We start from the raw sequence: 72,089 nt of genomic DNA, 5'->3' as shown, positions 1-72,089 counted from the left end.
CAAACTTTTTGCCTTCTCAGTGAAGGGAGAGGGAACAGAAGGAAGGAGAGAATTTGCAAGCAAATTTTTAAAAAATTATTGTTAAAAACTGTTTTTACATGTGATTGAAAAAGTGTAATATCAAAAAAATAAATAACTGGTTTTACTCCCTCACTCAAAAAAAGAAGGAAAGAAAGGGAAGCAGTTATTACTGAAAGCAAGCTTGGTTCATCAATAACAAATGAAATAGTGTATGCAAACATTTTTTTTAAAAAATTAAAACACTACATTATTTAAATGCCAGATACTATTACTATCACTTTTATCTTATTCTCTTCTTTTAGATGAATTTAAGATAAAAATGGTTCAAAGATGCATACACTCCCATTTTTTTTATATTCGATATTTTATGTATTACTCAGGTGGATAAAATGACTATTTTATGGAATTGAGTGAGAGAATTAAGATGAAAGTTCATCTCCCATTTACTCACTGAAAGCATCTTTGGGATAAAGCCACTTAAAGGCAAGATGATGGACATGACAGGTACCTTGTACTGTTCCCACTTTATCAATATATTTTTAATTTCTTCTGTGAGGTTTCTATTTTTTGAAATTGTTCCATATGATCTAGTTTGGAGTGTTTGAGATGGCAAAATCTATTAAAATTTCTTTTATTTTTATCCATCAATAGTAAATTCAGTTAGTTCTAAGTTATGTTTTTTTCAATGATTATCTGGTTCCAGTATAATTTATTAGTTGAATGATCAAGGATATTTTGAGGTATGTATTTATATTGTGATGTTTTCTAAGCATAGAAAAAGAGAGATACCAGTATATAATTCTGGTTACCAGTTCATGTATTATTAAATAATCTGGAGATGATAATTTTTTGCAAGGGACATGTTGCATATTTTATACGATTTAATTTCATAATCTGTAACTATCAGTACATTTGTACTTCTTAAGACTATTTTTTTTATTACTACTGGTATTGGTCACCTCATTCTAAATTGCTATAGTAAATCTCCATTTTAAACAAATCTGTATGACTCCATGCTTCTTGGTTGACATAATGTTGACTGAATTCATGTGGATGTCACCTAAGGAGTACCTTTTGATTCTACTCTTGGATCACAGCCATTTCATTGCTTCCATTTAGAGGCAAACTATTTATGGCTCCACAAAACAAATCCCGGGGAGTATATCTATTGTTAAGATTTCTTATTGCTCTGTGATTTGAATGAAGGCCATTTGTTTCAAAAGGATTTCTATAAATTTTTCATCTGTTTATTGTATGCTCTGTGAACACCTATCAACATTCTTCCTGCTTTTTGTTGAGGAAGCATTCATTTTTCTATAGCTTCCTTGGAAAGATAAGCCTTGTGTTTTGTTAACATTGTAAGGGTTTTTGTTTGGCTAAATCTGTTATTCATTTTACCCTGATACAAGTACATACTAATACTGGTATTGTGGAATTGTTGATGGCTTGAAATATGTTCTTGTCAAATTCTGACATCTGTATGACAGGCAGTCTCTTATCATACCCAGATTCAGTTTCCTTTTTACTAGCCTTAAGAGTGATACATTTTGCCTGGAAAAGACCAAATTATTTGTATGAATATCATCGATTGGCTTAATTTGACCTCTGGATTCAAGCACAAGACCTTTATTTTATTCTTTACTGGATAATATTAAGAATTTTACAGTTATTGAGAGTAGTGATAGCACATTTTATTATTTGAATTCTCCTGCAGGCCCTATGTAAACATCTCTGACTTCTCTACCACATCTCCCAAATATTCCATTGATACAGGTTTTAAGACCAGGTCATAGTAGATTAGTTTTTCGTTACATTATTGTATGGTGGCACAGTGTAGAGAGGGAATGCTTTTTGTGTTGTAATCAAATACTTTAGCATTCCTATTATAAATGAATCTTTTATGTATTTTCAATATATAATTAAGCCCTGAATAAAGAAGTGTCAAAGGATTTGAGACAATCATTAAATATGGTGTAAGTGTCACAATGTTCTCAAGTGGCTTGGATGATAATGGCCAAATTGATAATGATCTTTCTCATCTTCTTTGATGGGACTGAAAAAGAAATGGTCCAAGGACAAATCACTATATTTTATGATTCTTTAAAAGTTAATATTCTGTAGCTACAATAGTTAAAGATCACTGTGGCTGGAAGTGAGCACATCCTGGCTCTTTCCTGGACATTGTTACCTTTGTCCATTGAGGTAGGCAGAACAGCTAAAGGCAGAGCATGAAGCAGATCTAATTATTGAAAAACATTTATATTGACTGAGAAGTGATGGAGATGGAGTGCTTTTTTGCTTTCTCTTTTAGTTCAAGAAGATGAATGTCTAGTATTGAAGTTTTTGTTCTTTAATGTTTCTTTTTACTTGCTTTTAAAATAAATACCAAAGGCGACTACATAAAGGGTAGATCTTAACTATTTCTGGCTATGTGGTTTTTTTCCTTGTTCCATCCGTCCTTTGCTCCCTCCCCCTCCTTTTCTTCTTTCTCTTTCCTTCTTTCTCTTTCTTTCTTCCTTCTCTCCATCCTTTTCTCCATCCTTCTTTTCATCTTCCTTCCTTCCTTCCTTCCTTCCTTCCTTCCTTCCTTCCTTCCTTCCTTCCTTCCTTCCTTCCTTCCTTCCTTCTTTCCTTCCTCCCAAAGAAGAGGGGAGAGAGAAGAAGAGAAATAGAGAAATGGTTAACTTAGGATGTGTAGAGATCAAAAGTTGGAGAACTATGTTGCTGGAAAACTATGCTGTCTGGGAGTTCAATCAAAATGGTAAAGAGTCTTTTGATTTATTGCAGCTTACAAATATCTCAAGTTACCACAAACTATGTGAATCTAGATCATCAATGCTAGATACTGCTTGAGTTATAAGGAAGCAAATTTAAGTTATAGAACAAAGCTTGGTAGGTTAATTTCACTCTGAGGAAGCTACTTCTGGCAAGCTTCCTTCCTCTAATTGTTCTCTATGACAAAACCACTGAGTATATCTCATCCTCCATGTGGTGGAATGAAGGCATTAAGCAAAGTCAAAGTAGGATGCTGGGTCTACCTGAAAGGTGGAGTTTAGAAAATATGGCTTTGTCTTCATGAGGCAATCCAAGAGGAATTAACCACTTTTCTCCTAAACAATTCTAACTTTCATACCTGGCTTTATATAAATATAGGTAATGCATGTGTGTATGTGTGTGTGTGTGTGTGTGTGTGTATGTACATATTTATACATTTATATTTGGGTAAAATGTTTGTAATAACCTCTCTACTTCATATTGTAATGTACTCAAATTGAGCTCTTTTTCCTCGCTTATCTCTCCATCTCCCTGCCTTTGTACCATTTGTCTCCTATATTGGCAATGTATTCTCCTGAACATCTCTTTGATAAAATCCCTATTTTATTTTAGATTGCAGTGCAAGTATAACCTTTGACACAAAATCTTTCCAGATTCTCCTCAACTGCTAGCACACTCTTTCCCTAACTACTATATGTTTAACCACTTTGTATGTATATATGTTGTATGTATATATGTATCCATTAATTTTACATTTCTGAGGTATATATTTTATACATGCTTGCTGTCTCATTAGGATATAAATTCACTGTGAGAAAAGACTATTTCATTCTTCTTACTCTCTAGTGTTTGAGATTTAACAGGTACTTAAGGAATGTTGACTGATATCCACATATTAAATAGCTTATATATCAATTATATAGAATGAAACTTACAAACTTATTTCAAAAGAAAAAAGTATAGAAAAATATTGGAACTTATTAATAGGGGAAAAAGGTGACCAAGATAATATCACCTACCAATATATAATGTCTATTTTCATATTTACATAAAATCTTCATGAGACACCTACACGTAGTTCATCTTTAATGAAGGTACTACTGAGGAACAAGAAGATTTCACAAATAATATTCTATAGGAGAAAAAAATTTGCCATTCTGAATTTAACTTAAAGATGCAGAGAATACAAGATCACAAAGTGCTTATTTCTTATTGATAAAAGAAGATCAATGCATTTAATTTGCCAGAACTAAATATTGGCTGAAATGTTCTCTTCCTATAAGACATTTCCAATCCATTTATCAACATCATTAAAAAGTTTCTGAAAAAATACAAACCCAGAAATAACCTTATTCAGTTACCCAACCTTTGACATTTAAAGCTATTTACAATATGTCCCCTTTTTACCTTTCCAGTCTTCTCACACATTACTTCCCTTTATATATTTTATAATCCATTATAAGCCATATATATATATATATATAATATATATACATATATATATATATATATATATATATATATATATATAATCCTTATGTGCTATTTGTCACACAAGATACTCCATCTCTCTTTTTTTGCACTGATCTGCCTTGATATCTCAAAAGGTGCTTTCTCTATACTCCCAACTTTTAAAATTCCTGTTTTTTTTTCAGTAATAAGCTCAAATACCACTTCTAGGGGAAGATAATTGAAGAAGCATATAGTAGAAATAAACTGGTAGTAACATATACCAAATTAGGAAATATGAAGCAAGGTAGAAGTTGTCATCAAGAAAATATATGACAAGAAAATAAGATGGGCCAGTTATGTGGTGGGCACAGGAGATAGCTGGGAGACAGACAGAATGCTTCACTGGTACATATGTGATTTTGGAAGAAAATGCAAAAGCAGCATGTCAGATGGGTCCCTGGCTCTGATTTTCTGGTAGGGAATTGACAAGAGTTTCACAAGATGGGATGCATGGAGGGAGATGGTCTTTATCACTGAAAGAAATATTCACAATAATGGAATCATATAACAATGTGATTATGTGAGTATAAGAGATGTATTAGGAATGGAATATTCCTAATGAATGCATTCTAGGTTCTTAAAAAAGTCATACTTCAGGACTTGTTCATAAGCTATAGTGTTTACATATTCTGTAATAATGTTTCATAAGACATAATTAAAAGGTTGCCTTTTAAATACTTTACTGTTTAATCTCAGGAAATTATAAGAAAGTTACGTTTGCCTCAAGTATTTAGTCTGGGCAGCTAAGAGCACAATTTTTTGTGCCCAATTTTGCCAAAAACACAATTCTCCACATAGTTGTAGAAAGACAATGCAACATAAAGGTAGTTTGTACCATATTGTTCTGTGACAAGAGAACTGCATTTGGAGTCAAGTGATCTGCACCTCACCCAGTAACTGTTATGAACCTTCAACTCCTCAATAATAAGTTGAGTTTAAACTCATTAGGTTAGGGGGAAAAACAGTTTGCACAACCTAATCTGCCACAGAAATTTTGTTATTATGATTATTACCATTTCAATTCTAGTGGGGAGAGGAGCACAATGAGTCTGCTTGCCAGGTTGCTACTGGTAACAAGGATTTGAGGGACTGAGAAGAGAAAGGAAGGAGTTATTTTTCACATGATCTTGGGTTCTTAGCATTCATAAAAAGATAAGAATTTTAATTTCCTAGTTTGGTTTTTAGGCAGCCAAGATGGGTTTAAAATATATGCTTCTGGAGGGTAAATGCTGTCTAATTTTAAAAGCGTTTGTAATTCTGGCATCTAATACAAATGGCTTTGTACAAGCAAGGTACCACAATGTTGTCACTTAGTAAATATTTACTAAGCTGAATGGAACTAAATAGAGTCTGTGCCTCTGCTTCAGTCTATATTACTATCATCAGAATAACCTTAGGAGCTCTGAAACAAAATTCCTGCTATAATTTCAATCATTTGCTTTTAAATACAGATTAAGCACCTGGAGCTCACTTCCGGTACCCTAGAAACAATAGAAGCTTCCAAATAAATCAGAAAGCTAGAGATCAGTGGTGTTCATGAGGGGTTGTATTTGGTAGAGGACAAAATCCCTATGCTTGTCACTGAAGAAAGTATATATTGAATCAAGAGGACAGACTAAAAGAAATAACACAATTGTCTCAAAAACACTCTCATCCAAACATTTAAAATAAAGCTTCATCTTTCTCTCAGAACTAGATAAATCTTCCACAAAATAAATAAGAAACAAGAAGGTGATTGGAATTTTAGAACAGTTTAGTATGATAGACCTTTGGAGAAAACTCAAAGGGGAAAGAAAGGAACATATCATTTTCTTGGTGATATGGGGCACTTACACAAAAAATTGACCATATATTAGGGCATAAAACATTCACAATCAAATGCAGAAAGGCAGAAATAATTAAGACATCATCTTCAGATCATGATGCAATTAAAAAAATATGTGTAATCAAGGGCCATGGGAAAATTGACTAAAATTAATTGGAAACTAAATAATCTAATCCTAAAAATGAAAATGAGTGGCTCAAACAACAAATATTAGAAACAATTGATAATTTCATTCAAGAGAATGAAAATAATGTGACAATGAAAATAAAATTTATGGGATGCAGTCAAAGCAGTTATTAGAGGAGATTTTGTATGTCTAGATGCTTATGTAAATAAAATAAGAAAAGAGAAGATAAAAGAATTGACCATAAAACTAAAAAAGCTAGAGGAAAAAACAAATTTTGAAACCCCAATTAAATATCAGATTCAAAAATTTGAAAATCAAAGGAGAGATTAATAAATTTCAAAGTAAGAAAATTATTGATTAAGGTAAGTAGTTTACCTGTCAGATCTTTATAGAAGGCAGGAAATTATGACCAACCAAGCAATAGAGAATATTATGAAATGCACAATGGATGATTTTGATTACTGAATTAAAACGGTTTTTGTAAAACCAAAGTTGGCTTTATGAAAAAAAATCAATAAAGAAGATAAATCTTTGGTTAACTTTATTAATGGAAAGAAGAAAAACAAATTACCAGTAGCAACAATGGAAAGAGTGAACTTACACCACAGAAGAAGAAATTAAATCAATAATTAGGAGATGTTTTCCCTAATAGTTTGCCATGAAATCTGACAGTCTAAGTGAAATGGATAAATATTTACAAAAATAGAGATTTCCCAGATTAACAGAAGAGAAAACAAAATACTTATATAACTGCATTTTAGAAAAATAAGTTGAACAAGCTATCTATGAACTCCCTTAGAAAAAAATCTCTAAGGCCAGATAGTTTTACAAGTGAATGCTACCAGACATTTAAAGAATAATTAATTCCAAAACTATATAAACCATTCAGAAAAACAGAGGAAGAAGTACTACCAAATTCTTTTTATGACACAGACATCATGCTGATACCAAAACCAAGAAGGACTATACAGAGAAAGAAAATTATAGACCAATTTCCCTTATGAACATTGTTGCAAAATTTTTAAATAAAATATTATAAAAGAGATTACAGCAACTTGTCCTTAGGATAACACACTATGACTAAGTGGGATTTATACAATACTAGAGAAACTATCAGCATAATTGACTATATTAATAATCAAACTTACAGAAATCATATAATTATCTCAATAAAGGTAGAAAAAGCATTTGAAAAAATACAACACCAATTCCTATTAAAAACATTAGTGAGCATAGGAATAAATGGAGTTTTTCTTAAAATAAAAAATATCATTTTAAGGATCTATCTACATCCATCTATCTACAACCATCAGCAAATGTTATATGTAATGGGGATAAGCTAGAAGAATTGTCAGTATGATCAGGAGTGAAACTGGATTGCCCATTGTCATCACTGTTATTTGATATTATGCTGAAAATCTTAGCTTTAGCAATAAGAGAAGAAAAAGAATTGAAGAAATCAGAGTAGGTAATAAGGAAAAAATCTTATCATTCTTTACAGATGATATGAGAAACTAAGAAACCACTAGAAACAAGTAACAACTTTAGCAAATTTGCAGGATAAAAATAAACTCATATAAATCATTGGCATTTCTGTGTTACCAACAAAGTCCAGTAGCAAGAGATACAAAGAGAAATCCCATTTAAAATAATTGCAGATAACACAAAATATTTGGTAGTTTACCTAACAAGACAAAGCAAAGAACTATATGAACACAATTACAAAACACCTTTCACACAAATAAACAACTAAAAAATATCAATTGTTCATGTCAAATTAATAGAATAAAAAAGACTATTCTAATTAAATTAATGTACTTATTCAGTGTTTTTTGTCAAAAATTATTTTATAGAGGTGAGAAAATAATAACAAAATTCATCTGGAAGAACAAACAATCAAGAATATCAAGGGAAGTAATGAAAAAATAAAGAGGCAGCCATCAAAACCAATTGGTACTAGCTAAGAAATAGAGTGGTGGATCAATGTAATAGCTGAGGAACATAAGACACAATAATTGACTAAAATAATCTACGTTTGATAAACCCAAAGACTAGCTTCCAGCACAAGAACAAAAAGTGCTGAGAAAACTAGAAAATATTACAGCAGAATTTAGGCATAGACTAACTTTTCATACCTTGTATCAAGATAAAGTTGAAATGTGTTCTTTATTTAGATGTAAAGGATAATACTAGAAGAAAATTAGGAAAACAAGGTACAGTTTATCTATCAGAGTTTTAGAGAAGGCAGGAATTCATGACCAAACAATAGAGAACATGACCAAACAATGAAATACATAAGTCATTCTCCAAGTGATAAATACTCAAAGGAGATGAACAGATAGTTTTCAGATAAAAAATGAAAGCTATACATAAGAAGTGTTCTAAATCACTTTTGATTAGAGAAATGCAAATTAAAACAACTCTAAGGTAACAACTCAAAACTATAGATTGGCAGAAAAAAATGATAAATATTGTAGGGAATGTGGGAAAACTGATATATTAATACACTCTTGGTGAAGTTGTGAACTGATCCAACCATTCTGGAGAGCAATTTGGAACTAGTGTTCTATAACAAATGATGAACAGGCTTTCACAAATGTTGGAAAGACCTGAAGTGATGCTGAGTGAAGTGATCAAAACAGGAGAGCACTGTATACATCACAGCAACCTTCAGTGACAATCAACTATGATAGACTTAGCTCTTCTCAATAATAAAGTGATCTAAGGTAATTACAAAAGATTTGTCATGAAAAAATTCCACTGATATCCAGAGAAAGAATTGTGGAGAATAAATAAGGATCTAAGTATTCTATTTTTGCCTTTTGTTTTGCTCATGTTTTCTTTCCATTTTGTTCTTTTTTTTCACAGCATGACAAAAATGGAAACATGTTTAACATTATTGTACATGTATAACCTATATCAGATTGTTTGTTGTCTTGGAGAGGGAGGAGGAAAACGAGGGAGAAAGAATAATTGGGAACTCATAGCCTTAAAAAATGAATGTTGAAAACTATCTTTATATGCAATTGGAAAAAATACTGTTAAATTGAAAAAAAAATCCCTCCTTAAAATTTAGAATTGGTCAAGTAGAAGCTAAAAACTACATGAAACAACAAGGAAACAATCAAACAGTCAAAAGAATGAAAAAATAGAAGAAAATTGAAATATACTATTGGAAAAACAACTGAACTACAAAATATATGAAGACATCAGGTAAGAATTATTGGGCTTACTAAAACCCATGATCAAACAAACAACCTAGGCATCTTTTAAAAATTATCAAGGAAAACGCTAAAAAAAAAAAAAAAAAAAAAAAAAAACCTTAGATCCAAAGGGTACACTGGTCACAGAGATCCCAAAATTAAAACTCCCATGAATATTATAGCAGAATTCCAGACCTTCCATTTCAGAGAAAATACTTTAAGTAGCCAAAAAGAGACCACTGAAATAATGTGAAGCCACAGTCAGGATCACACAAAAATTAGTAATTTTACCATTAAAGGAGTGAAGTGATTGGGATTTGACATTCCGAAAAGGCAACGGAGCTGGGATTAAAACCATAAATAACACATTCAGAAAACCTGAGTATAATTCTTCAGGGTGAAAATGGGATATTTAATAAATGTGAGGATTTTCAAACATTCCTGGTAAAAAGACCAGAGTTCAATAAAAAATATGATATTCAAACAGAAGGTACAAAAGAAGTGGGGCAGCTAGGTGGCACAGTGAGTAGAGCACTAGCTCTAAAATCAGGAGGACCCGAGTTCAAATCTAACCTCTTAGACACTTAACACTTCCTAGCTGTGTGACCCTGGGCAAGTCACTTAACCCCAATTGCCTCAGCCAAAAAAAAAAAAAAAAAGTCAAGAGAAGCATTAAAAAGTAAACATGAAAGAGTAATCAGAATTGACTCAATTCAATTAAGCTGCTTAACATGCCTATGTAGGAAGACAATATATCTAACTCCCAAGAATTTTATCATTTGTTGGGGCAAAACTTCTTAAACTGTAGGCTGCTACCCAACATAGGACAGTGTAACTGAATGTGGGAGTTGTGAAAAATCTGGCAACAGTAAAAGGTACCAAATATTCTGCCAAGATTTAATTCTTTATGTAAAAATAAATAAGCACATCTATCTCATTAGCATGCAAATTTGCTTTTGTATTTAATAAATGATAATGTTATATCTATACCAAAGAATTGTTTTAAATAAATTTCTCTTTTTTATTTCTTTTTATTGATTGAATTATAATTATTTATTGATTTATTATCAATAAATATTTAATCTGTATACTATTTTACATAATTATATTCTTCTAGTCATGAAAAAATTATATTTTTCAGATGAATATGGGTCATGAAAAGAAAAAGTTTAAGAAGTTCTGTATTATCACAATTAGAAGGAGTTTATATAGACTGAAGGACATGAGTGTGAGTAGATTATGTAGAAATGATCTCCAAAAAAACAACAAAATAAAATGAAGGTATGAGAATGAGGGATGCACTGGGAGAAGGGGGAAGGCAGAGTAGAATGGGGGAAATTTTCTCACATAAGAAACACAACATTGGAAGGGAAAATACAGGGGTGATGGACAATGTGTGAACCTCATTCTCAACAGAACTGATTCAAAGAGAGAATAATGTGTATAGAGATATGTAACTTTTCCAATGGAGAAATAGAAGGAGAATAGGATAGGACAAAGGGATGGGTGTGATAAAAGGGGGACATATGAAGGGAGGTAAGTGGTTAAAACCAAAATAGACTCTTGAGGGAGGATGAAGTAAAAAGAGAAAGAGAAGGAAAAAGAAGAAAATGAGATGAAGGAAAACATAGTTAATAATCCTATATATGAATGTGAATGGGATGAACTCACCATAAAATGAAAGTTGGCAACAGAATGGATTAGAAATCAGAATCTAAAAATATATTGTTTACAAGAAACATACTTGAAACAGAAAAATACACAGAATGCTAATAAAGGTCTGGAGTAGAATCTAATAAGCTTTAGCCAGTGTTTTTTAAAAAGGCAGGGGTAGAGATCATGATCTGAAACAAAGCAAAAGCAAAAATAGATCTAATTAAATGGGATAATCAGGAAAACTACATTTCTCTAAAAGGAACCATAGGCAATAAAGTAATATCAAAAAAGTTTTAAAATTATCTAAATAGTCCCATTTTAGAAAAAGAAATTGAAGTCATTGATGAACTCTCTAAGAAAAAATCTCCAGGCCCAGATGGATTAATAAGTGAATTCTATCAAACAATTCATTCCAATACTAAGTAAACTATTTGGAAAAATTAGTAAAGAAGGAGTACTGCCAAATTCCTTCTATGACAGAAATATGATACTGATACCTAAACCAGGAAGAACCAAAACAGTGAAAGAAAATTAGAGACCAATCCCCCAATAGATACAGAAAAAGCATAGACCTACATCTAACATCCCATACCAAAATAAGGTCAAAATGGATACATGATTTTGGCATAAAGGATGATATCATAAACAAATTATGAGAACAAGGGGTAACTTACCTTAGGTCTTTGGAAGAGGGATGAATTTATGAGCAAAGGAAAAATAGAAAATATTATGAAAGGCAAAATGGACAACTTTGACTACACTAAATTAAAAAAGCTTTGCATAAACAAAACCAACAGAAACAAAATTCACAGAGAAGTACAAAATGGGGGAAAATTTTTATTGTGAGTGCTTTTGATAAAGGTCTTATTTCTAAAATATATAATGAGCTGTGTCAAATTTATAAAAATATAAATCATTCCCCAACTGATAAATGGCCAAAGGATATGAACATAATTTTTAGCTGACAAAAGTAAAGCTACTTATAGTTATATGAAAAAATGCTCTAAATTCCTATTGATTAGAGAAATGAAAATTAAAACAACTCTGAGGTACTATCTCACAGTTCTCATATTGGCTAACATGACAGGAAAAGATGATAAATGTTGGAGGGGATGTGGGAAAACTGGGACACTAATGCATTGTTGGTGGAGTTGTAAAATTATCTAACCATTCTGGAGATTAATTTGGATATGCCCAAAGGACTATCAAACTGTGCATACCTTTTGACCCAGAAGTACCATTACTGCGCCTGTATACCAAGGAAATCATAAAGGAGGAAAAAGGACCTACATGTGCAAAAATATTTGTAGCAGCTCTTTTTGTGGTAGCAAAGAATTAGAAAATAAGCAGATATCCATCAAGTGGGGAATGGCTGAACAAGTTGTGGTATGTGAAGGCAATGGAATATTATTGTTCTATAAAAATGATGAACAAGCTGATTTTGGAAAGACCTGGAAAGATTTACATGAACTGATGGTGAGTGAAACAAGCTGAACCAGGAATCCATTGTACACAATAACAGCAAGAACGTACAATGATTAACTATAAAGGACTTGGTTCTTCTCAGTGGTCCAGTGATCCAAAGCAATCCCGATAGACTTTGGACAGAAAATGCCATCTGCATCCAGAAAAATAACTAAGCAGACTGAATGTAAATCAACACATGCTATGTTCATTTATTATTTTTTTTATCTCTCCCATGGTTTTCCCTTCTGCTCTGATTTTTCTCTCCCAACATGATTCATAAAGCAATGTGTATTTAAAATAAATAAATTTACCAAAACATTTTATAGCAAGGTTATCTGAAAAAGGCTTTATTTCTCCTATGCATATGAAGTATAGAACTGAGTCAAATTTATAAAAAATAAGAACTATTTGGCAATCAGCAAATGGTCAAAGGATATGAACAGCCATTTGCAAAAGAAGAAATCAAAGTTCTCTAATCATAAAAAGTTCTAAATCAGTATTCACTAGAGAAAGACAATTTTTAAAAACTAAGGTACTACCTGATACCTATCCAAAATTATAGATGGTGAGAGGGAATGAGGGAACAGAAGGAACAATAATGAATTTTTCATGGAGTTGTGAACTAGTCCAACCATTCTGGATAACAATATTTGCATCCAAAGGGCTATAAAACTGCATATCCTTTGACCCAGCAATATCACCACTATGTCTTTGTCCCAAAGAGAATAAAGAAAAAGGAAAAAAAAACCAACATATGGAAAAAATATTTATAGCAGCACTTTTTGTTGTGGTAAGGATTTAGAAATTAAGGGGATGCTCATCAATTGAAGAACAGCTAAACAAGTTGTGCATATGATTGTGATGGAATGCTACTGTGTTGTAGAAACAAGTTAAGGGGTGATTTCACAAGAAACATGGAAAGAGCTAAATAAACGGATGCAAAATGAAGTGAGAACAACCGCAAAATCCTTCTGCATAGTAACAGCAATGCTGTAATGATCATCAGATATGAAAGACGTGGCTACTTTGATGAATATCCAAGACAATCTCAAAAAACTCACAATAAAAAAAAAAGCTATCCACCTTCACTAAGAGAACTGAACTCTGAGTGCAAACTGAAGTATAATGTTCTGTTTCTTTATTTTTCTTGCTTTTTTGAAATATGGCCAATATGAAAATATGTTTTGCATGATTTCACATACATAATTGATATCATATTTAGCCTGCTTTCTCAGTGAGTAGGGAAAGGGAGAGAAGGAGAGAATTTAGAACTCAAAATTTAAAAAGAAAAGAATATACATAACAAACTTAAAATATTTTAAAATAAAGGAAATATGTTTATTTCAAAAATAAGAAAGAATATATCACATTTCTTTGAAGAATTGGTGAAGCACAGGAAGAATAAGGCATCATATCCATGATCACAGAATGGGAAATGAAAGTCAGAGGTCATGTAGGCCACTGAGTCTAAACTATATTTATGAACCCCCTCTCCAATATCTAAGTGAACATGCAGCCTTCACTTTTAGATCCCTTATTATTCCCCTAGGCTGAACATTCTGCTTCTGGATAAGAAGAAGGTTTTTCTTCCTAAATTAAGCTGAAGTTTGATTCTCAGTTTCCATTCATTGTTACTAATTTTACTCTCTGAAGAAAAGCAGAATTAGTCTAAACTATTCTCCACACAAAAACAGTTAAAATACCAGAATATAGCTGTCAGTGCTCTCCTCCCCCATGTGAAATTTTGCCTGACCAATGACATTTTAGATGATCACTTTTCCCATTCTGGGTATAATAACAACATTCAGATTAAGATCACATTGCATGCATCCACTAAGTGGGGCAGGCAGTAGGCAGAGTGCTACAATTGATGTCAGAAAGATGTCAGACCAAAAAGGGCTTCAGATATTTAACTAGCTGTGTAACCCTAGGAAAGTCACATAACCTCTGTTTGCCCAACTTTCCTTATCTGTAAAATGGGTTTAATGATAATGCCCACTATTGTGATGAGGATCAAATGATATATTTGTAAAGCACTTAGCATAATGCCTGCCACATAGTAATTGCTACATAAATGTTAGCTATTGATATCAATTAATTTACATTAACCCCCGTCTCTGTTTCAGACAAACTACATCTAGCCAGTTTTCTCCCAATCTATATTTATCAAAACACTTTCTACCCACCCCCAGTAGGTGATACTTTATTTTCCCCTTTTAAGTCCACTACATTAGGATCTGAATCTGAAAATTTGATAAGCATGCTGCCATCTGTGCTTTTATCCAAATCATTGATAAGAATGTTAAATAGACACAGAGTGAGGACAGATCTGCAGGGCATTTTAAGTAAACACTGATTTGTTACTATTATTTGGGTACAATCACTCAACCATTTCCAATTCTACCTGTACTGTGTTTTGAGGAAGATACCCCTTAGAATTCAGTTTATAGAGATTTTAGAACTGAGACTCTTGGGAGCAGTTGTGTGAAGGTTTCTGGAACTGCATTGCAGGTATTCCTGGAAGGAAGCTATCACAAGAGAATATGGTGGTTTGAGATGCAAAGTGTCTGTGTAATTCATGTTCCTTTTTTGCACCATGTGCTCTTTCCAGATAAAATTCTTTGCTGAGTTTCTGAGTTTGGGCTCTTATGCTTCCCTAACTAATGATGCTGCTGATTGTCAGAGTGTAGCTGCTGTGCTGATTGGGCCAACTTTGATGAGATGACTCTAACCACCCCCTCAGAGGCAGTATCCTCCATGCCTAGAGAGCAGCATCCATACTCCTCAGATTCTGCCTTCATTTTTCCAAGTGAGAAGAAGGAGTAAAGCAGGGAGAAAACAATCCTCATCTCAGCTAGCAGCATCCAATGTTGACTGCATTTATTTGCAGATAGTCTCCTTCACCATGTCCTCCCAACTCTCCCTACTTACTGTTTATTCCCACTGTTGTTTAAAGAAAACAGTGGCAGCTAATCCTTGTTGTGTATTTAATGGCAGGGGATCCACAGACTGGCAAAGCTAGGTGGGAAAACTGAAGGCATACACAGCCTTAATGTGAGGCAAGAGGAAGGCAGTAGAATTAGTGAGCTCCCCCAAGGGAATCACAAACCTTTAGTGTCAATCTGCCTTAGGACTCATTAGCCAGCTCGAGGGTGATTTACAGGAGAGAGGATAAGCAGAGAAAAATTAATAGTCTGAAGTGCATCAAAATCTCCTAGACAAAGTGAAGATATGCCCCGTGGGGCAAATGGGAGCCAGTCCCCTAAGGCCCTAAAAAGGGAGCTGTCTTCTATATGTACCATGTGGGTCTCCCCTTGGATTCCTTTACCAATTAGCAAAATGTTTTAGGCCTACACCTGTCTACTTCTCCATATCCAGCAGCTTTCAAATGTGTGAACATTTTATATAATAGAGAAACACATCATCTGCCACCTCTACATCATAATACCTACGACACAGTCCTAACCATTGCATACCAAACGAGAAGTTTGTAGCACCTGGGTTATTCCCTACTCATATATAGTGATCCTCAGAAATACTTCTCTATATTAAAGGTACTCTTTATGGGAGAACTCACTTAAAACCATCAACCATCCAGGGGATAAAAGGTGCAGTGACAAATAACTTTTCCCATGAATACACAAAATACTGTCCCATAAGTTACAAATGGGTTACATGGGAGAAATGTAGCAGTAATCCTGAGGCCTCCTGATCTCAGAAGTGTTATTGTTTTAATAATCTGTCAATAATCCTAAAATCTCCTGGCCTTAAGATACTATAGCATAGTCCTACAAACATTACAGACTATCAAACAATCTGTTGGTCAGTGATAATAAAGTTCCTGAGACAATAGTGAATAGATCACCCCTCAAATCTATCTGTAAGCCAGAAAATTAGAAAATAAGTAAAATGAAGTTCCTGGTCTCTCTAACTTTTTCCTATAAATTTATCCTCTTGCTTCTGGTGCTTTGCTAAATTCTTTTGTAACTTAGACCATTTTAACTGGTATTAGAATTATAATATACTTTGCCCCTTGACTAGGAGGTGAGTTCAAGCCTGCAAATTCTTATGAGATACCTCATGAGAATAGTCTGCAATTCCGGTTCTATGGACCTTTGAACCTGGTGGTCCTGTACTGGGAGAGCCTGATCTCCTCAGCCTTTACTCTCTCCTTATCTCGGTAAGATTTCTTTCTCCCTCGATCTTATATTTATAGGGATACCAAAAGCACCTAAAGGCTTGTCTGGGTCATCTTGAGCTTCACACTCAGAAAATGTTCTTTGACTATGGATAGCCAGACATGGAAATTCTTGCAATTTTTAGTAAAGTTTTTAGGGAACCTTTTCACCCTGACTGGGACACTGGAGGAGGCAAAGTACTGTAGATGGTTTTTGGCAAAGAATTAATCTTTGCCACCTTTTCACACCAGAGGAGAAACTTTATGGCTTTTAGAAAAGATGGGATAATCCTATTCCTTGTCATTTTTTCTGTGTCTGTATCTCTGTGCAGAATGGCTGTCTTAATTGTTCTCTGAGATAGAATTTGTTACCTGGAAAGATTTAAAATGCAGCCAGCAAGGGAAAAAAAAACAACAACTTCTATCCTGTAGTTAGAATGCTGGGAAAGATTTGTTTAACATCCTTGACTCCCACTTAAAAAAAAAAAAACAGAAAAAGAGGGGTGGAGCCAAAATGATAGAGAGTAGAGAGGTCTTTGAGCTCTTTCTGGCTTCCTTTGGATCAAAACCAGATCAAACCTCTGAACTGTATTTGGAGTAAAAGAACCCACAAATATTTGCAGTATAACATTTCCAGCAGAAGATATTTTAGAAGAACTTCAGAAAAAGTCTGTTTCAATATGGGGGGAAGGGTAAAAGAGGTAGACCAGTGCAAGAACCCAGGGCAGAGTGGCATCTGCACACTGCAGGAATCTACCAGGAGGCTCAGCCAAAATACAGCAGTGTTTGTTACTCTGTCCTGGTTCAGAAGTCAGTGGATTAGCAGATGAGCGGTAAAGCATCCAGTGCAACTACAAAAGGCAAATAGCAAGCCCTTGAATCTCAGCAAAACACAGAATTTGGCCACAACCATCTAGCACTGGAAGAAAACCAGCAGCATGCCCCAGGGCAGCATGAAGCTGCTGCTGCCTTTGGAGGAAATTTGGGATACTCTTCCTTTGCCCTAAGAGCAGACCTTAATCTTTAAAAATGAGGAAAAAAGCAAAAAGAGCACTGACCATAGATAGCTTTTATGGAGATAGAGAACAGATCTTAAATTCCAAGGACACTTAAGGCAGAACATTTACAGATGAAGCCCCAAAGAATGACATGAGCTGGTCTCCATCTCACAAGATTCTCTTGGAAGAATTGAAAAAGGATCTTAAAAGAGAGTTAGAAGAAAAATGGGGAAAGGAAATGAGAATTTTGCAGGAGAAGTTGCAACAGGAAACATAGAAATTGTGTGAAGAAATTTCCTTAGAAATTAGATTTAGCAAAATGGGAAAAGCATATAACTCCTTACAAAATAGATTTGATGAAATAGAAAAAGAAAACAACTACTTAAAAACAGAATTTGTGAAATGGAAAAAAATATGTCAAACGAAACGACTCATCTAAAAGTTCAATTGGCCAAATGAAAAAGTAGATAAAAAGCTAACTGAAGAAAATAATTCATTACAAATTTGAATTTAACAAATGGAATCGCATGACTCAATGAGATGTCAAGAATCAGTCAAACAAAACCAAAAAAAAAAATTGAAGAAAATGCAAAATACCTCACTAGAAAATCAATTGACCTGGAAAATTGTTTCAGACAATCTAAGAATTACTGGATTACCTGAAAAGCATGATGAAAAAAAGAGCCTAGACAATATCTTTCAAGAAACCATCAAGGAAAACTGCCCATGTCCTAGAACCAGAGGATAAAATAGCCATTGAAAGGATTCACTGATTGCCTCCTGAAAGAGACCCCAAAATGAAAACTCCAAAGAATATCATAGCTAAATTTCAGAATTATCAGATTAAAGAGAAAATATTGCAAGCAGCCAGACAGAAATAATTCAAATATCAAGAAGCCGCAATCAGGATTACCTAGGACCTAGCAACTACCACTTAAAGGATCAAAGGGCCATGAGCATGATATTCCAAAGGCTAAAGGATCTTGAATTGCAGCCAAGAATCAAACTATCCAGTAAAATTAAGCATTATCTTTCAGGGAAAAGATAGATGTTCAATGAAATAGGTGAATATCATTTATTTTTGATGAAAAGATCACATCTGAACAGAAAACTTGATATTCAAATACAGAACTCAAGAAAAACATAAAGAGGTAAAAAGGAAAGAAAAAATGTTTCTTTTAAAAGTTAAAAAAATTTACACCTCTATATGGGAAGATATGTTTAACTTTTGAAAACTATCTTTTTTAGGGATATGCTTAGAGGGTGTATGTGTAATGTGACTTACTTGTGATGATATAAAAAAGAAACTATAGGTGAGAAAAAGTATTGTACTAAAAGAAGAGGAAAGGGGAAGTAAAATGAGGTAATTTATATCTCATATTACAATTGAGGCAAATAAGGGAGGGGGATGAACATTGTGTGAATCTTAATCTCATCAGATTTGTTTCAACAAGAGAATATCAGACATATTTAGTTTCATAGAGAAACTTGACTCACTCTAGAGGGAACTAAGAGATGAAAGGGAATAGGAAAGGAGGAGGTTAATAGAAGAAGTAGAAAGGGAAAGGGATTAGAAAGTGGGAAGGGAGTGTTGTTTAAGGGAGATGGTGGTCAGAAACAAAACACTGGGAAGGAAGGAAAGGGAGAAAGGAAAGAGAAAATATAACTTGGAGAAAATAAGATGGTGGGAAAAGTCATTTTAACTATGAATGGTAATGGGATGATTTCCCCCATAAAACAGAAGCAGATAGCACAATAGATTAAAAACCAGAATTTTACAATGTGTTGTTTACAAGAAACACATTTAAAGCAGAATGATACATACAGAGAAAAGATAAAAGGCTGTAGCAAAATGTATTATACTTCAGTTGAAGTAAAAAAAAAAAAAGCAGGGGCAGAGATCATGATCTCAGACTAAACAAAAGCAAAAATAGATCTCATTAAAAGAGATAAGGAAGTAAACTATATCTTGCTAAAGGGTACCATAGATAATGAAGTAATATTAGTATTAAACATATACGCACCAAGTGGAATAGCATCCATTTTCCTCTAGGAGAAGTAAAGAGAGCTGCAAGAAGAAATAGAAAAAACAATACTAGGAGGGGATCTTAACCTTACTCTATCAGTGGCTCAGTGATAAAGTTCCTGAGACAATGGTGAATAGATCATTCCTCAAACCTACCACATTATTAAGTAACACGAAGGTCCTGGCCTCTCTAACTTTTTCTTACAAATTTATCTTCTTACTCCTGGTGTGTTACTAAATTCTTTTAGAACTTAGTCCACTTTGATTGGCATTACTATTTTAATAAACCTTGCCCCGTGACTTGGAGATGGGTTCAAGTCTGCAAATTCTTTTGCAACACCTTGCACAATCTACAACCCCTACCAAATCTCCTTTGAAACTCAAAAGTCAGGGCATGTACATGGCCAAGACAATTCACACTTCCATAGGGGCAGGAGACATCCTCTCAACTGTGTACAACCATAAATAAATTAATTAATCTATGAGGGGAAGACCCTCAGGGTTTCTGGCCAAAGCAGAAATGATTGCTATTTACATTCAATCTGAGTCAATTAGGACCCAAATAAGACTAACTGGGCTTAACCTAGGACCTATTGGTGGCCAATTAGAATTAGGTTGGTTTTGATTTAAGGACTGTTCTTTAAGAAAGAAATCCAGCTAGTAATATCTTGGGATTTACTAGGAATCTAGGAAGGATTCAGAGGTGCAAAACAGAAAATAAATGGCAGTCATTTCTGCTTTGGCCAGAAACTCTAAGGATGTTCCCCTCCTAGATTCATTTAATTGTTTATTTACTTATTTAGATTTTTTTGGACTAGATGAAAGAGGAGATTCTTTGCCTCAATTGCTATCCAGCCTTAATCACTGAATGGGGGTTGCCTCAGTCAAACTCAGATCTGTTAAAGACTTTAGTTTAAAATGGCCAAGGTCTCCCATTTCATGCAGGCTATCTCCAGTCGTTGATGAGCTATATCTTGTCACTAGACTGAGATGACTCTGGAGGGGCAAGTGAGGCAGGTGACCTTGCCCAGCCCTCCCTCACAAATCCAACTCATTTGCATATCATGGCATCACCTCCTTGATGATACCTCCTCTTTGAGAATGAAGAACAAACAAACAACAACAACAATAATTATACTTCTACTTTAGGGGGAGGTAGTTCTTAATCTGGAGTCCAAGAAATTACCTTTTTCAGATTTTGATAAGTGTATTTCAATATAATGTTTTCTTTGTAATCTTTTATAGACTTAAAAAACATAATTCTGAGAAATCTGCTTTTTCCTCTTCTTCCTACTCCTACCTCACCACCCCACATTGTCAATGAACTAAAATTCATCAGTATCTAAATTAGTCAGGACTATAGTGAGGACATCATTTCTCTTTGAGGTCCTAGGTAGTTGCCCAAAGGGCTACACATTTAAAATACTGAACAATTTTTAATTAAAAGGTGTGGAAGAAGAATGTGCTATTCCATTATACTCTGTCATCAGAAGATTCATTAACTTTTTAATTTTAAAAATGCAGATGATAGCCAGTGATTTAGGTTGACTAAGTCAAAAAATTCTTTCTGCAAATGTTCTCTATGGTGAATGTTAATTTGACATTTCAAAAATAAATTTGAAGGTATTCACTTTGTGATATTCAGACAAATATTGGGAAGAAGACACTGGGGGCTCAAAGTTCACATTCTCTCTACAATTCTCTTTCCATGAATATAAAGTGACTGCAGAAGATGTTTGTTCCATTCTTTTACTAATATGCCATAAACCAATTGATATCACAGAAATATTTTCACATGATGACAATTCAATAAGCTGCATTATTGCTTCAAAATGATAATAGCGTTGACAACCAACAATTAGTTAAATACATATAAATAATTTGTATTTAAAAGGCTGAGCTTAAAACCATTATGATTGTGATTTTTTCTAGTGATGGCTCTTTTTTTAAAGTATCTTCTTGGTTAGATTTTTGATTTCACTGTTGTGGCATCTTAAACACTGCATATCACAATTCCTCTACATTTTGTCATCTTGGGAAATTCTTCTCCATGTTTTCCCATAGGCCTTCCAAACACAATATATATAATGTACTAGAAATTGCATCTTTCTCTTTTATAATCTCTTGGGTATGCCACTGTGCCATTTATGCTGGACATCTACTATCTCTCATATTCACAATGTGGCCAACTTTTTTTTTCTTTTCTTTTCAAATAGTTTTTTTAGTCTTTCTAAATACATGCAAAGATAATTTTCAACATTCACCTTTGCAAAAACTTGTATTTTAAATTTTTCTCCTCCCTCTCTCTCCCTACCCTAGACAATAAGAAATTCAATATACATTAAACATGTGCAGTTCTTCTAAACATATTTCATATTTATCATGCTGAGCAAGAAAAATCAAATCAAAAGAGGAAAAAACAACAGAATAAAACAAGCAAACAACAAGGAAAAGGGTGAAAATACAATGTTGTAATCCACATTTAATCCCTATAGTCCTCTTTCTGGATGCAGATGGTTATCTCCATCACAAATCTATCAGAACTGGCCTGAATCACCTCATTGTTGAGAAGAACCAAGTTCATCACAATTGATCAGATAATCTTGTTGTTGCTGCATACAGTGTTCTCTTGGTCCCATTCATTCCACTCAGCATCAGTCTTTCCAACTTTTCTAAAATCAGCCTGTTCATCACTTCATATAGAACTATAACATTCCATTATCTTCATATCCTATAACTTATTTAGCCACTTCCCAAATGAAGAGTATCAACTCAATTTCAAGTTCCTTGCCAGTACAAAAAGGGCTGTTAACAAACACTTTTACACATGTGGACCCTTTTCTCTCCTTTATTATTTCTTTGGGATGCAAGTCCAGTAGAGACACAACTGAATCAAAAGGTAGGTAGTTTGATAGCTCTTTGGGCATAGTTTTAAATTACTCCCAGAATGGCTGGATCAATTTACAACTCCACCAAAAATGCATTAGTGTTCTAGACAAATTTCTTTTCTGGACCTACAAGTCATCCATCATGCTTTTATTATTACATTTCTAATACAATTTATAGTCAGCAACATGTAGCCATTTACTTATATTCTTCTTTCCTTTGATGAAAAGCTTGTCATCTGTTGAGACACTTTATTATTTAAAGACTCCAAATGACTACTTCATAGCTTTCTTTCCTTAGACTTTGTCTATTATTCTTTTATAATAATACTTTTTGAAAAAAAAACTCTAAAGTACTTAAATTTATTTTTTGTTTTCTCCAATTTCAGTAAGTAGTTTCTTAACTTCACTCAGGTGCTAGATACAGAAATGGCAAATTCTCTACTGCTATGGGTCCCAAAAATCTTTCCTTCCAAAAACGTAGCATCTCATCAGCTCCAATTTTTGTTTCATGTTTTAGTCCTTACCTTACTCTAATTCTAACATCACAAATACTTCATTACAACTTAGAATCATAAGATCATTTATTCAGAGCTAAAAGAGATCTTAAACACAATCAAGTCAAACTCCATCCTTTTACTTAATATAAATTGACTTATGTCTTTATATACACTAATTCTTACATTATTATCCACATCTAGCACAAGAGACACAAGCATAATCAAGACAGCACAGGTTATGGTTGAGAGCACAGGAATACAATGAACATTGGATGGGGATGACCAGATATGCAAGCACATCTAGTCCACATTATATGTATGCCTACAAATGGGAGAGAGTAGGAGTTATGTTCTCCATTCCAGACTCCAGAGTTTCTTCTGGAATATGAAGACTTTGTCATCTCCTATAGCATTTATAAATGTGGAAATAAGTTCGTATGTTATATAATCATTTGTACTTCTGCTAAATAATGTAAATGTACTTTTCTGTTCATTTTTCTTCTTAATATAGACATCCACCTGTTACAAAATCTTTAATCTTCTTGGGAATTACTAGTTGGTGAAACTCATCTCTTCTCAGAAAAATCAACACTACATTCAATGGAATAACACCTGATTTCATTTTGACCCAGTGATAGGGTCAAATATGCTCAATTTAATTTTCTCTAATTTTTAAAAATAGTGAAAAAGGAGATGTAAGGAAACTTATTTAATTTAGTTTTCCCACTGCCACATGTAAAAGAGGGCAAAGAACTTTCCTGAGGGAATCAGTCAGTCATCAAGGATTGGTATCTTTCCAGAGCATAAAGAGGACTATAGATAAAATCACTTCCACTGCCCTCTAAATAAGAGTCTCACAATAACTTAGAGATAGCAAATGGAGAAATGATTTCCCTATTCCTTAATGTGACCCCCCCTAATACATCTGAGTAAATTTATTAGTTTATTTAAATAAAAGATGATAGACAAAAAAGTGAAATGGAAGTCAGCCCATGAATGCCTGTAGATCATTTTCTAAAACTAAGGTGCAAATGTGCATGAAGAAGTAGTTTCTATTCCAGAAGTTGCCCACAAATAAAATCACAACCTTCCCCTTCCCCCTCTTTTTAGAAAGGAAGAGTTTTTTTTTTAATTTTCACTTATCTTATATGGCAACATGGGTAAGTACACACTGGTAGGGATTTTCCCCGCCAAATTAGGCATTTGGATGGCAAAATCAAACTAAGAAGATTAAAGTTTGCTTAAAAATCTCTAGGCAAATAGAATAACAGCTGAGTTTTCTTTTTAAAGCAACTTCATTACCACACCCCTCAAAAAACTATTATACACATGTACAAAATTAGTTAACCAGCCATGATCCCTCACCTCAAGAAGCTCTTGAGCTTCCAAATGAAAATGTCAACAAAGCCAAATATAGTTCAAGCAAAAAGTAGGTGCATTAATTTAAAAAGGCACATACATTACACACATAGACACACAGACTATGATTAATATGAAGTTAACTGGGCAGGCAGATTTTTTTTGTTTAGTTTTGCTTTAGTTTGTTTTGTTTTGTTTTTTACAAATCTACACATAAGCATCAATCCCAAGTATCAACCCCAAACCTTTTGCCACATGATAGCCAAACTGGTAGAAAATCAAATAAAATTAATTGGCATTCCCTGTTTCATAAAACAAAAAGAGTGGAAATTTTTACTACTCAGAAGATGCTTTGCCAATTTAAAACCCCCAGGGTCATCCATATCAAACTTTTCGAATTTCAAATGTTATAACTTTGTAAACAAACTTGAGTCTTGAGATAATCTTTCACATGAAACTGTGAAGGCTGCTCCCCTTGGATTTCAGAATAATCCAGTTAAAGAACTTCCCCTATTATTTAGAGAGGTTGGCTTGGCTGGTGAGCAAGCCCTCAAGTCCGTTTTTTCTTTTATTATTCCTGTTCTGCACAATGCTTTTCCTTCCTCTGCTTTTGAACTCTTACATTCATTCCAACAAAAGCCAACAGTTTTGCAGCACTTCATTTATGGTGGTACTTGTGGAGATACAGACAGTCAGGGTGTGGGAGAAGATAGCCGTGGGAAGGCAGAAAATAAACAATGATATATGGACAGATGGTATAAACTAAAAAGAAATAAGAACACATGTGTCATACCTGAAGAAGTAGTGTCATCATCCAAATTTCGAAGACTAGTTATCAGTTCACAAGCTCTTATATCTAGAACTGGAAGGAATCTCACAAGTGATCTCATCCAACCACCTTATTTTATAACAGAGAAATCTGGTATCTAAATACATGGAGTAGTAGAAAGGGAAGAAGGAGGAAAGGAAAAAGAGGAGGAAACCAGCATGTATTAAGTGTCTATAGTGTTTCAGGTACTGTGATAAACATTTTACAAATATTATCTCATTTGATCCTGGCAACCATGGGAGGTAAGTACTATTACTATGCTCATTTTACAGATGAAAAAACTGATCCAAACAGAGTGACTTGGCCAGGGTCATACAACAAGTAAATGTTAATAACGCTTCATTTGAACTACGGTCTTCTTGATTCAAGGCCCAGCACTCTACTGTACTAGTAGCTGCCAAATTAGAACTCATGGTTTCTTACTCTAGACCCAGTGGTTATTCCCTTATAGCACACTGTCTCCTCTAAAGTGAATCCTGGCTGGAGTAATGAATTTCCTGTGTTGAAAATATTCCAACAAAGGTTTAATGACTATGTATGCCTTTCATACTGGAGGCACTTAATAAATGCTTATTGAATGAATGAATGAATGAGTGATGGTTTAGAAAGGAATCAACCAACTGGAAGGAAGAAGATGGGTAAGACCAAAACCATGTACCTTTACACTAAAATTCTTTGACTCTTTGTATAGGATAAATGGCTTCCAGTTGAGATAATGAGAACATTCTTAAGACTCTGTTTTCTTCTCTGTAAAATGGGGAGTGGGTATAACTGCATAATATTAGTTACTGCCTATGATTATAGCATTTTGTAAACAATCAAGTCTTGAGACAAGCTCTTATATGGAACTGTGAAGAATGCTGGTCTTAGATTTCAGAATAATTGGGTTAAACGCCTTTCCCTAGCATTCAAAAGTTGTGTCATGATTATAAGCAAGTCTCTTAGTTTTTTTTTTTTTTTTCTGAACCTCAGTTTTCTCATCTAAAAAGAAGATAATATTATCATACTTTCTAAAGATATTCTAAAAATCCCAGGAAATGTAAAGAGCTTTTCAAAACTGACAGTACTGTACAGCAGGCAGCTACAAGTAACCAATGACTGAACTACCAAGAAGGTAGCTTCTAACACTTACCTGATAAGGTATAGGAAGTGGGAGCTTGTAAGAATAGCTGAAAAGACAGCAAAATGCTCAAAATGATAGATGCAAAATGGTCCAATTTTTAATCATGATATTTGGAAGATTTAATTATAACTTTTAAGAATGTCATAACAATAAATGACTGCCATAAAATTCAACTTCTTTGTGAAAACCCAAACTTTTTTTGCCTTACACAGCTCCTGAGAGAAATTTATCTTCCTTTAATTTTCTTGTTTTATTAACAGAATAAGGATTGGATTGATGCATACACCCCTGATCATTTGTATAAATGAGCTGAGTTTCTCTGGCCATGCCTTTCAGAATTGAAGGACTTGCTCTTGGGAATGATGAAGCAGTCCTCTTTCTGGTCCCATGATCCCCATGATGGTGAGGATAGAGGAAAGGAGTGCAACCAAGAATTTTAGTATTAGACATTGATAAAAGGGGAAAAAAATCCTCTTGCTAGAACTTAAGAGGAGTGACTCTGATCTCTAGTATTCTCTCTTCTATTTGCCAAATATGTGGGGTCTTTGTGAAACTATCTCTTGGAATTGCTGTGCAGGAATGGGGGAATTAGGAAAAAGGACTTCAAGCTTTCATAGACTCCTTAATCAGATCTACTGCAAGGAAGAGACTTTTTCTATACTTATTTTGCAGATATCCATCAACAGGATGATTAGCACCAAGTCATATCCTGGCTTGCCAGGGAGCATGAACCTTGAGAGATTTAAATCATAGAATACTGAAATGATGCTTAAATGGATGCTTAGCAGTAATGCCTATTATTTCATATTTTAGTGTTTCAAGTATCAACCTTCTGAGTAGTATAAAAGGAGTTATGAGTTTACTACATCATGTTTTCAGTCTTTGTCAATAAACACAGGAATGATTTTCCTTGTTCTTTTGAAGTATTTCTTTTCTGTAGAAGAAAGAAACAGCTGTCCAATATCTGATGTATACTGTACATTGAATTACCATTCTACTCCCTTTTTGGGAGAGCCTAAATGTGAGTCAAATCAAAGCTTCCTTGGTATGATTTTCTAATGACTCTAGGGCAGGGATTTAAGGAGCAAAGCGAGAGCAAAAAAATGTCCTTTAAAAAAGAGCTAGAATTGAAACCATATCCATACCGAATCTGGAGCCCCTTAGTAGAAATGGTATATCACAACTCTGCTGGGCTCAGTAATTCTATTATTACATAAGTGTTGATTTTTTTAAAATAATAATTTCATTGAAGTAGGACCCACCTGAATACTGTAGACAAGGTTTACAAAGTGCCATATATAAAACAAGCTCAGGGTTTGCTACATAATCCTTTTTGCTGTTTGACCTTCATTCTCCAAGAAGACCAATGATACCAGGAAGGTGATGTAATCTTGTTTTGCAAATGAACTGGATTTAGGTGAGGAAGGGCTGTAAACCTGCAAGGTATCTTGAAAGGTCACCAATCTCACTCTCCTCCAAAACTATCTGGATCCAGTGGCAAGATACAGATTAGGACAAATGGAAATGGCCTTGGATGCAGTGGGAGACCTTGGTCTTTTTAAGCTAATGTCTTTCCCAGGTTTCAGTTTATCTGAGGTAATGTCATTCAATGATTAAGGTTAGGTAAGAAATGAGGCAAACATGGCCCCTTTTGCCTAGTCAAAAAAATCAATACGGGAAAGGAAGACCCTCAGGGTTTCTGGTCAAAACAGAAGTAATTGCTATTTACACTTATATTGCGCCAACAGAACCCAAACAATGACCATCTGAGGCTTGGACTATTATCTATTGTTGCCCAAATAGTAAGAACCAGAGTAACTAGGACTTAAGGTATGGTCAAGAGTCTCTTTGAATCCCAAAGGGCTTTATCAAATCTTTGGTTATCAATGTTGCATTTCAAGAATCAATAATGAAACTACAGGGGGCAACAAAGTACATACAAGAGCTACATAGTACACATAGTATTCTCATGTTCAAGATGCCTAAACTGAAATAGCTTGTTCAACAGCTAGAAAGTGACAGAGATACATCTTTTTCAGAGCTCATCTAACTCTGTAATACAGATCAAAACCTGGTTTGTGACTCAGTAGAAAACACTTGTGGAGCTACCTGAAATACACAAAAATGGAGGAACTTTGATCAGGTCATCTAGCTAGTAAGTTAATTACCAAACTGATGGTTTCCTGAGCCATTGTGCTGAACTAATTGTTGTATGCCTGTGAAACCTGGATACCAGCACCAAGCCACGAAACCGAATCACTTCCATTTGAATTGTCTCAAGAATATTTTGAAGAGGTCCTTTCTCGAACTGAACTGCCCCTCATTCAAACTCTACTACAGAGAATGCAATTCTGATAGGCTGGCTACACTGTTTCAATGTCAAACTTACGCTTGCCAAAAGACTTTCATGTAGAACTCACACAGGGCAAATGCTCACATGGTGGTCAGAAAAGGTAACACAGATACTTTCAAGGACTCTCTTATAAATTTTGGAACTGATTGTGCAATATGGGAATTGCTGACACAGGACCACGCAGCGTGACATGCCTTCATCAGACAGGGTGCTGTACTCTATGAGCAAAGCCTAATTTCAGTAGATCAAAAGAAATGTAAAATATGCAAATTTAGAGAATCCCCTCCAAATGTTCATAGGGACTATGTGCCTGACCTGTGGTAGAACATTCTGAGCTCATATTGGTCTGATCAGCCACAGTTGTAGGCACCATAACTTGATTATAAAATAGCCATGGCATTTTGGTCTCCTTGGAGAATGGAGGACAGCACCAACTCACCAACCAAGTAAAAGTGAATATTAAAATTCAAGCCTTTCTAACTTCCAACAAAGCACTTTTTTCTGTTCTACTATATTACCCTGCCTCTTATTTTTCCACAATACCTGCCACTTCACTGTTATAATCAGGGGATCTTAGTTCCTTTCCAATATTTAGAGGTGTGAATGCTCTTTGTGATATCTTTTAATTATTAAAACCATTTTTCTTATTTCAATCAACTGACATTTAGTAAATGACTATTATGTGCCAGGTACAGGGGTAAGCATTAGGAAAACAAAGGCAAAAGATAGTTTCTGACTTCAAAGTGCTAGGAGTCCAATGGTTCAAATAATGGATCCCGATTGTGATACCTAAAGATAGACACAGTACATGTACAAGCTTAAACCTATAAGAAATCAGTCAAATCAGATATTTATTCTAAATAGATACCAAATATACATTACTTGGATTCTGCTTCTTTAATAACCCAAGGCTATATTTCTTTCAGTGCCTCACTGCAAAAACTAATAAATGAATGAAAATCAACTGGAATGGAAAACGTATTTATTAAGTAGTTACTACCTATCAACAATACTGGGGATATAAAGAGAAGGCAAAAACTCCCTGCTTTCCCCTTTCTCACCTGACTACACTATCATGGTATTTTACTGACTTACTTCTCTACCACACCCCTTGAAGTTCATTATTGGGATAGCCTCATCCTTCTGTAATATCTCATGAACCTTGGTACCCTACCTCATCACTATTCTCTAATATTCTGGATGGTAGGATCATGAACACCAAAGCTCTAATTAAGGAGAGACTTCAGCTCAAATACCTTCTCATTTCTCACCTGGCTATACTACTCTGGGACTTCTCTGGCTTCTTCACTAGGCTTCCTTCACCATATCTAACTCCTGACCCACTAATTTTCTTTTTTTCCCCCTTTTCCCCTCAAATAAGAAACCCCTCAAGGGCAGGAACTGTCATTCTTTTGTCTTATTTGTATTGTGAGCACTTAAAACAGTGCATGGCAAATTGCAAAGGCTTAATAAATGTTGGTACACTATTGATTATTGACTGTTGTAGGAAGTTCACATTCTAATTAAAGAACATATAAAGATAGAGCATTCAGCTAGAGGGCAGATCTGAAGGTCCAATACACATCAGATTACAGTGCCAAAGTGTTTAGCATGAATTTTGAATGAACAATGGTAGAACAGATGTTTAGATTCAGTAGACCAAAAGAATGCTAGTTGGTGACATTCTCAGTTTAAGTAATATGAGTACAGTGTACCCACCAACTGTTTTTAAGGAGGAGGTATTGGTCTCTAGAGCCAAAGTGGAACAGGGCTATGGGATATTTCCTTTGGGGGAGGGCATGGGAGAGTCAGAAACCAAATGGGAAGGCTTCTTAAATCTATTAGAATTTGGGGAAGGAAAGCTCACATCATAAAATATAAGCACCACTAAGGTTTACAAAATATTTTACAAAAATCAACAGAAAGTACACTTAACCGTGAGTCAAGAAGACCAGAGTTCAAATCTTAATATCACTTGCTAGCTATGTCACCCTAATCAAGTCATTTAATCACTGTCTACCTCAGTTTTCTCATATATAATGGGAATTATATTAGGACCTACCTCCCAGGATGTTGTGAATATTAAATGAAGTAATATTTGTAAAGTACTTTGCAAATCTTAAAGTACTATTGCAATGCTAGCTATCATTATTATTATTTCACTTGAGCTATTTAAGAGCCCTGCAAATTAGGTAATGCAAAAGTTATTCTGACCATTGTACAGTTGAGACAACTGAAAAGCATTAGAAGAGACATCAGTGAATACACCTAACACATGAATACATAGGACTCAAACTATGATTTTCTATTCTGGGTTCAGCTTTTTCCTTGCCAGCAAGATGCATGCTAACCTTCAGCCTCTACAATCTAGTCCATCAACACTAGAAGAAATTTCTTAATAAGAAATCTTTTCAATAATTCAAAGAGCTCGAGCCACCAGAGTGGAAATATAAACTAATAATATTTTCTAGCATCATAATCATAAGATATAGGAGGAATATCAAGTAAATAAAGCAAAAAGGAAATCATGGGTACATTAGTTTAACAAAGAAATTTGTAATTTAATCTACTAGGCTACCAAGAAGAGAATTTTTTTTAAACCCTTCCCATTTGAATTACACAAATAAAATGAAAAGAAATGTCATTAATACCAAACGTGGACAAATACATACCTGACAGTAATTACTTAATGAACATATTTTAAATGTTTCTCCATATGAGTATCCAAAAGATAAAAACACATTATGGACATATTTAATTCACCCAATGCCAAACTGAAATTATATCTATTTTATTTGGAGACGGATTCAAATCCTAGCAACCATCCTCATAAAATGTGTTAGGGAAAAATAGGTTTAGAGGAACAGAAAACCTTTTAATCTTAGGGAGTAATTAGTGTCAAATAATAATAAAAGTGGATGGATTTGAGTAGAAGTAGTTTTTTTTTTTTTTTTTTTTTTTTTTAGTTATTCCCACATGCCTTTTTCTCAGCTCTTCTTTATGATGGACATTAAGAGCTTCCAACCTACCCTCTTTCTCGTTAGTGACACAGTAGGAACTCCTTTTTCTGGATGGCAGACCCAAGGCCTGTTAAAAATACACTATGTTCTCAGAGATGAATTTATAGGACACAAAACATATGTATTCTTGAATGAAATGTACAGTTCATGTAGTCTAAGCTTGAGTTTTATCTGAATGATTTTATATATGTACCTTTCAAGAAGGACTGTGAGTAAAGCATTCAATTTGGAGTTCAAGTCCCTAGGTGGCATGTGGCACTAATCAAGGGCCTTCCCTTCTCTGGAGTCTGGGAAAGAAGAGGCTAAGACAAGATGGGTCTCTGAGCATTCTTTCAGTTCTGACATATAATAGTTGTGACCACTCACTAATTTGTAAGCTTCTAATCTATATAGCATAAGGCCTATATCCAGCAATATAAATAATTGCCCTAGTGGGTAACATAATGTAAGGAAAAAAAGACTAGGAAAAAAAGTATGGAGAAGGTTGAACAAGGAAAAGGAAATTGAAAGGGATATGGAGAGATGAAGAGAACAGAGAGAGACAGGGAGTAGAAGAGAGAGGGGGAGAAAAGGAGAGAGAGGGAGAGAGAGAATTTAATAGTGAAGTGACATGGATACAAGAAAGCAAGTCATACTTAGAAAAATCAAAAAGATCAATACTCCAAAACCTTCAGTACTGATGGCATGGACAAAGATATATTCACATTGAATGGAATGGAAACATGAATTCTTTCAAGAGAAAATATCTGGGAAAATATATTACCAGTTATAGACAATGTCTGTTTTGTTTTTTATTTGTGACTTCTGTATTTTTGTCAATAATATCCTCAGCCCTAAGATAGGTGGTACTGAAGCTAACTAAGACATCTGACTTGAATGAGCCTACTGTTAAATTTTCAGTTTGAGTATTTACATCTTGGAATTAGGTCTTGAAGTACTGTTCTGTTGATTTTCTTTATATGAATAAATATCATATGTATATGTAATATATATAGTTTCCATTTATTTAATATTTTGTTTTTTTCAGTTACATGCAAACACTTTAACATTTGTTTTTAAAACTTTGCGTTTCAGATTCTCTCCTTCCCTCCCTCCCCAATCCCTTTATTGAGATGGCACATGTGAAATTATACAAAACATTTCCATAAAAGTCATACTGCAAAAGAATACATAGATCTCTCTCTTTCCAAAAAATCTCAGGAAAAATAAAGTTTACAAACTGTATGCTTTAATCTGTATTCAGACACAATCAGTTCTTTCTCTGAGTATGGATAGTATTTTTTTTTCATCATAAATCCTTCAGAGTAGTCCTGGATCATTGTATTACTGAAAATGCCAAAGTAGTTCACAGATGATCATCCTATAACATTGCTTTTGCTTTGTTCTATTGATCTACCAAAATTAAGAAAGTGATGAAGAAAATATTATTGCAGATTAAACTTAAAAATATGTTGGGTCTGCATTTTTTGTTCTCAGAAGAGTTGTTTGTTCATTATATGTCTATACATCTTGGCCTTAAGTTACACAAATATATGTTATAGAACAACATGGAGCATTCATGAAAATAGATTAATTTTAAAAACTAAATTAGATAATATAAAAAATAAATTATAAAGTTGCTAAAATTTTAGGAAAAAAAATTAAAGCATTTCAAAACATTAACGTTTTTTCATTGAACACAAATCAGATATTTTATGTATTAGCAAAACACATAACAAAAATAATGCCAATGTCTCAAACAATTTTGAAAAGAGTATACTTATAACAGAATCCCAAAAAGTCCTGTTTAAGGACTAATACTACAAATAGTAAAAAAAAAAAAAAGACACCAAAAACCCCTTAATAATATGAAATAGTTGGAATCATGAAAACTTTCCCACAATTTTTAAGAGAAAGTGTAAAAATGCTTCAGCAGCTATGATACATTACGTCCTGTAGATATAATTATATTAGGGACCAAAGGAAAAAAAGGGGCTGATATCAAGGAATACTTCTAGGCACAGGATTCATATACCACCATGGCAGATATGACTTAAGAAAGCCATTGAAGATCCATGGAAAAGTATTGGAACATTACATTAATATCTGGCCATATGCCACATAAAAGTGAATGTTGTATCACCTGACTAAAGGCAATAAATACAAGAAAAACCAAGCAGAATAGAATTTCCCAAATAAACATTTGAAAACAAAAACCAAATAGTTAGGACAACACACGGAGTCAATGTAATACCAAGAATGTTGTAAACAATCCAATAAAATGATTACTTGATTATTTGGCTAATAATATCGATAAATATATAATATCAATGTCAACAAAATAAAAAAAAAAAAACTTACTAAAGAGGCTTAGGAAGAAAATAACAGGAGAGAGAACTCCTAAGGGAGGAAAAATTCTGGTCATATTCATCTGTTTATGTCCATATGGTTCCAAGAAATCTAACACAATAAAATACAAGTTGGATAATACATGAAATTGAAAGTTTGCATACTGTTAGCAATACCAAATTTTAGAATGGAGATGTCACTGTGTTGGGCTGGGAGAGACAAGGAATGAAAATCTAACTTCTCTACAAAACTGGAAAGCAAAAGAGATGGGTAAGATTAATGATTCTTGGCTTAAACATATTACAGTGGTACATGAATAACTTGGAAAACAGTTAGCTTCTAATCAGATGCAAGCCTGATTTCACATTTCTTAGCAGAAGGCATCATATAACTACTACTAAGAGATAAAATCCTCAGTTATCCCTCCAAATCTAGGCTAAATGTATGTTTATGTACTTTATGCAAATTATTCACTTTTAAAAAAATTCTAAACATTTACAGGGAGATAATATATTGGTTAAAGAGCTAAAATAATGTGCCGAAAATACTCAGGTTAAAAAGATCAATTTATCATTTATGTTGTAATTATTGAATAAGCTGCCTGCAAGTACTATAACATTTATACCGTCTTTATTGATTACCACAAAGAGTTTGACTCAGTTCTACATTTATGGCATATTCATGTACTATGAGTCAATAAAATATACTCAGTTACAGTGAGAACAGGAGAACATTTAGTGTCCATGTAGAAAATTGTTATCTATTCAAAGGACGTGATCAACACAATAATAATGCTAATAATGGATATAAAATGGTACATCTTTAAAGGACATCATTTAAGTTAGGTCTTGACTAACCTTAAAACTCATTAGCAATTCTCTTAAAAAGAAGTGAGTTTAGCTTTCAAGAAAGTGAGAGTCATAACAAATGATTGCCTTACGCAACAAAATTTTATGGCCCTAATGAAAAAACACACTAAGTAACTTATTTGTCTCATGAAAATTTTCTCTAGTGATATCAAAATGTGATATGGATTCATTAAGCATGAGATAATTAACATGTGCCAAGGAAAAACAGAGATTGAAAATTTGAATTCAGAAGTCAAATTAAACTAATGTAATGTATGAAAATAATATCTGCAAATACCTTGATTTTCTCCAGGAAACATATCAAATTTAAAGCTAAAAAAGAAGAAAGCTGTGACTGTTTATGTAAAGAACCTTGGTGACAACCTGAAGTTAAAACTCATCAGGAAGAACACATTTAGAGCAATTATGATTTATGCAATACCAATTTCAATGAACACTTTTGAAAACAAAAATGGATACAAGATTTTTAAAGTACACAAACAAAAATCCACACATCATTAATAGAACACAGGGCCATTATCTCAAGGTAACTACAGAAAAATAAGACGACCTTGTAAAAAAAAGAATGAAAAAGATGACAGTCAGAGAACTCATTAAATAGACAGAACAATCATACATCATTCACAGAGCAATGGTAAAACTGAAAATCCTCTGAACTCACTGGGTTTGCCAAATGCAACCCTAAGCAGTTTACTTTCAGATGGAATTTATGAAAGTACTAAGAAGCAAGAATAAAAACAAAAGGTAATGGGTAAAATCCATATAAAGTTAACCATGATATGTTGAGAAAAAAGCAAATGGCTGAATCATGTGGATATGTAGAAAGAAGACTTTATTATAACAATTCAGACCAGGTCGTTGCTGGAAACAATTGAAAACTTCTCTTGAAGAAGTCAGGATTAGTAGTAGTAATTAGTGTACATTAGGCTATGCAAGGAAAGATAGAAGCTAGGAAATAAATCACTACAGGCTGTTAACATGGAGCAATTAATCAATTACCTGGCAAAACATGGTCCTGTGGCTAAAATTACATATCAGAAGCACTCTATCTTTCATAGACTGTTAGACAACAAATCCCCAAACTATAAATGGAAAATTTAAAATATCCTAGAGAACTCAGACAAGTAACTATATTGAAACTGAACCATTATCACAAACTGAATTATTGCCCAGAATCACCCAGACATAATAACTAAAAAAAATTAAATTAAAAACCTTAAGAACAATATTTTAGTAGATATTGCCATAGCATATACTAATACTATTCATTCCATATGTAAAGAAAAGCTTCCAAAATAGAGAAACTAAGCAAAGATGAAATCAAAGCCATGTGGAACGAGGATATGCCACTTATTTTCTTTGTTGTATTTTTCTGTCCCTGGAATTAAATAACTTTTATTTAATTACACAAAGCCTTGTTTTATCTATCTATAAGACAGCAAACAGAAAGATTTTTTGGAGGAGTTTAGAGGAGAGTTCAGGTGAATCACCAACTTGCAGCACCATCTCTTCTGAACTTCAGGGGTCTTTAAATTCATTGGTGTGTGGTCCCTCTACTGATATTTTTTTGTAGCTTCTCTGTGCTTTAGGAGATGGTAGAGGAACTATACACCAATGACTCTAAACAAATTCTAGAAAAGTAAAACCTACAAAAAGATAGAGTGAAAAAATTTTCCAGACCAAGACAACTTGGAAGGTTGAGAAGAAAGGTCCAGAATGAGATTGGAGTCCTGTTAAGCATGTGAAAGCACAGATCTCCAGCAACAGGAAACCAGGAGCAGACATTGGGAGACCCTGAATCAGCAGCAGCAATGGCAGCTTTCAGAACTCAAAACTTAAAGGCTATGAGAGTGTTGAATAACTCTCAGAAAGAGATTACAGGGCTCTCATTGCTAGCACTGAAGCAGGACTGTTATTTTGCCCATAGGTGGATCCCAATCACAGTCCTTGGTGGCAGTCTAAGTGAAAAAGAGCATTAGCAAATCAAAGCTTGCACCACAGTGGGGCAGGGATCTTCCTCACAGTTTCAGGACAGAAAAGAATGCTTGGGGTTTCTCACAGAGCAGAGCACAGGCCAGGAGAGTAGGATACACATTTCTTCTTAGATCATAACACCTGAAAATTTACAGGTCCCTAGAAGGATCACTGTAAAGAGCTACCAAAAAACCCTTCTGCTTCTACCAGGGCCCTATTTTAATAAACAATTAGCAAGTCAATTAACAGGTTGGGGAAATAAGCAGACAACAGAAAAAGATTCTGACCATACAAAATTAATGGAAGAACAAAACACATATTCAGAAAATAACAAAATCAAAGTTCCTACATCCAATGTCTCCAAAACATATGAATTGCTCTCCGTTTACAAAGAGGTCAAAAAGAATTTTGAAAATTAAGTAAGAGAGGGAAGAGAAATGAGAGTGAAACAAGAAAATCATGAAAAACAATTCAACAGCTTGGTAAAGGAGACACATGCAAAAATACTGAAAAAAAAAAAACACATTAAAAACCAGAGAAGGCCAAATAGTGAATGAAATACAAAAAGCCAATTAGGCTAAGAATGCTTTCAAAAGCAGAATTGTACAAACAGAAAAAGAATGTATAAAAGCTCACTGAAAAAATAAGTCCTTATATATTATAATTGAGTGAAAGGAAGCTAATGACTTTATGAGAAATTTTAAAAAGAACACAATAAAACCAAAATAATGAAAAAATAGAAGACAATATGAAATATCTCACTGGAAAGACAACTCACCTGGACTATAGATCCAGGAGGATTATTAATTATTAATTTCAGGAAAGATGATTGAAAGATTACTGGAAAAACTGAAAGCCAGGATCAAAAACAAAAGCCTACACTTATCTTTCAAGAAATTGTCAAGGAAAACTGACCCAATATTTTAGAAACAGGGGGTAAAACAGAAATGGAAAGAATCCACTAATCACTTCCTGAAAACAATCTCAAAATGAAAATTCCCAGGAATATTACAGCCAAATTCTAGAGCTCCCAGAAGAAGTTACAAAGAAATGACTTGAGTATGGTGAAGCTAATAGTCAGGATAACATAAAATTTAGCAGCTTCTATATTAAAGGATTGGAAGGCTTGGAATTTGTTACTGTAGAGGGCAATGGAGCTAGAATTACAACAAAGCATCACCTACCAAGAAAACCTTAATATAATCCTTCAGAGAAAAAATGGTATGCAATGAAACAAAGGACTTTCAAGCATTTTTGATTAAAAGACCAGAGCCAAATAGAAAATCTGACTTTCAAATATAAGACTCTAGAAAAGTACAAAAATATACACAGAAAAGGAAAATCATAAGAGTTTAATAATAATAAGATTCAAGTGTTCATATTTCTACACTGAAAAATGATACTTATAACTCATAAGAACTTTCTCATTATTAAGGCAGTTAAAAGGAGTATATACAAAGAGCACAATTGTGAGTTGAAAGTGAAGGAATGATATTTTAAAAAAATAAAATTAAGGGCTGGGAAAGGAATGTAGTGGGAGAAAGGTAAAGGGAGAGGGAGAATGGGGGAAAATGATCACATATAAGAGACAAGAAAAAACTTTTAGAGTAGAGGGGAAGAGGTGGGAAGTAAGGGAGGTGAGTCAACCTTACTCTCATCAGAACTAACTTAAAGAGATAACATAAACATACAATTGGACATAGAAATCTATTCTACCTTACAAGATAGTAGGAGAGGAAAAGGACAAGAGAAAAGAGGATAGTGAGAGAACAGAGGGCAGATTTGGGGAGGGGATAGTTAAAAGCAAAATACTTTGAAGGGATAGGGAGAAAGAGAGAAAATAGATAAACAGGAGATAAATTGAGCAGGAATAATTGTGAAAAAAATGAAGTAAATTTTTCTGATAAAGGCTTCATTTCTCATATATATAGACAACTGAGTCAAATCTATAAAAATAAGAGTCATTCTCCAAATGATAAAATGAACAAAAGATATGAACAATTTTCAGATGAAGAAAACTTCACTATTTACAGTCATATGAAAAGCCATGTAGTAACTCACTACTGATTGGAGAAATGCAAATTAAAACAATCCTGAAGTACTACCACACACCTATTAGAATGGCTAATAGGATAAAAAAGGAAAAGAAAATGCTGAAAGAGATGTGAGAAAAATGAGACAGCAATGCACAGCTGGTGAAGTTGTATACAGATTCAATCGTTCTGTAGAACATTTGGAACTACACCCAAAGAGCTATAAAACCATGGATATTCTTTGATATTGAAATGCTACTACTAGGTTTGATCTCAAAACAGATAAAAAATAAAAAGGAAAAGTATACACACACACATATACACACAATATAGAATCTCTTTTATGGGGGCAAAGAATTGGAAATTGAAGAGATACTCATCAATTGGAGAATGGATGAATAAACTGTGGTATGTAATGCTGGAATATTATTGTGCTATAAGAAATGATAAGTAAAAACCTCTCAGAAAAACCTGGACAGACTTCTAAGAGTCGATACAAAATGAAATGTACTAAAGACAAAGTAACAGCAATATTGTAAGGTGATTACCTGTGAGTGACCTGGCCATTCTTGGCAGTGCAATAATCCAAGACAACTCTTAAAGACTTATAATCAAAACTCCTATCAATGCCCAGAGAAAGAGCTGATTTGTATCAATACAGATTGAATCATATATATATTTTTACTTTCCTTATTCATCTTAAGGATTTACATGGTTTATGTTTTATTTTTTTACAATATAATTATTATGGAAATATTTTGTTTAACTACCTGTATAATAATAATTATACATGTTTACATGTATTATCTATATTGAATTGTTTGTATTTTCAATGAGGGGGAATGGAAAAAGAAGAAGGAAGAGAATCTGGAATTCAATGTTTTGAATACAAATATTTAAAATGATTTTATATATAACTGGGGAAAAATAGAATACTAAATAAAAAATAAGGGAAAAAAGAAATGATATGACCTGAACAGAGAAGCTTCTCCCAATGTGCTTACATTTCAGTTTATGTAATTTTAGGACTTGGAATAAAAATAGTAATATCAAATTAAAAAATATTATTATTGTTGTTATTAGCAAAATTATACAAGGTTTTAAATTTTATTTTAATTTTCATTTTAAGTTCCAAATGCTCTCCCTCCCTCTAAGCTATCCCTAACCACTGAGAAGATAACATACCTGTTATGCACATGAAGTAATACAAAACATATTTCCACATTAGCCATTTAAAAAAATAAAAAGGAAAGAAAAAATATGCTTCAATCTTACTTTTGAATATATCAGTTTTTTATCTGGAGATTGATAGTGTTTTACATCATGAGTCTTTTCAAGTTGTGATGGATCATTGTATTGTTCAATATTATTAAGAATTTCAATGTTGATAATCTTTACAATATTGTTGTGAATATGTACACTCTTCTCCTGGTTCTATTCACTTCATTTTTGCATCAGTTCATTTAAACCTTCCCAGACTTTCTGAAACTATTCCCTTCAACATTTCTTACAGCACAATAGTATTTCAACACATTCATACACCATAACTAGTTTAGTCATTTCTTAATTAATGAGTATATTCTCAGTTCCCAATTTTGTACACCACAAAAAAAGAGCTGCTATAAATATATTTGTACATATGGATCCTTTTCCCTTTGCTTTGATCTCTGGGATGTCAACCTAATAAATGTATTGCTGGGTTATATTTTTACAAAACCTTTGAGCATAGCTTCAATTTGTTTTACAAAACACTTGAACTGGTTCATAGCTCCACAGTTTATTAGTATACTTATTTTCCCACATCTCTCCAGAATTTATCATTTTCCTTTTCTGTAATATTAGCTAATCTGATATTTATGAGGTGTTTATATTAGAGTTTTTAAATGTGAATTTCTCTAAATGTTAGTGATTTAAGAGCATTTGATAAAGATAATTTTGATTCCTTCCTCTGAAACCTGTTCATATCCCTTCACCATTTATTGATTGGGAAATGACCCTTATTTTTAAAATCTGATTTAGTTTTCTATATTTTTGAGAAATGAGACCATTATCATAGAAACTTGCTTTTCTTTTAATATTGGCTACACTGATTTTGTTTGTACAAAATTTTTCAATTTAAAGTAATAAAAATCAAATATTTTATCTCCTCTGAACCTTTTCATCTTTTATTTGGTCATGAATTCTTCCTCTATCTATATATTTTATATGTGGTTTATTCCATGCTTCCCTAATTTCCTTATGTTTTTTTACCTTTGATGTCTAAAACATATACTCATTTTGAGCTTGTCTTGGTATATACTGTCAGATGTTGATTTATGGTTTCTGTCAGACAACATTCCAGTTTTCCCTTCAATTTTTGTCAGAGTAAATTCTTGCCCTGATATATGGAATCTTTGGTTCTGATTGTCAAATACTAGGTTACTGTGTTCATTTACTCCTGCATATTACACATGATCTATTCATTTGATCAACTACTCTACTTCTTATCCACTACAAAATGTTGTAATGATTACTGCTATATAATAAAGTTTGAGATCTGATACTGCTAGCTTATCTTCCTTCACATTTTTCTCTATTTACTTTCTTGATAGTCTTGTCAATTTGATACTCAGGATATAATTGTGTTTTTTTTCCTAGTTCTGTAAAGTAATTCTTTGGTAATTTGATTGGTATGGCATAGAATACATGAATTAAGTTAGGTAGTTATCAATATTGTTATCATATTAGCTAGACCTAGTAATGAGAAATTGATATTTCTCCAATGATTTAGATCTGTGTTTGTATGAAGTATATTTGGGAATTGTTTTCATATAGATCCTGTTTGAACTTACAGGCAGACTCCCAACTATTTTATACTATCTGCAATTATTTAAAATGGAGTTTCTCTTTCTTTCTCTTGCTGATGGGCTTTGTTGGTGATATATAGAAAAGCTAATGATTTGTGTGGGTTTATTTTGTATGCTGCAACTTTGCTCAAATTGTTAAACATTTAGACTAGTTTTTTAATCCACTCCAAGGTTCTCTAAATATATTATCTGTAAAAAATGAGTTTTATTGACTATGCTTATTAGTTCAATTTTTTTCTTATTGCTATAGCTAGTATTTCTAGTCCAATAATCACCAATAATAGCGATAATGGGCATTCTTGCTTCACCCCTGATTTTAATTAAGAAGATTTCTAGGTTTTCCATAAATTAGCTAATTCTTACTCTTAATTTTAGATATATACTATGTGCCAAAAAAACAATAGCTCCATTTAACCTTATTCTTTCTAGTGACTTTGATAGGAATGAGTGATATATTTGGATAAAGCTTTTTCTCTGTCTATTGATAAAATTGGGGGGGTATATTCAGAGAGAGAGAGAGAGAGAGAGAGAGAGAGAGAGAGAGAGAGAGAGAGAGAGAGAGAGAGATATTTGTTACTGACATGGTCAATTATGATCATCATTTCTGTAATACTGAAACAGCTATAGTACAGAATATGTGTGATATATTGCTGAAATTTCTTGCTAGTACTTTAAATTATTTTAACCAAAATTCACTAAAGCCTTTAATTTTATATTTTTACTGTCCTTGGTTTAGATATCAAAACCATATTTATGTCAGAGAAGAAATTTGGTATTTGGTATCTTTTTATACACAGTTTATAGAATATAGCAACCTATTATTTTTTTAAATGTTTAATAAAATTCACTTGTAAATCCATCTAATTCTAAGCTCCCTCTCAATTTAGGAAGCTCTTTTCTGTCTTAATTTATTTTTTCTAAGACAGGGCTATTTAAACATTCTATCTCCTCTTTTATTAATCTGGACAATTTCTATTTTTGTAAATATTTATTATCCATTTCATTTAGATTGTCAGTTTTATTGGTATACAATTGGAAAAATGACACCTAATAATTGATTTAATTTTATCTTCATTGATCGTATTTTACCCTTTTTATTTTTAATATTGGTTATTTGTTTTTCTTCTGTTTTACAATCAAATTAGCCAATAGTTTTTTTTTTCTTATTTTTTCATAAAATCAGTTTTTAATTTATTATTTCAATGGACTTTTTACTTTCAATTTTATTAACCTCTTCTATGATTTTTCAACATTTCTATTTTAGTATTCAGTTGTAGATTTTTACTTTGTTCTTTCTCTAGGTTTTTTTTGTTTGTTTGTTTTAAGTTTTATGCTCACTTAATTGAGCATAATTGATCTGCTCCTTTTCTCTTTTACTGATATAGTGTTTCTCAGAGATACACATTTTCTCCAAAGTTCTGCTTTGACTGTATCCCACAAATTTTGGTATATTGTCTTATTATTATCATTATTTTTAATGAAATTATTTATTTTTTGTATGATTTGTTCATGGATCCACTCATTCTTTAGGATTAGATTATTTAGTTTGTAATTAATTTTTAATCTATCCTTCCTAGGCCCAGTATTAAATGTAACATCCAACTTCTTGAAGGAAAGGTTTAATTAATTTTAGGAGGAAATAGACAGTAAAACTATATTAATGGGGGACCTCAATTTATACCTTTTAGAACTAGATAAATTTAACCATATAATAAATAAGAAAGAAGTTAAGGAGATTTATAGAATTTTAGAAAAGTTATATATTAACAATTATAACTGATAACTGCCTATTTCCCACTATCCTATTCTCTATTATCTTATTCTTTTTTTATACCTTTCTGTCCCTCTTACCATCATCTTTCTTTCTCTTAGCAGTTTCCCCTCATATTTTTCTGTGTAGAGGAATTTCTAAACCCAACTGTGAAGATATAAATAGATAGATGGATGGATATAGATACAATACATGCAGACATAGATACACACACACACATGCACACACACACATATATATTTTATGTATGTATATATGTGTATATGTATACGTGTAGCCTTCCCTCTTTTTTCCCATTTTTTTGATTATGAATTGTTGCCTATTGATGTTTTGTGGAGTCATTATCTTTTTTGGTGAGACAATTGGCACAAATTGACTTGCCCAGGGTCACACAGCTAGGAAGTGTTAAGTGTCTGACACTAGATTTGAATTCAGGTCCTTTTGACGCCAGGGCTGGTGCTCTATCTATGGTGTCATGTAGCTGACCCTGAGTTATCTTTCATTCAACCTATTCTCATGTTTAAGGAGAAAATTTTCTTCAGTGAATTTTTTGTGCCTCTTTTAACATCTGGTCAATGCTGCCCTTTAAGAAGTGATTTTTTTTTCAGTTATTTTGTGACACTTTTACGAAGTTGTCAATTCTATCTTTATAATTTTCAAGCATTGCTTTCATTTTCTCCTCAGTATAATTACATGCTTATTACCTATATCTATATGTATACTTCTCTATAGACCTTGTGAGATCTTGAGTCACTTTTATACTGACAGCTGCCACCAGTGGATTGGGAAACCTACCCCAAGCAGATTGCTCCCTGTTTACAATCCAAGGTAATTTATGAGATTTCAGTAAAAGACTTTTTGATTAGGAGAGTAATCTAATTTGCCTGAACAATCATTTCTACTTAGGACAAAAGGTGATACTTAGCAGAAAATGGTTATGAATTAGGGATCTTTTGGTAAGTTTTTTTTAACAACCAGCTCTCCAGAAAAAGAAGAAATCTAAGCATAAAACCCTTTTAAGATTAATTTGCAACATTATAGTTTTCTCTATCACTTCCTTAAGTCTAGAAAAGCAAAATGATCAATCAGACAATGAAGTAGAAATTCTCACACTGAAAATTTAACACTTGGCTCTTTGAAAGGGATTATCTGCCGGCTCCAGCAGACATTCTTTGATAGATAGGAAATTGAGGTAAAATACAATTCTTTCATTTGGGGCAATCAATTGCCCATGGAATACCATTTGGATGGCACCAGGAAGGTGGCTTTGTCACAATATATCCTATAGAATTGTCTGATGCCTAACTATTGTCTTTCCATTTTGATTTTTTTATTTTTTGCAAAATATTCTACATTCTGCAAAAGATAAGAGTTATTAGTTATTAGTACCTCATTTGAATTAAAAGACTTTCTACTCATCAAAACCTCTGAATGGGAAGAGGCTACCCACAAATCCTTGGAGCACTACTAAAGTATCACATTAGCTGACTAGTTGCGGCATCCTATGTTATAGCTAATTGAGGGGAGAACAACAGGAAATGAGAATTTGAAAGAGGAAGATGGGAGCAGAGGGCAGAATGCTTTTGGAGTATAGGGCCACCATTCAGAGAAGGCTCTAGACATTTAGGAGGCTTTAAGTATCCAGTTTGATTCACTGTTAGAAAGTGGAAGAGATCTCTTCCTTTCTTCTCCCTTCAAAAAATACTGAAGGTTTCAAAGGCAAATTCTTCTTGAATCACAGGCCATAAGACTTTTACACCCAGTATAAATTAAGAGTTTCAATCTGGCCTCTGACACTTATTAGCCATATGACCCTGGGCAAGTCATCTAGTTGCCTCAGTTTCCTCATCTGGGAAATGAGCTGGAGAAGGAAATGGCAAATCACTCTAGTATCTTTGCTAAGAAAACCCCAGCACAAAGGAACAGACATGATTGAAAATGTCTGAAGAACAATACAAGCAACAGATTAAGAAGCAGAAGTGAGCATGTCTCTCTGGCTATCTCTGTGAAGAAAGATATTCCTTTAAAAGAATGATTCTGGAATGGAGAAAAATATGAAAGCACAAAGGATATATCACCAGGGCACACAGTGGTTTTGTACAATGAAACCTTTTTATGAGCTTCTTCTTTGCTCATTGGCACTTTTTCCATGTTGTGAAATGTTTGGTATTATCATTTTCCCTGGGTTATCTGTACATTTTCCATTACTGGCTGCCTAGAAAGTAGCTAGGAATGGCCTATACATTTCAATCACATTTTTACATATGAAAGAGATACTGGAGACTACAAAGGACTCCATTTAAAGGAATGGATGGGAGGGTACCCCTTTTTATCAGGAAGCTGGATTTGAGGATGAGAACAGAGATAGACTATTTCCTGCAGAAGAGATCACCAAGCAATTCAGTCCAGTAGGAACAACACTTTGTAGTACATTGTCCTGCCTTCATTTATCTGTTCAATGAATAGGAAATCTATGGAAGTCACAGATATGCCAAGATATACCATTTCTTTCACATCAAATGTATTCCCCTCCCAACCCCCACCACAGTAGTAATGGGGAAAAAAAAGTGTTCTAAATAACTAAAAATGTCACAGCCCACAGAAAGCTTAATTCATGCAGTGAAGTGGTGAAAGTCGTAGACAAAATGTTTCTCTGTGGTTTTTAAGTAAAAAATTGTGCATTTTAAAACTTTCTTCACAAATGACGCCTTTTAGCAAATTGACAATCTGAAATTCCCACTTTTACACAACTACCTCTGCGCACTGGACTGATTTCTATTTGTAAAAAAAGAAAGAAAGAAAGAAAGAAAGAAAGAAAGAAAGAAAGAAAGAAAGAAAGAAAGAAAGAAAGAAAGAAAGAAAGAAAGAAAGAAAGAAAGAAATTAGGTAAGAATACATTTCTTACAATACTACGGCAGGAAAGGTACTGGCAGTTTAAGACAATCTCTGTAAAGAACCTCAATGACTTTCTTCTTTTTTATGACATTAACAGAACCTTTTCTGTAAATTTCCAAGTTTGCTTTCAACTTGAACCATCCACTGCTTTTTTTGGGAAGCCATAAAGGGCTCATTTACCAAGCGATGTCTGAAGATAAAATAAGAGCGATAAGAAGGAATGAATAAAAAATATGCACATAAAAACAATGTGCTAACCTAACAAAAAACTTTCAAGGAAAATAAGCAGTTATAATTAGTTATAGGCCGTATGTTTTTTTGTGTTCTACCAGACGATTTTGTGCATCTAAATTATATAAGGCTTTATATAAAGCAAGAGATATGACACTAATAAGTTATTAGAATTTAAAACCTTATATACCATCTGTATTCAAAAACAAGTATGACCCATAACCTAAAACATAGATATAACATAAACTTATAAGGACAACCCAAACCAATTCAACAGAGCCAAGATTTATAGAGATTTCCTAGAATCTAAGATGCTTTAAATCAATTGCTATCTTTTGGGTTTAACATGGCAATTTGCAGAGAGATAGCCTAAAGGCAGAATTAGTCCATAACTATTGGGCAGCAAATCATGGGAATATCTGGAGTCCTTCCTTCTGCATACACAAGAGAAAAATTAATTTATCTTAATTAAATTTCATCATTCAGATAGAATCATACAAGGCATTTCTTTCTAGAGTATTTAGTACTGACCAATGGTAGTAAAGGACCAACATGTATCATAGAAAGTATGATCAAAAATGTGGAAGTCAGCTTGTTCTAGTTGGTTTGGGGATTCTGTTCAGAACACCTGAGGGCTCCTAGAACCATGACATCAGTGCTTTATACGCTGTGTATCCTCAGTTTGAGATATCCACAAACTGTAGAAGAGGAAGATGTCAGGAAAAGTAGTCAAATTCTACCAAAGGTTTTGGAATGCTACTCTCTCTGAGAGTGAGAGAGAGATACCACACATCACCATGGGTTTAATTTTCTTGTCCTAGAAAGCTGGGAATGGATGAGAACATCGCCAACAGATCCACTATGTTAAAGATAGCAGTCAATGAAAGGGCTTGGCAATGCACTTAGAGAGTGAAATATCTGGAAAGGGAAGAGTTTTTTTTGCAAGAATAATCATTCTTTAATTGATTCTATAAATTTTGAATCAAGTTTGCTTAAATCTAGACATAGAGGTTTTGTAAATTTTTATTAAAAGAACCCTGAGAAGCTATGCTATTTGTACTGCAGTTTTTCCTATTGACTGAATTATTTGAAAACCTGAATTCCATAAATAGGTAACAGGTAAAACCCTATGATGCCACAATTCCCATTTAGATTTCAAGGTAGAAATTATAGAAGAGAAATTGCCATTTTTTTCATGGCTTCCCCACAAAATGTGGGAAAATCAAAGTGAAGTCTCTTTCACAGAATGTGTTTCTACAGAGTTCTACCAACACAGTTTTATAATTTGGATGGCTAATGTCAGAATCAGTTCAAATGTTTATTTTTGCTTATTTTTTTTTTTTAATTTTGCTTACTTGTCTGGTGAGTGGATCCATTTGAAGGTTGGAAATGTTCTAATCAATTCCTTATCTTCTTAGATACCACCAAGGCAGTGCTAAAGCATTCTATTTCTGCAGTCAGTAAGGCTGCCCTCTGATGCCATGACTGACAGTCAATCATGGGGTCCATAATCAGAACTAATCATTACTATAAAATTCTAGCTGTTTCCTCCACTGGTCAGGTGTTCAGCTAGAAATTAAAATAGCCTCCTGCAAAGCCATCACCTGCACAGACCCTCCAAGACATCTGGCTCTCTGCATCTGTCTTAGGTTTTCTAAGTATTTGTAAATCTTTTTTTTTCATATGCTTGTTGTTTTTAATCTAGACTGTGAATTTCAACAAGTCAGGCTCTTTTTTTTAAGATTTTTATTTTCAAAACATATGCATGGGTAATTTTCTAACACTGACCTTTGGAAAACCTTGTGTTCCAAATTTCCCCCTTTCCCCCAACTCTCTTCCCTAGATGTCAAGTGATCCAATACATGTTAAATATGGTAAAATATGTTAAATCCAATATATGTATACATATTTATACAATTATAGTGCTGTACACAAAAAAAATCAGATCAAAAAGGAAAAAAATGAGAAAGAAAACAAAATGCAGACAACAAAAAGAGTGAAAATGCTATGTTCTGATCCACACTCATTTCCCATAGTCCTCTCTCTGTGTGAAGATGGCTCTCTTCATCATAAGAGCATTGGAAGTGGCCTGAATCAATTCACTGTTGAAAAGAGCCACATCCATCAGAAATGATCATCATATAATTTTGCTGTTGCCGTGTACAATGATCTGATTCTGCTCATTTCCCTCAGCATCAGTTCCTCTAAGTCTCCCCAGGCCTCTCTAAAATCATCCTGCTAATCATTTCTTACAGAACAATAATATTCCATAACATTCATATACCGTAACTTATTCAGCCATTCTCCAACTAATGGGCAGCCATTCAGTTTCCAGTTTCTAAGGCAGGCTCTTTCTATAGGGAGTGTTGAATATATATTTACTGACTGCCTGGATTGCTTGAAGATTTCCTGTATTCAAACACTAATGAATGTCTCCTGAGCCCACACTAGATAAAACAGCATAGCAGTGTTGGAATTGTGATAGTGAAGCTTCTGTGCTGGGCCAGATTTCAAACCCTGGGGTGAAGAGGCAAAATTCTCAGAAACAACTCTGTTACCAAGCAGCTGTTTGACTAAGGACTTCAGGAGTCTCCCCACTCCACTAAACATAAAAACACCTGAGCCACTGTGTCCAAATAAGATGAGTAGCAACTGTCCAAAGCCCCTTTGTTCTTCCAGAAAGGAGAAGGTATATCAATTTGTGGCCAGTTCCCTAGGAGTAGTTTTCACTCCTCTCTCTAATAGCAACAAATCAGCATTAGTCCCCAGATTCAGTTTCCTCCTTCCCTCTCCAACTGGGTTGGATGCCCAATATCCAGCAGACCTTTTTTCACAATCCAGTCTTGCTACTTGTTCATATGCTCTCCAGTTCCCTTTAGGAGTTTACTCCTTCAGTGATTCCTTCTTTTCCTATCCCTTCATCTTCAGTCAGGACATTCTTTATTTCTTTCACTACCACCAACAAATGGCCATTAGCTCTTCCCATGCTTAAAAGACCCTGCCATTCTAATTAGCTGCCACTCCATCTCTCTCCTTCAATCAACCAATAAGCATTAATTAACTACCTATTATGTGTTAGGCTCTATATTGGGCATTGGAAATACAAAGACAAAAGTGGAACAGTTTCTGACCTTACAGAGTCTTATAGTCTAGATAGAGGAGACACTATATAGATATATAGTTAGATACAAAATGGATACTTATATAATGTGAAGAAGTAGTGTCTTGGAGAATCAGGGAAGTCTTCAAACAGAATGTGGCATTTGAGTTGAGCCTTGATGTTAACAAGGAATTCTCAGAGATGGATGGATGGATGGGGAGATATATATATATATATATATATATATATATATATATATATATATATATATATATATATATATATAATATATATATATATATATATATATTATATAATAAAAAACAAACTCCTGAATCTGGCTTTTAAAGACCTCCAGAAACTGGCTTCCTTCTATCTTTCTTATAACTCTATATAGCTCCCCTTCCCATTATGTCTGATACAGACTAGTTTGTGAGGTATTCCTGGGATATTACATTATATCTCTTTACTCTGTGCCTTTGCCTAGGCTGTATTCAATATCTGAAAAAGACTCCTTCTTCATCTCAGCCTTTAAGAAAACCACTAGCTTCCTTCTAATCATAGCTCAGATATCACTTCCTATAAAAGAGCTTTGCTGTTCTCCGAAGTTGTTAGCATACAAATGTATCATAAAGCTAAAATGTTAGGTTGAGTCAAGATGCAGATACATTTAAAAGTCAGAGAGTTTTGTATTCAATGATAGAGATAATAGAAAGCCACTAGAATTTATTGAGCTGGGTTATGACATGGTCAGCCCCAGGCTGTTGCAGGGGTAGGGGATATCTGGATCATGATCTGTATAAGGTCCACACAACTATTAGCTAAGGCAACTACAGGTGATGATGAGCTGAATGCTAGGTAGAACAACCTCCCCCCTGCTTGAGTTCTAGAAGTTGAGAATTTTGTAGGGCCTGCGAATGATGTTGTAAATATCCAAATGGCCCTTGGCAGAAAAAAACGCTTTCCTTCTCTGCATTAAATTATCACTTTGAAGAGGGATTTGAATTGAGACATTGAAACCAATGGGCAAAGTTCTGGGTAAAGGTTCTCCCATTACCAATACAGTTTGTAGTCATAAAGAGTTGTCTGAAGTATTGAAAGGTCATGTGACACAAGCTCAGGATCACAAAATCAAGCTCTCTCCTCATTATTTGATACTGTTTCTATGGAAAGTTCTACCTCTCTGGATTAATCAAGGCAATACCTAATACGCTTTTGATATTTCTAGAGACATAACCAGGGCTGTAACTGTTATTTGTCACGGGGTGGATAAGAGGAGGAGGGCAATACTGGTTAGTGGGAGCTCAGCTTTTGGGTCCTGTATAATATATTCGGCCTGCTGTAATATTCACATGGGTATGCACTTAGAAATGTGGAATGGAGGTCTCAGTTTCCTCCCCACTTCAGAAAATGTATAGGTATCTTGTTTCCTATAGGTTCACCGAATGCTGAAAAAAGATTCTTGGGCAAAATGTAGATATTTAATTAAACAAGGGATTCTTTAAAAACAACAACAACAACAACAACAACAGTATTTTGTTTTTATCAATTACATATAAAGACAATTTCTGACCATTAATTTTTTTGTGTGGAATTTTGAGTTCCAAATTTTCCCCACTCCTCCTTCCCCTCCCCTTCTCCATAAAATGATAAGCAATTTGATGTGGATTACATATGTGCAATCATATAAAGCATGTTTCCGCGTTGGTCATGTTGTAGGGGAAGAAGCAGAACAAAAGAAAAAAAACATAGACACAAAAAGAAAGGAAATTAAAAATTTAAAAAGCTTCTTGGTTGCTCAGTTAGACTTGAGCGTGCATATAAAAAGCTCCAACAGATGCCTGTGAGTGAGATAAGAAATGCCAGAAACCTCCAAGTGGGGGAACAAAGTGACAGTGGCCCGCTGCCCACTGCCCAAACCATCTCATCTCCAGACCCAGCTGTCAGGTGGCTATAAATACTGGATGCTTCTTTGTTTTTCCTGTTTCTATTGGGTTTTATTCTTTGCCTATCTTAGGTGAAGAAGTATCAAAGACAGAATGGACCAGAAAGATGTTGCAAGCTTCAAAAGGTCAAAAAGAGCCATGGTAGAGTTCCTCATTAACCAGAACAAGTAGCTGGGATAAATGAGACCAGTTAGGAGCAATTTCCAAGGATCAACCTACATGCCCAGAAGTGAATAAAGGCAGCCTTTGAGAACCATTAAGTGTCCGTTGGATGCATCAAACTTGGAAGTGAACTTCAGGCAAGGAAAGTTTGATAGCAATTACTTTAAATTTGGACTCACTTTTCCGAAAGTTCAAGGGCGATAAAAGAATTTAGGCTTCTGCCTTAAAAAGTTGTTGTACAAGAATATTTGGTAACTTCTCAGTAAATAATGTTTGTAAAAGTGAACTAATGTTAACTAGTTATAAGAAATTAGGGAGATATTAACTAGCAATTTCTATTGGAGGATCACACCAGATGCTGACTTACTAGTGACAGTCCTGACCCCACCATTACTAGGGGTAATCCTTCAGTATTACCCCTAAAAGGGCCAGATGAGCTCTGCCAGAGGAGAGGGAAGGGAGAGAATAAGCACAGGGCCTATGTATTATAGAGTGATTAAATATATTAATTCTTTTCAAAAGGCTTTAGGTAGTATACCTTAGATGAAAGGCAGTCAAGGACTTATTGTATCTGAGTTCAAAAGTTTATAGGCAGAGCAAATTGAGAACTTAAATCACTTTGCTGTGACACCTTAATATTTTGGAAATTGCCTGTCTCACTCCTAGAATGCTAGGAATCTGTGGAGGCTTCTCCCTAATGGTTTTGAAATTAGCACTTTGGAGAACTGAAAACAAGGTGATTTTTGGACAACACTTTTGTTTGGGGAATTTGTTTTGCCCTTGGGTCAAACTGTGCAAGAGATAACTTCCCTACCCAATCCCAAGTTGATTGTATGGTTGGACTTTTCCCTCCTAATTTTGTTCAGAGTTAAACTGGTAGGTGTGAAGTACAAAATATTGTTCATAAAGGAATATAGGAGTATTTCTGGTCACTAAATCTACTTAAAACATTTAAAAACAATTAAAACAAATGATAGCTATCAGCATCAGTGGAGAAACTTTACTGAAATTGAATTCACACAATCCCAGCATTTAACTTAACTCACCAAGCATCTGTGCAAGGCATGCTGTAAGGTTAGAGGGATAGAAGAACAAACCAAGAGAGCTCCTGCCTTCGGTGAGCTTATACTCTACCAGAAATAGACATAAAATGTGTACACAGATTAAATATATATATATATATGTATATATATATATTTACCACACACACACACACACACACACACACACAAAGAATCTGCACGCACATTGCAAAAAATTGTTTGTATTATACAAAAATAGTAGCTAGCATATAGACAGCACTTTAAAGCTATAATCTCCTCTGCATTATTTTGTATGATCCACAATTTGCTCCTGTGGGATGGCACTAGAGATAGGATTATCCATGTTTCACATATGAGAAATTATGCAGCTTAGATAAGTGACTTGAACATGGTCACAAACTAGTGTCTCTGGTAAGATGTTAATTCAGCTAAGTCCAGATTCTAAGGACAGAAGCCCTTCTCTTAGCCCATGGCTTCTTAAACGTTTTCTCCATGAGACCCCTTTTCACAGCCTCCAATTTTTTTATGTAATGACAGGTATATAGGTATAGAAAACTGGGATACAAATAAAACATTTATTGATGATAAATATTGCTTTCATGTCTCTCACATTCAGTTATGAGACCTTATATGGGGTCACAACCCACAGTTTAAGAAACCTTGTTTTAGACCATATATACATAATCCGTGAATACTGGTCAGCTGCCAACTAGTCCCTTTCTTGTAACCGTGGCCTGCTTCATGTTAGTCTATTGTATCTGCTTAGCCCATTTAGCAGTTAACAAAAGGAACTTTATTAATTATAGTATGAAAAGGATATTTAACACTGATTCAGTTGAGCACAGTTTCTCAGCCTTTGGGTTGACCCTTCTGATATATGTGTATTATTTATACATATACACATGCACATATAAACATATTTCACATATATGTATTTATAGATACATATTTCATAAGCATATATGTGTTTGTATTTATTTAATATACATTTACTATACATACATATGTGTATGTGTGTATTTATATATACACTATTCCCTAAATATAGTTTCCAAATAAAAATATTTCTTTTATCCCCACTGCTTTACTCACATGACCACCAATGAGATCAGGAGCTCATTATTTTTCTCCTTTGGATTTCAATAACTTTCTCACTGGTTGCCCTCCTGCCAGTTTTCCTTCTCTCCAATTTATTCTGTACAACATCAAAGAAGTTAAGAGTTGGAAGAGACTTCAGAGGTCATTTTGAGCCCAATGGTATCAAATTCAAATAGAGACATGTTAGTAAACCTTATATAAGGCACTGTGGTCACATATTGACTTAAAAATACATAAGCAAATTATCTACATTTAAAAAAAATCAGATAATTTTTGCATATTTTTAATTTTTATTTATTTTGTTAAATGTTTCTCCATTGTAGCCTAATCAAGTTCTCCTGAAATATGTACGTATGAAGTTGGAAGGCGTAGGAGATTATGGTCTCGTGCACTCCTGGCCTAATACCTTTAATTTAGCCTAACTTACATCAGAATAATTCCCATCATGACATCTTCAACAAGGATTTATCCACTCTTTGCTGGAAGATCTCCAGTCAAGAGAACCCAATATATTCTAAGGCAGGGCTTCTTAAACTTTTCCCACTAATGACCCCCTATATGCCAGAGAAATATTGACCCCGAGTATAAAAGTATATAAAATAGGTATATCAGTTACTGAGAATAAATAATAATTTAATGACCCCCACATTTAGCTATAAGAGCCCACATGGGGTCCTGACCCACAGTTTAAGAAGCTTTGGTTTAAGGCAGTTCTTTTTACCCCAAATTTACCCCAAAGGCAGAATGAGCCTAAGTATAGTTGGGGGAAGGAATATTTTGAAGGGGCCCTTAGCTGCAGATGCACAGTAGATTCCTGCTTCTGACTAAATGATCTCTGAGATACCTCTTGATGCTGCAATATTAGGATTCTAGGAAGTAGTTGACTCAATATTGACATTTTTTTTCTTTAGTGTTTTTATAAAAAAGAATTCTGAAATTTTGTTAAGAAAACAGTACAACAACCCTCTCTTATAAGGTATATAAATCTTGGAACAGTATGGAATCATTTTTAAAGGGGTTGATTAGCAATATGAAGTGTGAGTAAAATAGGTTAAAAAAAGTAGGAGGAAATTGGAATAACATTGGAGTCTCAATGAAAGGAAAAAATGGAAAACACATGGACAGGTAATACAAGGAAATTACAGCTTTCATTAAAAAAAAAAAAAAGATTTTTTTTTTGGTTTTGTTTTAAGTACTATCTCAATGAAGCCATGTTTGCATCCAAGTAGAATCTACACAGACTAGTAGGAAGGTGAACTGAGAAAATCAGAGACAATCTAAGGTAGGAGCAAGTGAGGTGGTAAACTCTGAAGCTCAAAAGAAAAGTTTAGACAAAGAGATTGATCCCCCCCCCCTTCTAACCAGCAGGAGGCAAAGAGACAATCCCCTAAGGGAAATAAAGTAAAGCTGGCAGTTGAGAGATAAGGTTGTTAGGCCCAATAAGCTTCAGCCCAATGGATGAGATGCCCTGGGGAAGAAGGGAAGAGGTTTTGAGACCAAATTAAGACTGTCAGTGTAAGGAAGAAAGAAAGGACAGCATTTAACCTCTCTGAGCCTCAGTTTCCAAAAGAATAGACTGGATGATCTGCAGGGTTTCTTCTGTCCTTAAGATTTTTCTGGCCTCACTTTGAGGCCCTATTAAGAGCAAGGTCTAATTTTATCCCAAAAGGCTGTGGAAGCTATATTGGGGTATTGGATTGCTATACTGCTAAGGGCTTGGCAATTCTTCCCACCCTCCCATAAGTGGCACTGATCCTTTCCAGGGCCCTCCTTTCAATTGTAATGTAAGAGAAATTGAGGCAAGACAGAGATTGGTTTTTAATCTTTTAATATGGAGAATTTAATAAGCTAGCTGAGAGAATGGACTACCATTGGTATGGAGTAACTAAGGCACAGCATTTATATAAGATTGGAACTAGCAAAGCAAGCAGGTGATATAGAAGCAAAAAGAATGCAGTTAAGTCATCAGGCAGCTGTTATACAAAAAATTCTATTTCTCACAGGTAAAAGCAATAACTAGATGCATACAATAATGGGAATGGACTTGGGATTCATACAATGGTGGGAAGAACTGGATGCATACAGTGGTGGGAATGGGCTTGGGATGTACACAATTATGGGAATGGGTTTAAGGGGACCTTCCAGGGTCAATATTTTTGGAGAACAATAACTGACCTTATCTGTAGAAGCATCTCACAGGTGTGATGCCCGAGTAAGCAGAACAGAAATAGGCAGGGTCACTCTATGGTCATGCTTGTCACTTTGATCTAGTGTGCGAAGAGGCTAAGTTCAGATTCTCATGAGAAATTAGGGAATCCTTTTTGGTTCAGCACAATCATGACTTTTTCTCTTTCTCTCTTTATGGGGGGATGGCTTTTCTTTCAATCAGCAAAAGGACAATGGAAAGAAGAATAGGCAAGAAGCAGCCACCCATGCTAGTCCCTGCTTTTTTTTTTTTCAACCACCTCATACCCACAACTGCTTACTTCAATTTCTAGAAATATCCAGATCTAGTGGTAATTTTAACTGCTCTGGGAAATTACATTTTAAGAGAGAGAGAGAGAGAGAGAGAGAGAGAGAGAGAGAGAGAGAGAGAGAGGAAGAAAGGAAGGAAGAAAGAGAAAGAAAGAGAAAGAAAGAAAGAAAGGAAGGAAGGAAAAGAAAGGCAGAGAAAAGAAAAGAAAGAAAGAAGAGAAAGAAAGATAAAGAAAAGAAAGAAAGAAAGAAAGAAGAGGAAAAAGAAAGAATACAAGAGAAAAGCAGAGAGGAAAAGAGGGAGGGAGGGAAGAAGGAAGGAAGGAGGAAGAAGAGAGAGCTAGAGAAAAAGACAGAAAACAAAAGAGAGAGAGAGAGAGAGAGAGAGAGAGAGAGAGAGAGAGAGAGAGAGTATCAATTAAGAATTTTCTTTTGTTCACCATGATGTGAACAGATTCAGGAAAAAAATACAAAGGAAAAAAGAGAGAAAAACTAACGTCTGTGTTGTCATTGCTTTTTTGGTATAAGTCTCCTTGGGAAGCTTCTCCAAAGTTCTTTTTTTCACATCAGAAAGTATGCCTCTGGCTATTAAGCCACCTTTTAGTAAGTGGCATGGTGAATAAAGCTTAGGGGACTGCAGTCAGAAAGATTCATCTTTATGAGTTCAAATCTGGACCAGACCTAGGTGAGCCTGGGCAGATCACCTCATCCTGTTTGCCTCAGTTTTCTCATCTGTAAAATGAACTGGAGAAGGAAATGGTAAACTATTTCAATATCTTTGCCCAAGAAAACCCCAGACAGTCAGAAACAAATGAAATATATTAACAACATTAATTAACCAAACCTGCCTCAGTCTTTCTTGGAAGCCAAAATCAGGTAATCCAAGCATATCAATTTCTTGCTTTCAGAGGCCCATACCTGGGAAGATACTTGAGAAGGAAGAAGTGACTTTCGGTTTCAGCCTTATAGGGTAAGGCACATTTTTGTTCTCCCTGCTCTACTGATTATATCAATTGGGGTGGAAGGAGAAAGAGGGGGAGGTTGTTAGCATCTACTGTGTGCTAAGAACTTTTACAAATATTATTTTCAAATATAGATCCTCACAGCAACTCTAGAAGGTAGGTACCATTGTTATCCCCATTTAACAGATAGCGAAACAGAGGCAAACAATATATGTAATTGATTTACCCAAGGGCCATACTTAGCTAGTAAGTGTATAAGGTTAGATTTGAACTCAGGTCTTCTTAATTTCAGGCCCAGAACTCTATCAATTATATCCCTAGCTGGAAAAGAGGGAATTGGGCATTGGTGGAGAATGTGGGTCTTTTTCCTAATGAAGTCAAAATTGTGCCAATTATCCTATATGGCATGGCTCATATACTACAGGAGGAAAAGAGGGAGAGCATATGAGCAGAAAGATTTTTTCATGAGGTTCCAGTAGACTCTGATTATCTGACCAAGACAAATGATTTCCTTCTGGTTGTTTTCTTTATGATCCAAGTTGCTCCAAATCTTATGGATGGGGACAAGGGCACTTGAATAACTTTCTATAGTCAACACTAGCCCAACTTAGTTTTTATTTACAGGATAAATGGAACTCAGATTCCCAAGGTGAAAGCCAGCCCAATGTAGTTGAGGAAAAAAAAGTGTTTTCTTTTAAGAGCTGAAATGGAATGACGTTCCTAGGACTACCTAGAGCTTCTTTTTAAGCTACTGTCATGATGGACTTTTGACAGAGAAGGGAATATTACATTTGACATTAACAATATTAAAATTAATTTTCTTGTCAATCAGAGGAGCTTCTTCATTTTTTCTTCAAATGCAGCTCGAAGGTGGTTAGGTATTACATGTAAATAACATCAGCACTTTCAACATAACCAAATATATTAGTCACTCAAAAAGTCTTAAATATTGTCATCTCTAAATACTGTATTTTAAGAGTACATAATTTACCAGTGGCTGGCTCCCTGGGCCTTTCCAACAGTCATATATGTCTATCCACCTCAGTCTTATCCCACACTTTGTATCACATTAGTAGAAAGTTCCAGCCATGACGCAAAGGAATACTCATCTGGTGAGCCAAGTTTCTCCCCACAAAAGGATTGTATTTTTTCATACTGACTCCCTTGTACTAAGGTTAATAGATTCCACTTTGTTTTGAAAGATCTAAGCTAATCTGGCCTTTTTTCCAAGGTCAATTCTGACAATCTGTTGCCAGACAAATCTCTCATTGATTAACAATGTTTTAACTCTATGTAATATCCTGTTATCCTTTGTAAAAGACCTAGTAATGAGTTTCTAATAGCTTTCTGAAAGTCTTATTTTACCAGAGATTTCAGAAGGGTACACTTCTCTTGAAGTATCTATAGAATCTCTCCAGGTCCTTGTGTTTTAATTTCTGCACTGCTCCCTAAACCAGGAGGCTTTTATGGTGCCTAGAGATGTGTTGTTAGGAGTATGTATCCTAGCTAGGCAACAATAATACTACTCATATCAGTTCCCTAATGAATACAGAAATATAATAGTGATATTAGATATAATATATATAATATCAGTAATATGATAGCTATATTAGATATAATAGATAATGAGTGCTGAAACATTCAAAAGGTATATCCAAGAAACAGATATGACTTGTCAAGGAAACATGCTGAAAAAAAATGACTATCTCATCACAGTCTGAAAGCCAAACAACATGAAAGGATAATTTTTCTCCAGTGGATACTTGCAACTATAAGGTTTTCAGATAGAAGAGTAATAGCCCCTGCATCTCTCCAATAATTCCCTACAAATACTCAGAGGATTTAAAAGATAATCCAGATGGACCCCCACAATATGGCACCCCTATCATTAGCATTCTCCAGATTCAAGTTGAATCCCCTGAGGATAACTATCCTTACAAATTCAAGGTTAATTGTGTGGGTCCAAACTCACAAAACTAAAGCTTCACCAGTTCATTAAGATTTAATAATCAATAGCTACAATTACAGCAAAACAAAAGCATCAATTGAGATGGCAAAGGAGTATAATTGTTGAGTCAACCCACAGAAAAGGACCCACTGTGCAAACATGTTTGGAGAAGCCTTTTTTTAATATTGGCAACAACTGGAAACTGAGTGGATGCCCATCAGTTGGGGAATGGCTAAATAAGCTATGGTATATGGATGTAATGAAATACTACTGTTCTATACAAAATGATGAGCCGGCTGTTTTCAGAAAGGCCTGGAGAGACTTACGTGAACTGATAACTGAGTGAAATGAATAGAAGCAAGAGAACATTGTGCATGGCAACAACAAAATTTTGTGATGATCAATTGTGATAGACTTGGCTCTTTTCAACAATTAGATGACCCAAGGTAATTTCAATAGACTTGTGAGAGAAAGAGCCATCCACATCACATATGGATACTGAATGGAGATAAAAGTACAGTATTTTTGCCTCTTTTGGTTGTTGTTATTTGTTTCCTTGCTTTTTCTTTTTTTCTTTCTCTCTCATGTTTTACCCCTTTTTGATTTGAATTTTCTTATACACCATAACAAATATGGAAATATATTTAGAAGAAATGCACATGTTTAACCTACACTGGATGGCTTGTTGTATGTGGAAAGGTATTGGGGGAGGGAGGGAGAAAAATTTGGAACCTAAGGTTTTGCAAAGGTGAATGTTAGGAATTATCATTGCATGTATTTGGAAAAATAAAAAGCTATAAAATAAAATAAAATGTAAACTATAAAAAAAGAGTCAACCAATAAAGTTTAGGTGCACTCTCCCACAAATACATCCAGCTTAATAGGAAGAGTAGAGCCAAGAAGAATATTCTGGTAGAGAGGCATACATGTGATAAACAAACATGTCCAATATGAATCATTCCTCTGATACCTCAGGAACTCAATGTCCTTTATTTGCTCCTGGTATTTTCACACTGCTTTTCTCTAGGTCTGTTGCCTCTGCTTGATGGGATTTTCATTTCTCTTATCTAGACACTATACCTGTATGAAATCAACCTTTTATATGAGCTTTCACATTAGATTTGTAGTCAAGAATTACTGCTAGCCCAGACTGAATCAATTAAAACCCTCAGGAGCTTTTTGCATGAGCTGTCATTAATCAAGGTGCCCCTCATTTTCTACTCATGAATTTGTGATTTTGAAAGTAAATTCAGGAGCATTTTAAGTTTCACCTTGTTAGTTTTGGTTCATCATTTCTGCCTGTCAAGATCTTTGTGAATCATGATTCTGTCAACCAATTTATTAGTTATCCCTCCCAGCTTTGTGATATCCACAAATTTGATAAACATGCCTGCTATGTCTTTCATCCATGTCACTGATAAAAATGTTGTACATGACAGAGCCCTGTAGCATGCTAGTAGACAGCACACTTTCAGGTTGACATCAGTCCATTAATCAATACTTGCAGTACACTTTTCACTATGGAGTCACACATTAGGATCATTATCCTCCAGTGCCCATTTCTCCATATTGTGTACAAGGCTAAGAGATTTTGTCAACTGGTTTAATGAAATTAAGATAGAATTATGTCTGTGACATTCCTCTTCTTTATTAATCCAGCAAGATCACAACATCATATAGACTTGAGCTAGAAGAAAACTTAATAATGTATCATCCTGATAATTATTATTTTGGCCAAAACTTATGATTCTATTAGTGTGAAAACTACCTCCATAGTTCCACATGTCCATCAGGTACTACAGTTCATAGGTAAACCAAACAGCATTCATGACACCAGGTCCAGGTCATTTAGAAGAATATGATGTTTCTCAAGTGTAGAATGAAAACATTGATTTTAGGAGATTTCTTTGGCCTAAGACAATTGCCTACAGTTGTTCCAGGGAACAGAACACAGAAATCAGAATGAGAAATTCACAGGTAAGGGAAACAAAGATGGTGAACTTAATCAGGGTCTAGAATGATGGATCTTTGGTAAAAGGCTGGAGCAGAATATATTTTGCTTCAGTTGAAGTTTTAAAAAAGCAGGAATACTGATCCTGATATCTCAGACCAAGCAAAAGCAAAAAAACTCAGATCTATTTAAAGGAGATAAGGAAGGAAACTGCAGATTGCTAAAAAGTACCATATACGATTAAGTAATATCAATACTAAACAAATTTGTTTAGTACTAAGCGGGTATAGCATCCAAACTCTTAGAGCAGACTTTAAGTAAGTCTCAAGAAGAAACAGCCAGCAAAACTATACTAGTGAAGGATCTCAACCTCACTCTCTCAGAACTAGATAAATATAACCATAAAATAAACAAGAAAAAAGTTAAGGACATGGACAGAATTTTAGAAAAGTTAGGTAGGATATACCTTTGGAGAAAACTGAATGGGATAGAAAGGAATACACCTCTTTCTCATTGGTCCAGGGCACCTACATAAAAACTGATGATGTATTAGGGCATAAACGCCTCACAGTCAAGTGCAGAAAGGAAGAAATAGCAAATGCAGTCTTTTCAGATCATTATACAATAAAAATTCCATGTAACCAAGGGCCAGAGAAAAATTTACAAAATATTAGCTGGAAATTAAATAATGTAATTCTAAAGAATGAGTGGGTCAAACACCAAATCATAGAAACAATTGAAAAATTTATGCAAGAGAATGACAATAATGAGACAACATACCCAAATTTATGGGATGCAGCCAAAGCAGTTTTCAGGGAAAATTTTACATCTTTAGGTGCTTACATGAATAAAATTGAGAAACAGATCAATGACTAGAGCATACAACTAAAAAAAATCTAGAAAAAGGATAAATTAAAAACCCCAAATAAATACCAACTTAGAAATTCTGAAAAAAAATCAAATGAGATTAATAAAACTGAAAATAAGAAAACTATTGAACTAATAAATAAAACTTAAGAGTTTGTCTTAGGGGGAAAAAAACTAATAGATCAGCCTAGAATGACAGACCTTTGTTTCATAATAGTACCATAGGTTTTCTGCACAAAAACATATTTTTATAATTATTTCAGGGGCATCTAGGGCATCTAGATGGTACTGCAGTGGATAGAGCACTGTAGTTGGAATCTGGAAGACTACTCTTCCTGAGGTCAAATTTAGCCTCAGACATTTCCTAGCTTTGTGATCTTGGGCAAAGAGCATAACCTTGTCTCCCCACAGTTTTATCATTTATAAAATGGACTAAAGAAGTAAATGGTTCGTTATTCTAGTGCTTTGCCAAGAAAACTCCAAATAGCCTTGTCACAAAGAGTCAGACACAACTGAAAAGAATGAACAAATACATCTCATGTTTCTTATTTCATCTTTGTATTAGTGAAAAACAATTTAGTAACCTAGAAGTATGCATGATAGGGATAAATGAAATATTGTTAAAGTAACATTATTAACTAGATCCACATCCTTTTACTTTTGAATTTTTTTGCTATTTATACCAGAAGGTAAATTTGTTATTTATTTTCATTTTGTAATTATTCATAAGTTGGTTATTTTCATTCTGTAAATAAATAATTCCCTTTTAGGATCATTTGAAAATACTGAAAATATGCTAATTTTTAAGGTTTGGAATCTAAGTATGTTAGAGGTTGCTAGAAAGAATATGTATGTTAATTGATAACCACATTATCACTACCCAGATGCAGAAAATCATCTAGATTGATTCACAACTATCAGAGCTATTACCTGGCTCTGAAGTCATTGTCTATGCTTACAATCCACTCACTTCCTAGAATAAAGAAAAAAAATAATAAAAGGAGAAGAAAGCAGAAAAACAAAGGGAAAAGGCATGTCTTCAATTTTACATGTTTAAATGAGTTACTTATGCCAAAAAAGCAAGAAATAGATGGAGGAAAAGACCTCTGCAAAAATCATAATAATTTCACATAAAATTTAACTGATGGAAATCAACAAGAAGAAAATGTTTAAAAATGGCCTTAGCTAGAAAATTCTTGATCAACTTGCCAAACAGAAGGATATCACAGCCACAGTTAAAAACAGTTCAGTATGTAAACTTATGTATAAAAATCATATGGAGAAAATTAGTATAAATTTATGAAGTCTTTTCCCTTCTCCCAAAAAAGCAGTGTCAGGAAAAAACACTTAAAAAAGTTTGGCAAGAAGAATAACTATGCAGTCATCCTGAGGATATTTAATGATGAAACTTGAAGAACAGCAAACAAAAGATCGGGAAAATCTGCAAGGATTTTTCTTTAACACAAACTTCTTTCTATCATCAGGGACAATTAGTATCAACACATGTATTCTCTAACATCAGGTGATTATGAAAGAAGTGAAAATAGTACTAAAGAAAACATGGATTAGCCAGACCAGACCAAATATACACAGAGAAGATCCATGCTTGAGAAAACAAAGTTTTGAAGATGTTGAGTGATCAGTTCTCAAGGCATGGATTAGGAGAAGATACTAAATGTATGAAAAAAGTCAGATATTATTACTGCAAAATGGTAATTAAATAAACATATGTCTACTTATAAAATTTTTATAGAAATAATCTATATAGACATTAAGGATATCCTTTATGAATGTATTATAAGAGATCTACAAGTCTAACATAAGCTATATTCTACAGTAGATAATAACTTTTAATTCTGCAATTGAATGAAAGAGGTAGAGAATAGACAATATCATGGTATTCATGATTTATTAACTATAAAAATAATTTAATATAGTAGAGTAAAAACTCTACTGAAACTGCATATCATCCAAGGAAAATAGAGAGGTAAACAGTACGTACTAGCAGGCTTGAAGACATTAAAAATAGGACATTAGGAAGGCAAATCAGAGTAAAGCATGTCAAGAAAGAAATGCATGAGTGAAAAAAAAAAGATGATCTGATCATGGGGCAAGAGAGAGAAATAATAACTTCCGCATTAGTAAGAAAAGCTTCAGCAAATTCAATGGAACCATTGTGGCAAACATAAAGATGTGAATGAGAGTATTTCAGCACTGGATATGTGAAAAATATGAATTCTGCTTCATTAGAATGAATACCCAGGGATGTGATCTTTGATTTTTTGGAGTATTTGAGTAAGACTAAACTAAGAAACAGTCTCCTAAAAAAGTGTATTAATTCAGCAGCCCTCCTAAGGCCTCCAACAATTTTTCATAACCCCTTTTAGAGAATTTATTGTTTTCTTTTATGATCACAACAAGTTCGCTACTATATTCAAAATTACAGATTGTCAGAAGTAAAAGGGGCCCCAGAGATTATGTAGTAGCTAATCCCCTTGTTTGACAAACGAAGACTCCAACGAGCAGATTAATTGACTTGATCAAGGTCACAAAGTTAGAAACAGGATCTGAATGTCCATTCTCTGAATTCAAATCTTGTATGCCTTCTACTATAACATGCTATTAGATCTCAAAATGTGAGTGCTGAGGAGGCCTTAGAGATTATCTCACATAATTTGTCTTTTTAAAGAAAACTGAGGGAGAGAGAAGATAAGAGACTTATCAAAGATCACTGTGGTAAGGAAAAGAAGAATTTAAACAAATGGGTTTCTTAACTTCATTGAGTATTCTTTCCACAAGAGAAATTCTTCAGAAATTAGAATTTAAAAAGAGAAATTTATTTAGGGAAAAAATATATCCATTCCAACAATGCTGATAAGTTTTCATGTCTTTTACTCTGATGAAGGTACTAGCTAAAAAAATTTTTCCATAAAAATGTTAATTTTTTTTCCATGTGAGAAGAACCAAAATATTCTTGGCAAAAAGAAAATGAATTGTGTGTAGTGTGTGTGTGTGTGTGTGTGTGTGTGTATTTGCATGAGTAAACATGGAATCACTTAGTTATCCAAAATGTTGTCATTGGTCTTTCCTCATTGGATTCTGAGATTTGGGGATGATTTACTTTTACTTATCTTTAGTCAAATTTACCAGACTGCTAAGCCATAAGAATAGTCATTATTTTACTACCTCTTCACAAAATATGAAAGTGATGGTACAGCTACATATAGTTATGTCTAATGTACACTACAAAGAATGAAAATATTACATTTAGGAATGATGATTCTTTTTAAACTTCCAACTTCAAAACCAATTAGTTCAATAAAAACACATTCCTTGTTTCAAGGCACAAAAATTTGGGTGAGCCAAATTCTAAGTATGAAGTTGAAACATATTCATTGTCTTTGGCTGTGATTTTCAGAATTTCTTAAATCATAGCCTTTGGAATGAGGAGATAGGAGCATATTAGGACCTAGAGAATCCCAGATTCCCCATAAACTAATACATTTTAGAGAGAAACTCTAAATATACATCAGAAGAAACAGTTATAAATTAAAACAAAGAGAAAAAAAAAATCTAGTGCAGGATTGCAAAAAAAAACAGCAAGAAACTGTCCTGAGCAGAGGCAGGTACCAGGAAGTGGAAACCCAATCTGAAATGAAGAGCAAGAGACAAGGATAGAAGTACACTGAGGTAGGACTGCATGCCAGCAGAAATGACATCTACTATGAATAACCATAACTGGAGGGAAAGAATATTCTTGAGAAGTTTTAACTGGGAAAGTCATTGTGACAGAATGCAATATCAATCCCTCAAGCAAAACTAAAAATTTTGCTTTGGATGATTTCTTTCATGTTCTTTCAAAAATGTAGCCAGAAGTGACTTATGAACCCTTAAGCAGAACTTAATTAATTATATAATTTGATGAAAAAGGAAACAATTCTTTCAGCATTTATTGTAGGAAAAGCAGTATGTGATAAAAAAAATTGATTAATTCAGTAACTTTTATTTAACTTAAATTTATACTTCAATTATTAAGAACAGTTACAACAGAACATCAGAGATGGAAAAGGTCTAAGGAGCCAGCTAATGTCCATAAGGGGCATAAAAGTAAGTGAAGAGCCAATCCTATATGTGATGGAGAAAAGTTGGAAGTCTTTCCAATAAGATCTAAGGCAAAGCAAGGATATCCATTATCATCCCTACTATTTAAAATTGTGTTAGAAACACTAGCCATACAGTCATTTTTATAATGGCAGTCATTTTATAATTCCAGTAACTGGAAACTGAGTGGATGCCTATCAGTTGGGGAATAGCTGAATAAGTTTTGATATATTAATGTTATGGAATATTATTGTTCCATAAGAACCAAATCAGTAGGATGATTCAGAAAGACCTGGAGAGGCTTACATGAACTGATGCTAAGGGAAGTGAGTAGAACCAGGAGAACATGGTCACAGCAACAACAAGATTAAGTGATGATCAATTTTGAGTGATGTGGTTTTTTTCAACATTGAGTTAATGCAGGCCAATTCCAATAAACTTGTTTTTTTTTTAATTTTATTTTATTTAGTAATAACTTTGTATTGACAGAATCCATGCCAGGATAATTTTTACACGACATTATCCCTTGCAATCACTTATGTTTCGTTTTTTCCCCTCCCTCCCTCCTCCCCCCCACCCCCAAGATGGCAAGCAGTCCTATATATGTTAAATATGTTGCAGTATATCCTAGATACAATACATATTTGCAGAACCGAACAGTTCTCCCGCTGCACAGGGAGAATCCAATAAACTTGTGATGGAGAAAGCCATATATACCCATAGAGAGGACCATGGGAACTGAATGTGAATCACATCATACTTTTTCACCTATTTTGTTGTTGAATGCTTGCTTTTTGTTTTCTTTTTCATTTTTTCTCTTTTTGATCTGATTTTTCTTGTGCAGCATGATAAATGTGGAAATATGTATAGAAGAATTGTGCATGTTTGGCATATGTTGGATTACTTGTCATGGAGAAAGGGTGAGGGAAGAGAGAGAGTGAAAAGTCTGGAAAACAAGACTTTGCAAGGGTGAAAGTTGAAAACTATCTTTACATATATTTTTTGAAAATAAAAGCTTTTATTACCAAAAAATAAATAAAAGAGAAAAAATAAATGTTTGCTATAGCACTAAAACAAAAATAATTTAAGAAATTCAAAGAAAAGACAGAGAGGAAACAAATATCATTTTAATGAATATTATTATAATCTAACTAGAAAGTCCAAAAAATCAACAATTAAAAAACTGATACAATAACTAGCAATATTCCAGGATATAAATTCATATCAATCATAAGAGCATAATGCCAACAAAACAGAGTGAAAAAGATAGAGAAATTGTATTCAAAGTAACTTCAAAATATAAAAAATATGAATGTCTATCAGGCCTACACCAGAATTATTTGGAAATAACTTCAAAACACTCTTGAAAGAAATGCACAGACTTTAATAACTGGAGAAATGACATTTGTTGATGTGATTATATGCTAATAGTAAAAAGTGACAATTAATTTATTTTTGGTAGTTTGATATGCCAATCAAATAACAAAGGATTCATTTATAAAGCTAGAAAAAATAACAACAAAATTCATCTGGAAGAACAAAAGGTTAAGGATATCTAGAAAGTTAATAGGAAAAAATGAGAAAGAAGAGACCTATCAATGCCAGATCAAAAATTATACTTCAAATATGTATTCACTGATATTAATTTTTTACTGATAAAACAAATTAGAAGAGGGCAAAAAAGGAATTATCTTTTATATCTCTGGAGATCAGTTAAGTTCATGATTAAACATGGAATAAAGAGGATCAAAGAAGATAATTTTTTTCTGAAATAGACCCTATGCAGCTAAAAGTAGAAAGGAAATGGTAAACTGGGGGAAAGTTTTTACAACAAGCTTTTTGATCATAAAGCCATAATCAAGACATACAAGAGCTATAACCCAAGAGTTAAATGGTCAAAGAATATGAGCCAGTAGTTTTCAAAGAACCCTAAGTCATCAAATTAATATTGGGGGGAAATTATTAAGGAAAAATTGCTTCAAATCTCCAATCAGCAGAGAGATTAAAAATAAAACTATGAGGCTCCCTCTTATACCTATCACATTCATGAAGATAGCAAAAATAATAATAAAAATGGACAATTAGTGGAGGGACTTTGAGGAAGAAAACATGTGAATGCATTGTAGATAGATATATAAATTAGTCCAGCCATTCTGTATAACAATCTGAAACCTAAAAGTCATTAAACTATGTACTTTCTTTGAACCAGTGATACCTCTACTAGTCTTATACCACAAAGGAAATGGTTCAAAAATGCTTATAGCAACTCTTCTTGATATAACAAAGAACTGGAGGTTAATGGAGTCCCCATCAATTAAAATGGATAAACAAATTATGGTATACTAATGTAATAGAATATTGTTGCACTGTTAGAAATGATAAAAAAGACATTTGGCAATAATTCCATGAAATAAGGCAGAGTGTCATAAGTGGCAGAAGATCATTGCATGCAAAAATAATAACAGTATCAAAACAAATGTTGAAAGACTTAATTCTAGTCAGTACAATGATCAATCAAGATTCAAGAGGACTAAAGATAAAACATGCTACATACCATCTTACCAAGAGGTAATAAAGTCAATCTGCAGAATAAGACATATTTTTTTCAACATAATCAACATGGGAATTTCTTTTGCTTAAATTATGAACATTTGTTACAAGGACTTTGTTTTTCTTTCTTTTTTTCCCATTCTGGTGTAGGTAAGAGGGAGAGAAGTTGTATGGATAGAGAACAAAATGGGAGGGAAAAACAAAAAAAAAATTTACAAACTGAATCTTCTTCTTTTTTTAATGGTCAGAAAACAAGGGAAGACAATGCAAGTAGGACAATTTGAAAATTAGGCATTGAAAATGTTATGTTTGATTGCAATTTATTTTATTGATGAAGGAAGGTGGTACAGAATATAGATGCATGCTTTCATGTATAATCCTCTTTTTCTGTTGTACTAGGTATATAAGATGTTCATTTTATTTGGTGTTAATTTCAGAATATAAAAAAGGAAATATTAAATGATTCAAAATAAGATTGTTTACTCCTTTTTATACCCTGATATAGACAGTATGTAGTGGTCAGTGTTTTAACATAGATAATGCTTTAAAATTTTAGTTGACAATTTTCAAAAATATTTCATTCGTTTCTAAAAAATAACAAATAAATATGCTTTTCCAAAGGTTAAAAAATGAATCCATGAAAATAATAAAAACATCAACTCATAATTCTTGGTATTAATTAGGTGAGAAGTACTAACTAGCAAAAGGCAGGAGAAAAGCTAAAATATTTAATAAGCGTACTAGCTAATTACAGGTGAGGCAAGAATTTCCCACCCATCCTAGGCTAGTACAAATGAGTCAGAATTATCACAATAAGCTTATAAAACTTTGAAATAACCAAGTATGCATCCAAGCGGAAATGACATCTACTATGAATAATGCTAACCAGAGGAAATGGATATTCTTCTGAATTTTCAGCTGTAAAAATCATTGTGGCAAATCATAATTTTAAAGAAAAAAAACAAAGAAACCTTTAAGAAACCAAAGATTTTCATGTGGGTGATTTCTTTCAAGTTGCTTTTATAAATCTAACTCTGACTTATAAACACTTTATCAGCACTTATCTAATCTATACAACTCAATGAAATAAAAGACAACTCATCAATTCATCATTGGTATAGATGAGTATATGGTAATTCTGTAACTTTGGTTTATCTTCCAATTCTACTTTAATTATGAACAACGAGAATTTCAGAGATGTACTGGGTTTCAGAAGCCAGCTAGTCAAAGCATTAACTAAATAAGAATCTACTTGCCAACATACCTGGCAATATATAGGCTTTAACTGAAGACATCTAAGGAGGGAAGCCCTTCTCCTTTGGGATAGTTTAATTGTGACATCTGGCATAAATCAGCTTCTTTGTAAATTCCACTCACTATTTGTTCCTCACTCTGCCCTTTGGGATCAAACAGAACACCTAATCCTGCTTCCACCTGCCAGTACTTGAAATGCTTAAAAAGAGTTAACATTTTCTCCCCTATGCCTTCTCTTCTTCCAGTCAATCATGTTGAATTCCTTCAGTTATTCTTTAATGGTTTTCATTTCTCTTCCCAACATGATTGCTATTATCTTATGGGTATGTTACAGTTAAAAAAACATTCTTTCTAAAATGTGTTATAATGAGTAGAATATAATCTTTTAGATGCAGCTGACCATGACTGATAGAAGAGACCAGAATTTTGACCTCGATAGTCTTGGGGACCAGAACTATCTTAATATAACTTAAAATGGCATGTGATTTTTTGGGTGCTGTTATTACATTGTTAACTTATATAGAGTTTGAAGTGACTGAAACTCCAGATATTTTTCAGACAAATCACTGACAAACATGCCTCCCCATCTTGTGCTTGTGAAGTCAATTTTTCGAAACGAAATGTAAGATATAACATCTATCCCCATTAAACTCACCCCAGTCGGCCATCTAATAGCTTCCTATTTTAACTAATTAGTCTTGCTAATTAGGCACAAAATTCTCTTGTTTCTAGCTTCAGAAAGACTTGAAGTGCTATCAGTATCATCTAAATTTGGCACCCTGAAGCCAAGCCCCAGGTTCTCCTCCCTAGTTATGGCTCTGTTCATATTTGTTACTTAGCTTCATGTTCAATGATCCTTCTTCTCTCCCTCCTTGCTTTCACATTTTCCCATCTTCTAACCTTTTGCCACAGGTCAGAATTCCATTTTTCCTATGTAGATCCACCTTTTTTTTCCTTTGAAGTCAAATTTATTCTCTCTCCCTCCCTCCCTCCCTCTCTGTCTCCCTCCTTCTCTCTCCCTCTTTCCTTTTTTTTTTTAATTTTTTATTTAATAATTACATTAAATTGACACTCATTTCTGTTCCGATTTTTTTTCCCCTCCCTCCCTCCACCCCCTCCCCTAGATGGCAAGCAGTCCTTTATATGTTGGATATGTTGCAGTATATCCTAGATACAATATATGTTTGCAGAACCGAACAGTTCTCTTGTTGTCTCCCTCTTTCCTTACCTTCCTCCCTTCCCCCCCTCTCTGTTTCCCTCCCTTCTCCCTCTCCCCGCTGCTCTCTCTACCTTCAGCCTCTAATATGAAGTGTAATAAGGTACTCTTTTAACCTCTTCATGTTCTTTTCTGGAAGGAAGAGTTACCTGTCCATTTTAGAAGAGAATTATCAGTCACCTGACAACAGTAGTAAAACAAACTTGACAACCTAGGCAGGTTATTGGACAATTACCTGTTTTTCATACTGCCTATAAAGTAAAGGACACACTAATCTATCTTCAGGCTGAATTATTTGTTAAAAATGGTTTCCTTCAGTAAAAATCATTTTTTCCCAAATGGGTGAGTACTGGCCCACACCATTGTCTCCAGGAAATCATCATCCAGCAAAACTGAACCAACTCTGAAACTTGATCCTCCTCAGTAAACCCCTGACCCTGGGACTCTTCCCTCCCTCTTATTGGAAAAGATTGATTGTAGAAGTCATTAGAGAACTCTCAAATCTTCTATTTAAGGAGGACTCTTTCAGGTACCCATCCCGTTGCCCCTAACCCTTTCACTTTCATTTTACATGTTGTATGTTGCCTTCCTTCATTTGACTGGGAGATTCTCA

The sequence above is a fragment of the Antechinus flavipes genome, chromosome X (genome assembly GCF_016432865.1).
Source record: "Antechinus flavipes isolate AdamAnt ecotype Samford, QLD, Australia chromosome X, AdamAnt_v2, whole genome shotgun sequence".
Lineage (NCBI taxonomy): Eukaryota > Metazoa > Chordata > Mammalia > Dasyuromorphia > Dasyuridae > Antechinus > Antechinus flavipes.
This window is presented reverse-complemented; position numbering follows the sequence as displayed.